Raw genomic sequence first — 72,089 nt, forward strand, 5'->3', positions numbered from 1 at the left:
TAGGGGTAGGGTAACAAAGGAACACAAAAAGCTTAAAAGCCAAGTGTAGGTCTCCATGACAATGACAAATGGATCAGAGTTGGATGCTTGACCCAGATCCTGGACAAAATACCATAGGTGACTTTCTGACTTAAGAGTGACCTTAGATTCAGCTCTAGTACCAATGCATCAGTGGCTAGATTTCCATTATCACACAGAAAACAGCTTCTACTTGTTTTATCCATAAATCCAGATGCTGATTCCATTGACAATATCTCTGGCCCCAAAGGATCCACATTTTTCAGGTCTAGATACAAATAAGTATTCAGACACCTGGATCCTTTGGAAATCTCAATTGAAAACCCACAAATTCTTTAAATTCCTAGGATCCTGTTGGAGATGCACATAGCTTAAATTTTAACAAATACATTAAGGCTACATCGTTAAAAACAAAACAAAACAAACTTTTGACTCTGTGCAAAAGTGTCATTGCCAATCAATTTTAAAATAATTGGTAGTTATGCCTATTACTTCTGGAGACCTAAAATCCATAATTGTATTTAATGGTCCTGATCACCACATTGATTACATTGCCCTTGAGTTTAGACTATGCCCCGCTGAATGCAACTGGTGCAATACTGGGGAAAGGGTATAGGAATAAGCAAATGAAGATGGGACAAAAGCCTATTTGAGATGACTTTCAGATAAAGGACCACCAGGTTGATGGGAGACAATCATGAGACAAAGGGATCTAACTTCACTTGAAGTTTATAAAAAGCTTAAAAACTTTGTTTATAAAAAGGTAGGCAAGCCCAGTTGAGATCAGATTGGCCAAGCCCAGTTCAGCACAGCTGCCAACAAACTCTGTGAAGCTCTAGGTTCACTCTAAGGAGAGTCTGAAATAGCCTTCTGTCAGTTGATTACACTGAAGGCCTTTCCTTGTATTGATAAACTTTGCAATGTAACTTTACAATTCTTTTCATTAAGAGGTGAAGTCTGTTTCTTTACCCCTTAAATCTGCTTTGTGACAAAGGATGAAACCAAGCAAGATGTCTAAGACTCCAAATTTAAGGAGACGTAATCCTAATGTTAGGATTCCGTAAATGTAGGGGTAACACCTAGAGTGAGTACTTCCTTAAAAGTTATACCCTAGGTGCCCTGGTCCTAATCCTGTTTGAAACTTGTTTTGGCCAATAGAATGTGTCCAAAGTGACATCATGCCAACTCTGAGCCTTGGCCTCAATTTGGAAGCTGCCATTGCCACGAAAGTGAGTTAGGTTAGCCTATTTGAGGATGAGAGGTCATGTGAAGGAGAGACAAACTGTCCCAGCTGAGGTTGTCCTGGACTGGCCAGCCCCCAACTGTCCTACCAGCTGATCATAATGCAGAAGCAAGATCAGTTGAGATCAGCTCAGCCTAGTCCAACTCAGCTGAACTGCCAACAAACCTAGACTCATGCAAAATAATAAGTGGTCATTGTTTCAAGATATTTTGGGGGTGGTTTGCTATTCAGTGGTAGATAACTAATATACCTTGCTAACTTTCCATTCATTACACCATAGGTATTTTCTTCTCCTAGGGAGCTTGTGAAAAGTTAATAAGTAAACAACTCTGGATTCAGTGGTACGTATCAAGACAGATTTAGAAGAGACTGAAGTTTCCAGGACGTAGCGTTAAGAGAGCTCTTTTCACTCTAACTGCCAGTAATGATGAACAAATCTCTTTCCAACTCTGAGACTTGAAACTCTCTTCTTACAAATGAGTGCTTACTCCAGAGCAATGGCAGCTGAGTTCTTTACTCATGACAGCTCCAGTTTCTTGGAGATGGTTGTCCAGCATGCAGAATTGAAGGGCTCTGAGGCTCAACAACAAAGAATGCTATTAATTGATTAGTGATGTCTGCCATGATCAAGGATGGAGAGCAAGAGGGTGGTAAGATGGATGAGCAGCACACATGCCCCACAGTTGCCAAACTAGTCTAGATACACTCTGAGAATCCCTCAGTGCTATAAGTCTCTTATGCTCCCTGTTTAGAGGGGTTAATCCTGCCTGGCCAAGCAAGCTCTGAAGACCTCCTGAAGACCACAGTCTTAATTTCCCACCCTCTGCCCTTCAACTTAAATCTGGCAGTTTCTCAGGACACCTGGGTGGCTCAGTGGTTGAGCATCTGCCTTTGGCTCAGAGCGTGATCCCGCAGTCCTCAGATCAAGTCCCACTTCGGGCTTCCTGCATGGAGCCTGCTTCTCCCTCTATGTCTCTGCCTCTCTCTTTGTGCGCGTCTCTCAGGAATAAATAAATAAAATTTTTTTAAAAAAATCTAGCAGTTTCTCTAAGATGTGAAAACAAGGACACAAAGCCTGGGACAGGTACTTTGTTTGTATCCTGGGACAGTCTTCATCCAGTTTGACTTGCCCCACCCAGCTGGCCTGGTTGTGTTGTCTGTAGAACTGGAAGGTATACTGCTAAGAGAAAAACAACTCTGCTGTGCATTCAAATTTGGGGGGCTTATTTATAACTATCATTATAGAAATCTACTTTCAAGAATACCTCTTCTATGAAACACAGAACATTCACATAAACAAGATTATAGGAAGCGCCCTTAGAGTGAGCATCCTCTCCAGAACTGACATCCTCACACCAGCTTGGATGACCTCCCTTACCACCCCTCATCCAGATATGTACACACCCATTTGCTTAGCAGGACAGTGAATCTCCACTTATATAAAGACTCAAGACTTTAGGTCTTAAGTTCTGGCTGTCCTCATTCACTAGAAAAGCTTAAAAATAGTTCTTTGCATATGGAAATCACTTCACAGCTTACAAATTGCTTTCACAACCTTAATTTCATTTGAGCCTCAAAACAGCCCTGTGATGGGAAAGCTGAGGTCCAGGCAGGTTAGGTGATAAGCTTAAGGGCAAAAAGAAGGTAGGAGGAAGAGCTAGGACCAGAACGCAGATCTGCTCATTAAGATCTTATCTCCTGCACAGCACAGAACTGCCTTTTCTTATCTACCACCACTCACCGTGGACTATGGCCAACAACATTACCATGTTACCACCTACTCCACTAACAATGAGGAGAACAAACTTGTCAGCTCCCCATAACTTTGGTTCACCTATCTCCACCACTAACCAACCCCCCTGAGTTCTCCAAATCTACCTGTGGAGCAAGTCTAGCTAAATTTCTTTCCACACAGGGCAGACAGTATGGAATTATGGTATAAGTATAAGCTTTTGAGCCAGGCAGACTTAAGTATGTACCTTGGATCTGCCACTTCCTGATGGGTAATGTGGGCAAGTCATTTACCTTCTCTGACTGAGTACTCTTCTCTGTAAAATGGGAATACTAATCCCCATATTATGAGGTTTCTGCAAGAAATAATATACCCATGAATAAAATAATGAGCTTAAAGGGGTCTAACACAGTGCCCAATTCATTGTGAATTCAACAAATGATAGTAGTAGTCACTAAATAATAACAATAATGACAATAATGCCTGGAAGCTCCATCAAACAAGTAGGGGCAAGCCTGTTACCTCAGGAGGCCTGAGCATCTCTTCCCTGGTATGTGGGAAGGTCTGTCTAAGGTCTATCTATCTAAAGGTTACTATTTAAAGGTCTTTCCAGTTGTAGGAGGACCAGAGCACACACCCAACAAACATCCCCTTGCACCATTCATCAAGCCTAACAAGAGCTACATCATGCTGGATTTATTGGGTGTAGGCTGCAGAAAATACACTGGGGGAGGAGAAGTGGGTTGTATAATCAGGTGTGTGATTAGTCATGCTAATGGCATTTATTATACTACGAGTAAAACTAATTTACAATAATTTAATCATCAACAAACCACTGTGCAGGAAGAAGAAGCCTAGTTGTCAGATTTTCAAATATGGGCTCTTGGCTAACAGTTCCAGTGTGAGCCTGAGCCTGTGTAATTCTGGAGGGAAAGACTGGGGCCAAGTCTCAGTGTGTCTGCAAGAAAGATGGCCAACAGCTGCATAGCAGCTCTAGAGTTTACAAAGGCCCTACATGGATGGAATTCCATTTGACTCCTGGGAGAATCTTCCACACTAATACATTTTTTTTCATTCAATTTAAAATGACAAACTCAGGTTAAGAGAAGGGGCACTAGAGAGCTCACAGCCAGGACTTCTGATTCCAGATCTTGTGTCCTTCTTTCCAAACCAGTGGCGCTCATTCAGAGGTGTGCATCAGGAGCTTCTGTGAGATCTTACAAAGAAATATACACAAAGCTGTGCCCCAGTACATTTTTATTATGATTCAGGAAGGCTGGGATGAAGGACAGGAATCTGATTCAGACACACACTCCAAGATGAAGAGAGAAGGGACAGTCCAGGATAGTGGGAGGGCACAGGTTAGATTCTTCTCTAACATGTATTCAAAACTTGACTCCATCCTCTTATCGGCTTTGTGACCTGGGTCAAGTTACTTAATCTTTCTGGGCCTTGGTGTTTTCATCTGCAAATAGGGGTAATAATACCTACATCCTGAAAATATAACTTGTAAGACAATATAAATGAAAGCAAATGAGAAAACACAATTTAAGCCCTAATAGAGTGCATAAATGTCAGTTACCCTCTGTTCCCCTGGACAGCAGATATTTGAAACAAGGAGTCAGGGATGTGATAGACATTTCCGTTGCTACCAATGCTGTTGTTTTCCTGAATCAAAACCTATTGTAAAATGTTTTTAATTTAATGCTTAAAAAGTACAAAACAACCGGCTCCCTAAGAACTGAGCACTCAGCTTTTCTTGCCAAAAGATCAGCCACAGAGCCCATGCAGTTCTCTTAACACCCAATTACTGCAGCAGCTTCCCCCACAGCTTGTACTATCCTTCCAGGCACAGGCTCCTCCCCAAGCCAGGAGGAAAGCTCCAGTACTGTTTCCATTTTTGCTATTTGAGAAAAACAAAAGGGTCAAATAAAAGGCATTTTCCTTCTTCTAGGGAGTCCCAGGAAAAGAGAATCAGTGAGTCCCTCGTAGCTGGAGTAAATGCATTACACATATTCTAAATCTCTGGTCCTTTGGGCTCAGGAAAAGCCCTTGTGATGTCTCCTCAACCTTGATCTAACTTGCCGGTGTTCCTGCTGGCTCTACCCCTGATTTTCCCACCCTGATGATCCAGGCATGCCTCTTGGTCAGGCGACAGAGGTTCACCACCAGAAGGCTTGGCAGCTATGGCTGCTCTAACACAGGGGTAGGGGCTTCCCTCCCTTTCCAAGCAAAGCTGATCTGACCTCTTAGCTCAGCTCTCTGCTATCCTTATCCCCTGGCCAGACCAGTTCTCCGGATGGAAGGAGATGCTCTGAATCAGTCCAGAAACTCCAGGACCCCATGACTCAGCCCTCTCTTGCCTCCTGGTGCAGGTCAGAGAACCTCATTACCAAATCTTAGGTGATCTCACTGGCCGCTGAAGAAAAAAATAAAAGCTGGCTTCGGCCAGCCTTGGGAATGCTTCGGCTGTCATAGCAAGAAACTTAATGAGCTGGTGATGGAGAGAAAAGTGCCCCATCTTTTTATACCTGAGCTTAATCCTGGCTGCCTAATTGTACCCAGCTGTTCCACAACTCCTTCCCAGCGTCGTCTTGAGTGTCCGGTGAGAGGGCCTGACCAACTGGCCACACAGGCAAGGTGAAGGGAAGGCCTATTACTGGCCAAATTAGATCCTGAACTCAACACAGAGAAACCCAAGTCAGCTGGCTATGTGGCCCACAGATGCTGGGCTGCAACCCAGAAGTCATACACGGGAAGCACATGGCTATGTTGGGTTGGAAGAAATGTATCGGAAGGAAAAAAAAAAAGAAAAGTCTAGTTTTACCTAATTGTGTAATGCCAGGTAGTTTTAAAAATTTCTTTCTGAAGATTTCACCTAAAAAAATTAGATTTCTGATTTCTCTTACAAAATATAACTATACTAGGCCCCTATTCTGTGAATGTGCTAGTCAGCTAGAAGTCAGTAGCAGATGCCCCTATAATTGAGGTGTATGAGCACTAGCTCACCACTGTCCCCACCACTCCCTGTTGTCCTTTGATACGTGGGCCTTTGAAAGCCTTTGTGTTTGTCACTCTTGATGACTGTTTCCTGACCTGGGCATGGGGTTTCTTCATCTCTACAATGACAAGGTTAGCCAGAATGGACTCTGTAGTCCTTAAGAAGCCCTAGCTGATCCCACAACCCCTCAGAAGGCTGTGGGCTAGGGTCAGAGATGCTGGAGCAGTTAAGTAAATCACCAGGCTATTCACTCCAGAGGTGCTTGGGGAGAAGCACATGCCCTCCTCTCTAGAGCACACAGCCAGCCTCAGAGCCCACTCATCACTGTCCACTGGCTTCCCACCATCCAGCATGACAGTCACTGCCATGAACAGCTCCAACCTGGAGAGCCTGACACACTGCAGCACTCAGAGGGGCTGTTACTTCTTCACGTTCTACTCTCTCCAGCAGTACTGCCACTCCAACCCCTTCCCATGGCCACATTTAATAATGGACAGGCAAAAAGAAATATGGCAGGACTCCAAAGGGAAAGGGTTTGAGGATAGGCTGGTGGGATGCTTGCTGGGAGCTCGTTAGGGCAAGAATGCTCAGCCAAGACAAGGTGCGTTCCTGCCCGCCTCTAATTGCACACCCCATATTGCCCCCTCCATTCAGCCAACCCGCAGAGCATCCCGACGTTTAAAGATTACCAAGGCGAGTTTGTAACGAAGCCTCTCCCTCTTTGTCTGTCCTTGCACCAACAGCAGCAGAAGGGATACTAATTAGAGGGTGAATTATTAGCTTCCCATGGTGCACTGCAGGGACATTAAAAATGAGGGGGCTTTGCTGCTTGCCTTTTAGATGGTTAGTCTTGGTTTAATATATTCGTGTTTCTAGGTGAGCAGCAGGGGACAGTTTTTATGATTATAATTGTTGCATAATTACTGGCCTAAGGTTGCCTATTGTTAAATAAAAATGCTGAGATACTAATGTTTTATTGAACAGTACAAGGAGATAAAATTGTAATATCTTTTCCTGAGCAATCGAAGCTGCTCATTTGCAGCCTAGTGACAACCCTTAGTTTTCTTCTGGAAGAGGTGGATGGGTTCTCCCTAGCCTGGAAGTCAAATGTGAAATATTTGCTTCAGGAAAAAAAAGAGCAGGGAGAGAAAAGAGAAGCCAAGAGCCCTTGCATGCACTCTTACAATCTCTGCATGCTGCAGGCGGCAGAGAGGTTAAGACCTGGGTCAAAGTACACGCACTCAACATGAAGGCTGACTCTCAGCCAGCTGTTTCTTGGTCAACAGAATGCCACAAACAGTCTTTCCCATGAAGGACATCCCTTCCAGAAAGACCAACCAAAGTGACACTGAGGCAGAGACAGCCAAGGCTGCCAAGTGATGGATATGGCCACCGTCAGGTGGACAGGTGGGGTCCAACATTCCCCCCTTGGGCAACTATTAAACATTTAATCCTTCGAGTCACTAGGGACATTACCTGGAATCAGTCAGGGGGCACATCTTTAATATTTCCCAATTCTACCTCCTTCTCCTCGCCCCCTCAACTCATTCCAACGTAAGTGGTCATTCCTAAGACCTCATCTGGTCTCCCTGTGTCTAGCTCTCCTACCTGCAACCCATCTTTCCCATTTTGCTGAGATTTCTCTCCCCAGGCAAGGGACAATTCCTACCAGGAACTGACCAGATGAAAAAAAAAAACAAAACAAAAGAAACAAAAAGATGCAGCTGAGTCAGGTTTGCTTCTCACAAGGCCAAAGAAGTGTAAAGAAGGATGGGAAATGCATTCAGTTTGGGCAAAAAAGCAAATGCTTGATCCCTTTGGTCTGGCCCCTCAGATGCCCTGATCCTCAGAAAGATGGCATGAAATAGATCACTGATTTTACTGCTCATCAAGGTGTATGCAGCTAGGAAAATGGAGGCAGAGAATGGACAGAGCAAACCTGAATTTCAGAAAGTCAGGTCAGTGGCAGCTCCCTCCCCAGAAGACCCTTGGGACTTCCCTAGACCTGGCCCACCAGAGGCTCCTGGTTCTTGGCCAAGACTTTCACAGCAGGCATAAAATAAAAACTAATTTTCCTCTCTACAGGTTTCCAACAGTTTTTCTGGGCCAACCTCAGTCTTGTGGAAAGAGCCCTGGGCTAGGAGTCAGTTAACCTGAGTTTTGTTCCTGGCTCAGCCACACCTCTGCAATTCTTTGACAAGCCACTTCAACCCTTATCTTTGGAACAAAAATCACATCACCACTCTGACTACCTCACACAATTCATCTGAGGCCTGAGTGGACTTCAAAGAACCAAGGACTGTCAGTCGAAAGGAGCTCATCTGGTCTGGTCCAATTTCTTTCCAATTCAGGAAATGAATTTGGAAATGCTTCCAGAGCATTCCTGACAGATGTTCATCCTCCCTCTACACCAAAATGAAGACTCCGGAGAGCTCAGAGCAACTTGTCCTTTTGCTAGATGGCTCCAATTTTGCTTCCTCAGATGAGGTAAGACCTTTCTAGCCCTGATCCCAGGGCTGCCCTGAGCTGCATCTCCTCCACAGAGTGGCCCCACGGGTATCTGAAGACATAATTTGCCCGCCTTTGGTCTGTTCTTCTCCAGGACAGCTATTCCAGATTCCTCAGCCATTCTTCATGCTTCAAATCCTTTATTATCTTCCTCCTACACCAGAAAAGAAAACAACTCCATATGCAACCTGACTGGTCTGAAACACAATGACCTCCCTCAGTCTCGTCACTATATACTCCTGTTAATGCAGCCTACAACTGTGCAGGCTTTTTAGCAGGCACATCACACAACTGGCTCATCTGGCTCATATTGAGCCTGTGCTCAGCTAAATCCTCTGGATCTTTCTTACATAAATGGCTTTCATTTGGAAAATGAAAGGTCTTGCCCTTCTTTTTACACATACAATTGATTATTTTAAAACTAAATGTATGATTTTACATTTCTTTCTGTTTTGTTTCAATATGTTGGTTTAGATATCTCTTTCAAAATCATGAAAAAACTATAAATCTTGCTTCTCTCAACCCAATTTGAATTGGAAAGTTCTGCCTTGCACCTTTGTATCATCTGTGGATTTGTTAGCAGACCTTCACTGTCATTGATGAAAAGTGTTAACAGTACCGATCCATGGGGAATCTATTATATCAGAATAAAGGAAGTTATCAAGGCTAATAGAAATAAAATAAGTTAAATAGTAAATTGAGGGGAAACTGTACAGGTCAACAAAACCTTGAGTATAAAAATAAACATAAAAGGGGAGGAAATGCCTAATGTTTGCCAATAATGACGGCAGCCAAGGTCCCGGGATCACAGTTGGATTTGACCAAGTAAAATAAGGTTCTTTAAATCGAAGCCACTCTTACATCACTCAATTTCCTGGAAATAGGTTCCCAGGTTTATGAAAATGCTGTAACAAGGAAACAAAATACATGCAAATAAAGGAAGAGATTAGGAAGATGCAATGCATAATCTAGTTCACTCTGCCTTGGTGAACTCAACTCTTCCTAGTCATAAGGGGAAATATAAGTTATTTAAAAAGAGTTAAAATGAGCCTGCATCCTGCAGAGCCTCCACACCTGTGGTGTCCCCATGGGTTTAGCTGCAACCTGTACCTAAATTAGGAAGATACACATCCATATCTTCTGCCCTTCAGCATAATTGCTAGAAGGACCTTGGGCCAGGCGACAGTAGAGCTATCTTCTCTGTAAGATGTTTGGAGTTATTATTGATATTGTTCTCCCTGTCTTCAATATTGGTTCAGGGGTATAGAAACTTTTCATAGAGGAAAGCACAGGTAAAATCTAATGCATTCACTTAATAAAACTGAAGTTAAAAAAAAAAGTTACAACAAAGTTGGTGCCTTAAAGCAGCAACAATTTATTCTCTTATAGATCTGAAGGCCAGAAATTCAAAATCAGTTTCACCGGGCCAAAATCAGAGTGCTAGTAGCCCCACACTTCCTCCAAAGTCTTTAGGAAACAATCTGTTTTCTGCCTTTTCCAGCTTCTGGTGGCTGCCTGCATTCCTTGGCTTGTGGTCACATCTCTCCAACCTTGGTCTCCATGACCACACTGCCTCCCCGCTCTGTGTCAAATCTCCCTCTGCTTCTTAGGATATTTATTATTGGATTTAGGGTCTACGTAGATATCCAGGATAATTTCCCCATGCCAAGACCCCTGATTTAATCACATCTGCAAAGACCTCTTTTTCTTGGGAGGATAACATTTACAGGTTCCAGGGATTGAGTCCTGATAACTTTGTGTGGCCATTTTTCAGCCTACTATACTCAGAGTTGACAAAAAAAAAAAAAAAAAGCATTTATCAGGACAAAGTTATCAACTCTACCTGGACTAGAAACTACCATCCTGGGATAATCACTCCTTAGTTAGTATCCTGGGAAAGATTACACATCCAGCTTTTAACAGCTACTTGGGAAATCACCCCAGAAATGTATAAAATGTATAATCACTCCAGAAATATATAAACTGTTATTACTGGCTCTCCAAGGAGAAATAGCCCAGAGCCCACATGGAAAAATAAAATTATTTAAATCTCCAAAAGAATGTTATTCTTAGGACACACCTACCTATAGGTACTTGAGTTTTGGGTCCCGTCAACATAGAACCAAGCAGACATGAGTGCTGCAAGTGGGATTCGCCAAGACTCTGATATGGAGTTTGGTATGTGTAATGTTCATAAAGGAACACCTTTGGGACCAGCACCAGTAGAAGGGAGAGGAAGGAAGCAGGAGTGGGCAGAGGGAGAAATTGAGCTATCGTGTGAATCCAACAACAGTATTGGCCAAGCCTACATATCCAGAAGCTCTGGAGCTGAAGTGATCTTCAGAGTTGTCCTGATTTGGAGCAAGATGATCATGGATTTACATTCCCACACCAAATGAGTCATTGGATGTGAGTCAACCAGAAAAGAAGTGTGACCTTGGGCAGGGCAGCTGAGATAGTCTCTGAAAAAGCTGATCTCTGGAGGCCATTTGCTGACTGTATTCCCAGCAGCTGAGCAACAAGTCTTTCCTTGAAGGGGCATCTGGGCCATGCATTACGTTTTCCATTGTTTTGGGAAAATACATTCTCTGCTATCCCTGAACACTGAGGCATCATAATGGAGAGATCTTAGGGTACATAAAACTTCCAGAGTAGAATGCGGATGGCTACGAAGTATCATCTTTGTTTTTTGTTTTACTAAGAATTTTCTTTCTCTGGTTGTTTTTCATTTAAGCTGCTTTCAAGAAACTTGCCATCTTAATTCAGTTTCCTTCAAAAAAAAACATTACCAGGAACAAGATAAAAATGTCCACTCTCACCATTTCTATTCACCATTATGCTGAAGGGTCTAGCCAAGGCAATTTGGTTACAAAATGGAATAAAATGCATCTGGATTGGAAAGGAAGAAGTAAAACTATTTCTATTTCCAGATGACATGATCTTATACATAGAAAATCCTGAGGAATACACTAAAAATACTTTTAGAATTAATAACAAGTTTGCAGGATACAAGATCAGTATACAAAAATCAACTGTATTTCTCTACTCTTGCAAAGGACTATCTGAAAATGAAGTTAAGAAAACAATTTCATTTAAATAGCATTAAAAATAAAATACTTCAAAATAAATTTAATAGATGCAATACAAAATTTATACGCTGAACACCACAAAACAAAATGTAAAGAAAAATAAATGGAAAGACATTGTATGCTCATGGATTGGAAGACAAGAGTAAGATATTAATATTGTCCAAAGCAATCTACAGATTCAATACAATCTCTATCAAAACTGCAAGGGCCTTTTTGTTTTTGTTTTTGTTTTTGTTTTGTTTTTTTGTAGAAATGGGAAAGCTGGTTCTCAAATTCATATGGAATTGCAATGGGCTCCAAATTGCCAAAATAATCTTGAAAAAGAATAAAGTTGGAGAACTCACACTCCTGATTTCAAAACTTATCACAAGACTACAGTATTCAGAAGAGTGTGGTACTAATATAATAATACATTTATAAACCAATGCAATAAAATTGAGAGTCCATATACCCATCCATCTATGGCCAATTGATTTTTGACAAGGGTGTTGAGACCATTCAGTGAGGAAAGAAGAATCTCTTCAATAGATGATGCCAGGACTGGATATCCATGGGCAAAAGGATGAAGTTAAATACTTAGATCATTCCTTATTCAAAAATTAATTTGAAATGGATCAAGACCTAAATATAAGAGCTCAACTATAAAAGTCTTAGAAGAAAGCCTAGGTATAAGTCATAGTGACCTCAGAGTAGGCAATAGTTTCTTATATGACAATGAAAGTATAAGCAACAACAACAAAATAAATCAGTTGAATTTCTTCAAAGTTAAAAGCTTTTGTGATTTTAAGAATACAACTAAGAAAGTGGAAGAAACCCATGAATGAGAGAAAATATTTCAAAATAATATAGACAATAAGGAATGTGTGCCTAGAATATATAAATAACTATTACAACTTCATAAAAGGACAAAAAACCTACTTAAAAATGGACAAAGAGGGGCACCTGGGTGGCTCAGTTGGCTAAGCATGGGACTCTTGATCTCAGTTCAGGTCTTGATCTCAGAGTCGTGAGTTCAAGCCCCATATTGGGCTCCATTCTGGGTGTGGAGCCAAATTAAAAAAAAAAAAAAGACAAAGAATCTGAATAGACATTTCTCTGAAGAAAATATGCAAATGATAAAAAAGCACATGAAAATATTCTCAACATTGTTAGCACTGGAGAAATGCAAATCAAAACCTCAGTGAGATCCTTCACATCCACTGGAAAGGCTGTAATCGAAAAGATAGAAAAGAGCAGGCATTGGTGAGAATGTGGAGAAATTGGAACCCTCATACCCGACTGGTAGAAATGAAAAATGGTGCAGCCACTCTGGAAAATAGTCTGCCAATTCCTCAAAAAGTTAAACACAGAGTTACCATAGGACCTCACAGCCCTACTCCTATGTATATATTCAACAGAAATAAAAAATGTAGGTCCACAAAGAAATCCATACACAAGTATTCATAGCAGCATTATTTCTAATAGCTGAAAAGTAAAACCAAGCCAAATGTTCCTCAACTGAATGAATAGATAAATTAACTGTAGTTTAGCTACACAATCGGCAATTATTTGGCAAAAAGGAAGGAAATATTAATACATGCTACAATGTGGATAAACTTAAAAAAATTATGCTAACTGAAGGCTAGACAGAAAAAGCCACATACTTTGGATTCCATTTACATGAAATACCTAGAATAGGCAAATCCATAAACATTGAAAATAGATGAGTGGTTTCCTAGGGCTGTGAGAAGAAGCAGAGAAATAGAAATGACTGCTAATAGGTACAGGGTTTCTTTTGGGGTGATAAAAATGTTCTAAAATTGATCCTGGTGATTGCATAAACCTGTGAATGTACTAAAAACTATTGAATTGTACACTTTCAATAGGTGAATTGAGTGATATATGAATTATTCTCAGTTAAAGTGTTATTTTTCTTTAAGATTTTATTTCATTCATAAGAGAGAGAGAGAGAGAGAGAGAGAGAGAGAGAGGCAGAGACACAGGCAGAGGGAGAAGCAGGCCCCATGCAGGGAGCCCGATGCGGGACTCGATTCCAGGACTCCAGGATCACACCCTGGGCCGAAGGCAGACACCAAACCGCTGAGCCACCCAGGGATCCCCTAAAGTGTTATTTTAAAAAAAAACATTTATTAAGTACCTATACTATTCTAAATCGATTGTTCTACAGACAGGGAGCCACTGAGGTTGTTGAACACCTAGAGGGATGTGATATGTACACACAAGCCAAAAGTCCTGAACAAATCCATCTCCCTCCTTTCCCATAGCTGACCAAACAAATGTCTCTCAAATCTGTCCACTTCCATTTATCTCCATGGACAAATGTAGTCCAGACCACAATCATTCCAGCCTGGCTCCTTGGACTGGCCTCCTACATACTCTGCTGTCTTGCCACTCCTATCCTCTCTCCCACTGTAACCAGAGTCATCTTTGTAAAAATGCATCCTGTCCAAACTTTTCAATGACTCCCTGTTGCCCCAAGATAAACTCCACAATCCTTCCAATGGCCTACTCAACCTACTTCTGCAGTCCTGAGCTCTCACCACGCATCAGCCACACTGCCCTTCCGTCAGTTCCTCACCTGCCCTCTCCTCGATGCTACCTCCTACTCCTACCTACCTTTTACTCTCAGTTGGAAAAAACAACAACAACAACAACACTTCTTGGAGAAGTCATCTTTGGTCCCCTACCCTCTGGAAGTGAGCATGTCACCTCATTATATGTTCTTATAATGCCTATAAGTTTCCTTACTTCTGTAGTTATTTGCTGCTATCCCATAAGCTTCATGGGAGTAGGAGTGATGTCCATCTTGTTCGTCTTTATCCACAAAACCTAACAATGTACCCCTCATAAAGATAGTAGAGAATAAATATTTGGTGACTGAATGAGTAAACAAATGGAATGCCTGACAGGTACTGTGTGAGTGGGTCATACAGGACATACTATGATCAAATAGATGAGGAAAGTAGCTGTTGGGATAGACAACTAGGAAGGCTTCCAGGAAGACAGGGGACTTAGAAAACAAGCTTAGAACCACAGAGATGGATAGAACCTTCGAAATCATCTTGTCCACATTCCTACATTTTAAAACTGGATTCCAATGGTCAGTTTGGAAAATTCTAATACTCACCTAATCCCTATTGTTTCCAAACAGGATCTGTGGGATAAAACTCCAATCTTCTTGGCATGGCATACAAGATATATAATCTGGCCACAGCTAGACTCTCCTCCACTCCCATGCCTCCAAGTATGACAAACTTCTGCTTAGACCCTAAAGAAATTTTACATCCTCTTTACAGCTTTCCCCAATGGTTCCTAACAAAGGAAAAGATAGTGTCCGACTTATCTCAGCACCCCCAGCACAGACACGGAACCTAGCCCAGAGTAGAAACTCAGGAAACCATCATCACATGAAGGTCAAAGCAAAAGCTATGGAAATTTCTCTCATATAAGTGAAAAGATCTATGTGTTGTCTTTCCCCTTCCTTTTCTACAGACTTCCTCAGTAATTCTCCCCAGGCCCAGGCCGAGACTGGGACGAGGGTCTGGGAGCAGTTGGAAAGAAGTGGCGTGAAGTAGAGCGAGGGTACAAGACAGCCCCGGATGTAGCTTCCAGCCTGAAGCCGGATGACAGTGACCCCAGCCAAGCCACTGTGTCCTTCCTTTGACCAGTCTGGCTCAGCAGCCAGATGGTAATGACTTTCCCATCCCCTCAGCCCAGGCAGGCTGTGAACAGGCACCGTCAAGTATGGTCCTCATCGGCCTGGCCCCAAGGCCCGAAGCTGCCTTGTTCCAACAGATGATGACTTTTTAATTTCAAGCCTTTCGGTCCCTCGTGAGAGAGGTGGAGACGGGGTGGAAATGGCATCTGGATCCTACCGAATCAGAGAAACCTTGGGCAGGGAGCAACCTTGAGAGGTCATCCACCCTGTACCTGGCCAAATTCTCTCCCTTGCCCAGGGCCCAGGCCAGGTCCACTCCTTCAAGAAGCCTGCCTGGACTACCCTTACCCTGAGGCTCTCTCTCTACCTTCCAAACACCTCCAACAACATGTATCATTTATAAAATATCCAGGAAAAGCACTGATCCTTGGAAGCAGGCACTGGTTGAACTGGGAGCCAAATGAATACATTTGAGTCTTGGCTTCAATTCTCTCAGTTGTGTATGTGATTTTGGAAAGACCAGTTTGGCCTCTCTGACCTTCAGTTTCCTAAAATGGGGATCAATTTCTTCCCTCATGACTCACAGAATTATTGAGAGGTTGAATGAGATAATGAGGGGAAGAAATAGCCTTTGTAAATTTGGCATAAAAGAAAGATGTCATCCTACTTTCCTGCTTCCCAACTGTTCCTCCTTTACAGAGTTAGTTCCTGAGAGTGGGCCCCCCATTTCTGACTCTCCAGGAATATGTGGGGCTGGGAACTCCTTCAAGGCAAAGGTTGCTTTGTCCTAGCAACAAGCTGAGGTCTCACCCCACAGAAGGTGCCTCATGGGAGTCGTCTGAGTGACCACAGGGGTCCAGGGCTGTGACTCAGGCATCCATCCCAGAGCCAGTGGAAATCCCACAGACCACCCTGTATCTAGGTGAAAAGATCCTGACTTCTTAGGGAATTTCTAATGAGCAGCCACTTCTGTTTGCTCCCTTCTGCTCCATTTTTGGAGAGTATTTGAAGTGAGTGCTCTAGAGGCAAAGATGCTGAGTAGCGCATCCAGAAGAAGGTGGGGCGGGCCCCTGGGTTTGAAGGCAAGCTTGGGAACCCTGAACTCTGCATTCAACATGGCAAAATAAATTGCTAGTTCTCTGGATGTGAGCCAGGAAGTGAAGAGCGTGTTGCTTAATGAAAAGTCTTGGCTTGATGGGGGCCTTGGCTGGGTACCTCAGGAGCTGCTCACAGCAGTAGATGCAAGCAAAGGCCAAAGTAATTGTTCAAAATACATTCCTGGCATCTTTCCAGGGCAGCTTTGGAACCAGCCACTGGTCTCCAGGATCCTGGCCACTGCTCTACTCGTTCATTTGGAGTTGATGGCTGCCCTGACCAGGAGGCAGTTTGGGGCCTGGCTCTGATGGTGGTGCTAACCCCCAAGAAGCCCACCTACCACCTGGCTCATGACAAGATCCAGATGTCAGGGAACATCTGAACAGGGCTTACCAGCCAGGCACCAAGGGTCTCATGCTCCTCCTCCATGAGAGGTCCAAGGTGGGACACAGCCCAGAGCTTTGAATGGTGGCAGTAGGAAGGTCTGAAGGCAGACTGGGCAGCAGAAACATAATTTCTGTTCCTGGGGAGGGGAGAAGGGAGAAAAAGAGTCAAGTTTTGAAAGCAGAATCATTTTTTATGCAGTGGATGAGAGGATACAGGTTTTAGAGAAGGATGATTCCAACCCTCCACCACGCTTCTTCAGTCCTGGATTTGCACTTCTAAACCCCAGCCTCGATGGGATGAGCTGGGTGATATGCTATATGTTGGCAAATTGAACTCCAATAAAAAAAAAAATTTAAAAATACATAAATAAAAATAAACCCCAGCCTCAGCTGGTGCTCCAGGTGACAATTATGGTGGCCAGCGGTCCCTGGGCTACTAGGAAGATGCTGGGAATATTCTAAATGCCTCAGTAATGTTCCTCACACTGTGAACACTCCTTTGTTACCAGTTTGTCCATGTGCTATCCAGTTTATTTTTCATAACCACCTGGTGAGGGAGGCAGGACCCAGAACATTATACCCATTTCACAGATGAAGGCACTACGGCCCAGAGAGGGAGAGTCAGCCAAAACAGCTCTGATTCCAATTTGCTAACAGGAAACATGGTATAAATAACACAAAGAGCACTAGAAGTCAGTTACTCTTGGGATCCAACTCTAGCTCAGCCATTTTCTGCACTGCGAACCCTGGGTCACATCACTGATCATTCTGGAGCCTCATCTGAAAAGTAGAGACCATAGGGCCTCCCTTATCGGGCTGTTAATGAGTATCAAATGCAAGAAATAATTATTGAAGTGTCTAGAACATTTCTTGGCAAACACTGTAAGTACTCAATATTTTTTTCCATGCTAGGTTTGTAAATTGTTCACTCCCCAGCAGAATGCCCAGTAACATGAAATTTAGCATAAAGAAATCAGAACAGTGTGTGTGTCGTGGATGGAGACAAGGGGAAGCCAATTGGTATCAGTTATGTTTTCAGTGCTTTTTAAATTAAGCTATTTCACATATATTTTTAAACAAAAGAAAATCACATAAAATGTAACAGAGAGCTACAAAAACAATTTAAGAGGAATCGAAAAATGAACATGACCAGACGTCACAGGTCTGACTGTGGACTCAGCTTTGAGTTTACCCTGGCAGGGGGCTGAGTTTTAACTTAGCCAGTAACAGGCAGCAGGCACATTTGTCCCCAAGTCTCTCCAGCCCGGCTGCAAGGAGTCACTTTTGCAAGGACCCTTATATAAGCCACACCAGGTCACAGAGTGAACAGTGATTTTGCAAAAGGCAGAACTCTTGTTTAGGAATGTTTCTCATTACAGAGGTCACCCAGGACTCTGGCTGCCTGTCCCCAGGGCATGCCAGTCCAAGAGAGCCTGCTCCACCTAGGAACAGGGCCAAGTTGTCAGCCCCCCGAGCATCCCTCCCCCACTGCCCACACCTGGACTCCCGCGTGGGCTGCTTCCTCCCCGGACCCCTGGCTCTGGGTCTCTAATTGCTGTGGCATTTAGCAGTCTCTGGGAGGGTCTGGGACCCTCCTGCCCACCCTCTTCTTCCCTTTCTTTAGCATCTCCTGCCTTACTAATGATGACATTTTCACCAAGTGGCAATGACAGGAGAAATTAGTTCACAGCCTTTGGCAACTGAACATTGAGCATTCAGATTAAACTTTCAAAGGGAAAATATAATCTGCGCATGCAGAGAAATCATTTGGTATTTGGGAAAGACTTCAGGGCGGAACAGTCAGCCTAAGCCACAGACCCTCTGGGGGGGCAGAAGGGGAGGACACCGGGGGAGCTGGGAGAAACAGGCAGCCCTGCACACACAGAAGCACGTGACTGGACACACATGCCAGGCAGAAGGTCCACGTCTGCTCTTGACTACAACCAAAAACGGACAAGGAACTCTGTGGCTTAATGAGCCCATCAGGCTGGGGCTGCGCTGACTGCAACATTTCAGCTAATTGGCCACAGCATTTCTCTTCCACCAGTTCCCCTCTGGCTTCCACACTCACCATCCCCCTCTTCCCAATCACCTAAAATTATTAAGAAAGCTTGGCATTCAGCAGGACGTGAGATAGCTTCTCCTCATGTGCCCCTGGCACTCTTATCATTGTTTTTAAAGTCAGGGAATTAGAGCTTGTGAAGGGCTCTCCCTGCAAGTGGACTGTACAGACAGATGCCCAAGTGATAGAGCAAACTCCTACAGGGCACGGCACGGTCTCATTTTCTTCTGCAACCCCATAAACGAGGCTGACAACAGTCAGGAACAACTATTTATTGGGCTCCCCGGAGCTGCCATACTGTTGTGTACTACACGATGCTAGCGAAGGTGTCTATTGTTGCTCCTAGCATTGGGCAGTGTACAACCTGCACAACCCTTTCCAGAAACCCAGGAATTCCTATACCCGACAGAGTTCATTTTTGCACCCACAATGCCTAGCGCAGTGCCTGGCTCTGTATGAATGTAAGAGCTGCTCAAAATACTAATAATAATGTCTAACTATTTTAGTTTAATTAAAAATCTTAATTTCCACAGTCTGCTTTTTCTCCACCATGGCCATCAGGCCAGACGTTCTGTGCACAAAGGAACAGGAGTACTGGATTCTCAGGCTGGCTCTTACTCTTTCCAGCTTCCTGGTCTTTAGGCCTTGGTTTCTCCTTTTATAAAATGAGACGTTGAGCTCTGATTTCTAAATTCCTTCCCAGCACTCTCTTTTGGGCTAGAGGGAGAATTCTCCAGCCTAAATCCACAGCAGGAATGACTGATACTTCTCCCTCTCCAGCCCTTGGTCTTCTGTGTTGGATTGATTCTCAGCGGACCTACCTTTCGCTTCATGGTAGCAAAATGGCGACCAGGAACCCAAGGCCTTAGCAGTCCCCAAGGGAGAAGAACGCAATGGAGAATCTCCCCCAGCAGTCTAAAAGAAGCTCTGAAATTCTATCTCAGTGGGAAAATTCAGTCACAAGCCCTCCCAAAAGGGAATCCAATGTTCTGGCTGGCCAGCTTGTCCAGACCCATCCCAGCCAGATCTTCCTGGGCTAAAAATTGGGAAAAAGTGGCTCTCCAGCCAAAATGCTGGGCAGAGATGGGAGCTGGTCTTCTCCAAAATAAGGAATGGCTCCCAGGAACCCTGAGAGGCCAGAGGTCAGGTTAAGTCCATTTGTGAGAGTTCTGGTATATTGAGTTAAAAGAACTAATGCCAACAGACAGTTATAAAAATAATAAGATATTCTTCATGTATACTTCCAACAAGCAAATGTTTCCACACAAAGAAACTAATACAGTATAATGATGTTAATCACAAGATAAATACAGAGTTGATTGAAAACATTAATTCACAGAGCACTGCCAGCTGTGTGCTCCATTAACGGTTGCACACGTTTCGTCCTGTGGGATGAGTGTGCTTTTACAGTGCTGTGGGTGGGCCTCTGACTGCGAGCCAGGCCTCCGAGGGCACCATTCTCCTCAGAGCTACTGTCGATTTGTATGGTTTTCGTGACAATTTTCTAACAGCTGGCAGTAAAGTGTCGTGTGGAAGAGAGGCCTTTCTGCAATTCACACTAAGTTACTACATGAATTTACAGCAGACTATCAGAACATGCTATCAAAAGTCTAATTTTGAGGCTCTTCTGTAAAAGTGAGGCAGGATCCTCTTGGCTCACTGCTCCTATTGTGATAGGAACTCCTGAAGTCCAGCTAGAACTAGGAGAGGAAAGGGGGTGAGGGGGGAAGAGGTGGTGGCTGGGAAGTTCACTCACTACAGTTCTTCTTTTTAACTATGTTTTTAACCACTAATATTGTGGTTCCGTCCCCATTTTGGCTAATTTTCCAACAAAGTCAGAAATAACCCAGGCTAAGGTTAGGAAGCCATGCGGGCACAGGCGGTGGAATGCTGTAGAGGATCCGAGGATCCGGCAGCTTTAGCTTAGTGTTTTAAGATTTTAAAGGTGGACATATTAGGAGCCAGGGATTTAACCTAATGAATTAATGCAAGCAGGACATCCTATTGTAGCAGATATTTACTTTTCTGATGGGGGCGCACAGAACCCTTTGGAAGATGATAATGCTGGGGAAGCTGGTGTGGCTTCTGGGTGGGGGAGAGCGGGTACCTCCCACTCCCTATTCTGGTACCCATTCCACACCCTTGGGACACCTCATTTTATCAACTTATGAAGCAAGAGAACGAGGGAGTGGGGGAAGATAGCCATGGGGTTATTTGTCAAAGGTCTGGGCGCTCTAAACAAAAAAGCTCTCTCCTGCCATTTGGGTTCTTTGCACTTCTCAGGCTGCCTGCAGAGGGGTGTCGCTGATTTTCTGACAAAGACTCATTCAACGTGAGCTCAAATGAAAACATTAATAGTGAGCCGAGGGGGTAATTAGAGGGCCCGAGTTTAATTCTGCTGACATTATCCTGATTCTACTTGAAGGGTTGAGAGGCTCTTCCCACCCTCTAGTAAGCAATTACCCAGTGCCTGGGACCCGCACCTGCCTGGGGGGCTGGCTACAGCCTTGGAGTCAATCAGGCAGTATTGAAATGAGGTGGGGGCGGACATGGGGACGGGCTCTCCGGGCTCCGAAATGTATTTGCAGGAAAGCCAGGCCAGGGTGACAGAGACAGGGAGAGTAGGGGACGGAAGGGAGTGGCCCCCATGGATTGTGGAAGGGACCCCAACAAGCACATAGGAAGCAGACGAAGGGGAGGGGCGGGGAACAGAGTGCGCGCAGGTGACCCAGAAAACACCCAGGGGACGGTTATAAGATGGCTAAGAAGCGGGGAGCCCGCCTAAAGATGAGAGAGAGAAGTGAGACGACCTGCAGGCAAGAGAAAGACGGAGAAGTGAGGGACAGGGGTGGCCGGCACCAGAGGCGTGAGGAGCAGGGAAGGGGAGCCGGGCAGAGACCCTGAGGGCAGCTCCTGCCCCTGGGAGCCCCGTCCCGGCGCACCCCGCAGCCCCCACCCCGCCCGTCGGAGCCCCATCCCAGCGCACCCCGCAGCGCCCCACCCCGCCCGTCGGAGCCCCGTCCCGGTGCACCCCGCAGCCCCCCACCCCGCCCGTCGGAGCCCCGTCCCGGCGCACCCCGCAGCCCCCCTCCCCGCCCGTCGGAGCCCCGTCCCAGCGCACCCCGCAGCGCCCCACCCCTCCCGTCGGAGCCCCGTCCCAGCGCACCCCGCAGCGCCCCACCCCGCCCGTCGGAGCCCCGTCCCGGTGCACCCCGCAGCCCCCTCCCCGCCCGTCGGAGCCCGGTCCTGCCGCACCCCGCAGCCCCCCACCCGGCCTGTCGGAGCCCCGTCCCGGCTCACCCCGCAGCCCCCCACCCCGCCCGTCGGAGCCCCGTCCCGGTGCACCCCGCAGCCCCCCACCCCGCCCGTCGGAGCCCCGTCCCGGCGCACCCCGCCGCCCCCCACCCCGCCCGTCGGAGCCCCGTCCCGGCGCACCCCGCAGCCCCCACCCCGCCCGTCGGAGCCCCGTCCCGGCGCACCCCGCAGCGCCCCACTCGGCCTGTCGGAGCCCCGTCCCGGCGCACCCCGCAGCCCCCACCCCGCCCGTCGGAGCCCTGTCCCGGCGCACCCCGCCGCCCCCCACCCCGCCCGTCGGAGCCCCGTCCCGGCGCACCCCGCAGCCCCCACCCCGCCCGTCGGAGCCCCGTCCCGGCGCACCCCGCAGCCCCCACCCCGCCCGTCGGAGCCCCGTCCCGGCGCACCCCGCAGCCCCCACCCCGCCCGTCGGAGCCCCGTCCCGGCGCACCCCGCAGCGCCCCACCCGGCCTGTCGGAGCCCCGTCCCGGCGCACCCCGCAGCCCCCACCCCGCCCGTCGGAGCCCCGTCCCGGCGCACCCCGCAGCGCCCCACCCGGCCTGTCGGAGCCCCGTCCCGGCGCACCCCGCAGCCCCCACCCCGCCCGTCGGAGCCCCGTCCCGGCGCACCCCGCAGCCCCCACCCCGCCCGTCGGAGCCCCGTCCCGGCGCACCCCGCAGCCCCCACCCCGCCCGTCGGAGCCCCGTCCCGGCGCACCCCGCAGCGCCCCACCCGGCCCGTCGGAGCCCCGTCCCGGCGCACCCCGCCGCCCCCCACCCCGCCCGTCGGAGCCCCGTCCCGGTGCACCCCGCAGCCCCCACCCCGCCCGTCGGAGCCCCGTCCCGGCGCACCCCGCAGCCCCCCGCCCCGCCCGTCGGAGCCCCGTCCCGGCGCACCCCGCAGCGCCCCACCCGGCCTGTCGGAGCCCCGTCCCGGCGCACCCCGCCGCCCCCCACCCCGCCCGTCGGAGCCCCGTCCCGGTGCACCCCGCAGCCCCCACCCCGCCCGTCGGAGCCCCGTCCCGGCGCACCCCGCAGCCCCCACCCCGCCCGTCGGAGCCCCGTCCCGGCGCACCCCGCAGCCCCCCACCCCGCCCGTCTGAGCCCCGTCCCGGCTCACCCCGCAGCCCCCACCCCGCCCGTCGGAGCCCCGTCCTGGTGCACCCCGCAGCCCCCCACCCCGCCCGTCGGAGCCCCGTCCCGGCGCACCCCGCCGCCCCCCACCCCGCCCGTCGGAGCCCCGTCCCGGTGCACCCCGCAGCCCCCACCCCGCCCGTCGGAGCCCCGTCCCGGCGCACCCCGCAGCCCCCACCCCGCCCGTCGGAGCCCCGTCCCGGCGCACCCCGCAGCCCCCACCCCGCCCGTCGGAGCCCCGTCCCGGCGCACCCCGCAGCCCCCCACCCCGCCCGTCTGAGCCCCGTCCCGGCTCACCCCGCAGCCCCCACCCCGCCCGTCGGAGCCCCGTCCCGGCGCACCCCGCCGCCCCCCACCCCGCCCGTCGGAGCCCCGTCCCGGTGCACCCCGCAGCCCCCACCCCGCCCGTCGGAGCCCCGTCCCGGTGCACCCCGCAGCCCCCCGCCCCGCCCGTCGGAGCCCCGTCCCGGCGCACCCCGCAGCCCCCCGCCCCGCCCGTCGGAGCCCTGTCCCGGCGCACCCCGCAGCCCCCACCCCGCCCGTCGGAGCCGCGTCCCGGCGCACCCCGCAGCCCCCTCCCCCCACCCCCTGCACCCCCCGCACCCCCCGCGCAGGGCCGCTGCAGAGCGGGGCAGAGCCGGCCTGGGAGGGGGCCACCGTGTCTGCCCGACGGGCGCGCCCAGGGAGGCTGCGGGGCCCCGCGGGGCCCCAGGTCGCGCCCTGGAGACGCATCGACCCGCCGGTTGCGCGGAGGCCTGCAGGCTGCGGCGGGAGGGCGGGGCGGCCGATTGATCGCGGCCTGGGGCTGGGGCGGGGGCGCCATCGATCCCGCAGCCCCGCGGCGGCCCGGCTGACCCAGGCGCTTCCCGGAGGCGCGCTCCCCACCGGGCCGGCGACGCCGGGATAAGTGGGAGCAATTGGGCCGGGCGACGCCGAGGCACATCCGCCCCGCGCGGGTGCCGGGCTCCTGCTCGCCGCAATTAGGGCCGAGTGTCTAAATGGGCCAGGTTCACCGCGGAGCATGCCCGGCGCCGTGTGGACCGCGGAGACGTGCTCGGCCGCTCCCCGCAGCCGCCCGCGGGCCTCGGGGTGCGCACGGGGGGCCTGGCGGCGCCGGCAGCTCCCTCCCGCCCAGGCGCGGAGGAAGCAGAGGCCGCAGCGCAGCCCGCGCCCCCCTTCCCGGGCCAGAGCACCTGTTCCGGGGTCCTTCCCCTGGCTCTGCGACCCCGAGTGGGGGCTGCACCTCGGGCGACTGGCGCTCCCGCTAGCCCGTCGGTTGTCGAGGGACTCAGTGGGATCTTGTATACAAGCCTTAGCGCCCAGCTCAGCCGCCCTGCGCTCTCCCCAGGGCAGGGCCGCGGTCGAGAAGTTCACCGCCTTATGCCCGGTGTCACGTAGACTCTGGGACAAATGCTCCTCGAGTTAGTAGATGCTCCACAAATACGTGTTAAATAATGGAAGGAATAGGAACCACTAATACTACTACTAATACAAGATAGCTCTATTAGTGGGGCGGTCCTGCGTGTGAGCACAGGGTAGTGTCACACACCATTTAATACCTACTCGGCCACAGGTGGTGTTACGCCTGCTTCACACTGGAGAAGATTGAGGTCCAGGCAGTTAAGGACCTTGCTCCAATTCCCCAGCTAGTAAGTGAAGAGTCAAGGCTTGAACACAAGCCCTCTAGTTTCACTCCCAGGTCCCCCCTCCTACCATCCCATTCACAGCTAGGTTAGACACCCAGCTGCAAGTTGCAGTTTAGTCTCCCGAGGGTCTTAGCTAAAGACAGATTATTTCCTGTATATTTTACCAAAATCAGCCTTCCGACTATATGTTTTCATTCACTCAACAATAATCTACAGGAAGGAATATGTGTGGTGTGTGTACATGGATGTATGCATCTGGGAACACCCTAACTAGACTGAATGTATTCCCTGGCCTTCTGGAAGCCTGCGGACTGGGAGAACAGGTATAGTCTGCTCTGGCTGCCCACAGAATCCCATAGACTAGGGGCTTAAACAATAAACATTTATTTTGTCACAGTTCTGGAGACTTGAAAAGCCCATGTAGGGTTGGTTTCTGGTGAGAGCCCTTTCCTTAGGTTCCAGATGGCTGCTTTCTCCGAGCGTGCACAAAGAGAGAGAAAGATATCTGTTGTCTCTTCCTCTTTCTATAAAAACACCAATACAATGGAATTAGGGTCCCAACCCGTGAATTCATTTGACTTTAATTATCTCTCGAAAGGCCCTATCTCTAAATACAGTCACACTGGGGGCTAGGGCTTCAGCAAATGAATTTTGAGTGGTGGGGGGAGGGACACAATTCAGTCCTTAACAGTAGGACAGGGAGAGACAGGGACATTTACAGCTCACTTAATGAAGGCTAGCACAGATGAGCAACAAAGCCAGAGAAGGGAGGGGCTGACTTCCTGCAGAGAGGGCTTAGAAGCCAAATCCTAGAGTCAGAGCAGAGCAGAGTGAAGTCAGAAGACACAGTGTAATCCCACCGTCTCATTTGTCAGATGGGGAAACTAAGGCTCAAGGAAGGGAAATCATGATTGCAGAACTGAATGACAGATGGCCACCATCTTCTTGTACCCTTGGGCATCAGCTATTTCCCTGAGGAGTGGCCAGAGCCAAGACTTGAGGCTCTTCCATCCATTGTGCTGAGTTTCTCCAGGGAGGATGACTGAGGAAGAAGGGTTGGTGGGCTGGGGTCTGAATATGGAGCCTGCTGCAAGCAGGAAGGAGCTGGGAGGGAAGGGAATCTGGCCCTGAGGGAAAAATCTGAACTCACCAACCCCTCAGCCTCCCTCTCCTTCCTCTTCTCTTCATATCTCCTTTCTTCCCTTCAGATTTACTTAATACCCACCTGGTCATCCCCGCCCACCCACCCACCGCAGCCACCTTCTCCTGGAAGCAGATGGGGCCAGAGTGGCTTTGGAAACCAGAGATGACCATAGAATCCACAGATAGCTGCTCTACCCCTGTAAAGTAAGATGTCTTGGAAGGATTTGAAACACGGGGAGAGGAGTGTAGTTAGAAATTCATCTTTACAGGGGTGCCTGGGTGGCTCAGTCAGTTAAGCATCCAACTCTTGATTTTGGCTCAGATTGTGATCTCAGAGTCCTGACACTTAGCCCCACATCGGACTCCATTACTAGCAGAGTCTGTGTCTGTCTCTCCCTCTCCCTCTGCCCTTCCCCACACCCTGTCTCCTCCTCCCCAAATAAAGAAATAAATCTTTTTAAAAAGTCATCTTTACTTACTAATTCATCAAATCATTATTTATTGAGTGCCTACTCTGCACCATTCAATATGTGGTAGCAAGAAACACTTAGTTATTTTGAGTATTGACTGTGTGCCAGGCACTGTACTAAATATTTTGTGTGGATTTTCTTATTTCCCCATTTAGCAGAAGAGGGAATTGAGACTCCAGCCTGGGTTAACTTGCCCAAGGTTGTGCAGGTATTAAGCAGACAAACCAGAATTCCCATCCAGGTGAGTCTGGCTGCAGGCTCTGCACTCTTCATCATTAACCTCTCTAGCCTCCCAAGGCTCCTGACAGCAACTTCCTCAATGGGGACAAATACAGGTGAACTGCAGAAGTGTGAATATACGCACCTCTTGGTTCATCACATAAATTAATTCAAGGTGTCATTATTCTGCCCACTGGTGACAAGCTGGAATGGCTCACTAGCCACCCATGATGTAGACTATTTCTGACAGAGTCAAACCAAGTGGGAGCTGATGCCAGCAACCAGGGTCATGTTTATTCTGAATTCTGAGGCCCCTTTTCTCTATTACCTGCATGTGCTGTGGGTGAATGTCTACATCACTTCATGTAGAGGCTTCTGAAGGCACAAACTGCTCATGGAACTGAGCGGCCTTGATATCACTGGGAGAGAGAAGTGGAAAACTTCCAAATGGACTTGGCACCTATCTCCTAGTAGCATATGGTTCCTGACCATCTCCCAAGGGTCATGCTTTTTATGTCAAGTGGACCTAGTTTACAGGCTTGGAGGGAAGAAGGATGAAGGAGCCAGCTCTTGCCTTCAAGTAGCTCTTGGGCCAATGATGGAATTCCGAGCTGTATACAGACATAGCCTGTTTATTAAACCAGGGGAGTTGAAAGTGTAGAAACAGAAACAACTTCATTTCATCTCCCTCAGTTACTTCAGGATCTCTCTCTGTTCTCTGATTCATTTTTCTACATCCTGATAAAATCTTGAATAGGCCCCATTGTTTCCCAGGCTTTTTCAATCATTACATCATTTTGTTCCCATAGGTTGTTCCCATTTAGTATACCTCTTCTGCTATTTGCCAGATAAAATTTTGGCCTTCAAGAAACATGTCCAAGGGGATACAAGGTTTTAGAAAGGGGGCACTTTGTGTGTTTGTGTGTCACTTGAATTCCGTGCCCTCAGAATGACCAAAGTACAGTTATCAGCCAGCGCTGTCCCCTCCCCCATCCTTTCTTTCTGGGGATCTTCTGTGGATTCCTTCTTTGGCTTGGGCAGTACATCTCCTCCAGATGGCCAATTGTATGTCAACCATGGATTGGTTTCCAGCAGGCTGACTAATAGCCCCCTACTAGACATCCACATCCTAATCTTCCCTGCAACCAGTAAACATGTTCCCTTTCATAGCATGATTAAGATAAGGATTAAAGTAAAGATCTTAAGATGGAGAGATGATCCCAGACTATTTGAGTGAGTCCAGTATTATCACAAGAGTCTCTACAAGATGCAAGAGGGTCACAGTCAGAGAGAAGATGTACGAACAAAAGCAGAGGTCAGAGAGGAGAAACTATGTTATGTTGTTGACTTCAGAAGGCAGAGGAAAGGCTCCATAGCCACAGATAAAGGTGGCCCCTAGAAACTGGAACAAACGAGAAGATGAATCTTCATCCAGAGCCTGTAAATTGAAGTCAGTCCTGTGGACCCATTTGTTACTTCTGTCTGACCTCTGGAACTATAAGAAAGAAAAAAAATGTGTTGGTTCAAGCCACTAAGTTTGTGGTCATTTGTTACAGCAGCAATAGGAAACTAATACACTATCCTTCTGCTAGGGTCCCTGCACCCTTCCATGAAGCGCCCTGATCAAAATTATTTTATGATGACATCAGGCTAGCTGCCTTCCAAAGGCTCCACATGTGGTGCCCAGAAAACCTACCCCTTGACCCCAACCTGCTGAAAATATAGCTTGCAACCATTGTGGGCCACTCTCCTGTCCACCACAAGCAGCACCAGCCACAGCTGCTCGCCTTTTTTTTTTTTTTTTTAACTTTCTTTTTTCCCCCTCCCCTTTGGTAAATGGCAAGTTTAATAAGCAGGAAAACTTACATATGAGGGCATGCCTTGGTCAGGCACAAGGATAAGTAAATTCCCGCAGACCAGAGTCTTTAAAGGTTATAAAATCATGTATTTAGTCCAGATGGTCTCAACACCTTACTTTCTCAAGACTATGTCCTTGGAACAGCTCCTAATGTGGGAATGGTGGATGGAATGATGGAACATAAATTCCAAGGGCAGGAGAGGGGATGAGGAGCCTCCAATTGCCCTGGGGTCTGGTTCGAAGGTCAACTGGCAGTCACATCCTTGCCTTCTCGATGACCTCCTCCAACAAAATCTCATTGTCAGGAATGGGGTTATGTGGTCACTTTCACTGCAAGGGATGATAGACAACTGAGTATTTGCCAAAAGGGAACAAGATTATCCTGATTAGATTCAATCAATCTCTGTTCAGCAGGTGGGAATGGGCCATCTCTGTATAGAACACCTAAATGGAAATTTGGGGAGCATTCAGAGATCTCATGCCATGCCAGGCACCTAATTTATTAACATTGGCTTTCATGGGGCTCCTGCTAGTGGCTTACAGACATCAGACATTGCCCAGGTTCCCAGGGGAAACCAGAGCAAATTCAACATGGCAGACAGTGGGTGGTGACTGTAGCCACAGGTAGAGTCTCCTCTTCAGGAACTTCCAGGCATTGGAGCAAGAAGATTTTTACAGAATCGTTAAGAGATGCTGCGTGAGTAAATAAAGGAAAGAATAGCAATGGTGGGCTAACGTGAATGTCCCAGGGTCATGGTGAATAGGATATGTTGGCTCTGAGGTTATGCAGCCATAAAGCTGAGGGATGAAGGTGGAATTTTAAGAGGAAGACTGGCAATTCCCTTTGATGGATGGCCTTGGGGATAGCAGGTTGATGGATAAGATGACCTCACCATGATAAATCTCTAAGTCTAAAACTGAAGCAAAAAAAAAAAATCTCATTTCCTCCTATAGATGATAACTCCTAATCTCAACTTTGCTCTACCTAATTTCACTTAAGCAAGACCAGATTTTTTTTTCTGATTTTTCCCAGGCAAGCTTCATTTATTCAACATTGTTGAACAAGTCTTTTTTACTATTATTCAAGTATAATTAGCATACAGTGTTATAATAGTTTCGGGTGTACAATATCATTCAATAATTCTATAAATTTCTCAGTGCTCATAAAGATAAGTGTACTCTTCATTTCCTTTATTTCACCCACCCCCCACCCACCTCCCTCTGGCAACTACCAGTTTGCTCTCTATATTTAAGAGTCTGGGGATGCCTGGGTAGCTCAGTGGTTGAGTGTCTGCCTTCGGCCCAGAGCATGATCCCAGGGTTCTAGGATCGAGTCCCACATTGGGCTCCCCGCGGGGAGCCTGCTTCTCCCTCTGCCTATCTCTCTGCCTCTTACTCTGTGTCTCTCATGAATAAATAAATATAATCTTTAAAAAAAGAGTATTTTTGGTTTGCTTGACTCTTTTTCCCTTTGTTCAGTTGTTTTGTTTATTAAATTCCACATATGAATGAAATCATACAGTATTTGTCTTTCTCTGACTGACTTATTTCACTTAACATTATTCCCTCTAGGTCCAACCGTGTTGCAAATGGCAAAAATCATTTTTTATGGGTGAGTAATATTCCTGTGTGTGTGTGTGTGTGTGTGTGTGTGTGCACGCACGCCACATCTTCTTTACCCATTCCTCTTTGGTTGGACACTTGTGTTGCTTCCATATCTTGGCTATTGAAAATAACTGCAATAAACGTAGAAGTACATATATCTTTTCAAATTAGTGTTTTCATTTTCTTTAGGTAAATACCCAGTACTGGAATTGCTGAATTGTATGATAATTCTACTTTTATTTATTTTTTTGATAATTCTACTTTTAACTCTTTGAGAAATCTCCATGCTGTTTTCCACACTGACTACACCAGTTTGCATTCCCACCAACAGTGCACAAGGATTCCTTTTTCTCCACATCCTCAGCAACACTTGTTATTTCTTGTGTTTTTTTCTTTTAGCCATTCTGACAGGTATAAGGTGATATCTAATTGTGGTTTTAATTTGCATCTTTGCAAATTAAATTTGATAATTAATGATGTTGAGCAACTTCTCATGTGCTTTTTGGAAATCTGTAGGTCTTCTTTGGATGAATGTCTATTCAGGTCATCTGTCCATTTTTAAATTGGATCATTTGGAGGTTACTTTTGGTGGGGGGGTTGCATTGCATCAATTCTTTATATATTTTGGATATTAACACCTTCTCAGATATATCATTTGTTTTGTTTGTGGTTTCTTTCACTGTGCAAAAGCTTTTTATTTTGGTATAGTCCCAATAGTTTAATTTTGCTTTTGTTTTCCTTGCCTAAGGAGACATAACTAGAAAAATGTTTCTGCAGCTGATGTCAAAGAAATTATTGCCTATGTTCTCTTCTAGGATTTTTGTGATTTCAGGTCTCACATTTAGGTCGTTAATCCATCTTGAATTTTTTTTTTTGCATATGATGTAGGAAAGTGGTACAGTTTCATTCTTTTGCATGTCGCTGTCCAGTTTTCCCAACACCATTTGTTGAATAGCTTGTCTTTCCCCATTGTATATTCTTGCCTTTTTTGTTCTATAATAATTGGCTATATAAGCATGGGTTTATTTCCGGACTCTCTATTCTGTTGCATTGATCTATATGTCTATTAGTGTACTAGTACCATACTGCTTTGATTACTACAGGTTTGGACTGTATCTTAAAATCTGGGTTTATGATACCTCCAGCTTTGTTCTTTTTCAAGATTGCTTTGGCTATTCAGGGTCTTTTGTGGTTCCATACAAATTTTAAGATTATTTGTTCCAGTTCCATGAAATATGTTGTTGGTATTTTGGTAGGAATTGCATTAAATTTGTAGATTGCTTTGGGTAGTGTGGACATTTGAAAAATATTGTTTTTTGCAAAACGTAACATGACTCTCACCTTTAGACTCGTTAAACACAAGTCAAAGGCCAGATCCTATTTCCCTAGTTCTAGGAGACATATGCCATGCTACTAAATGGTGCACTTGACGTTCCTCTTATATGATCTGAGGTGAGGAGGAACCATCTCCTCCCCCACTCTGAGTGGGCAGGAGAAAGCTCTCAGCTGAGGTACATTCTCCAAACATTCCCTCTCATACTTCTCCCATATCCCAACCTCTCCTTACACAGCCCAGAGGTGGCAGACAGTTGTGTTGACAAAACCAGTTTCACAATCTGTCTTACACAAGTATTTTGGTTCCCTCACTAAAATTATAAGACCCCTGGCACTAGTTGTTCCATTCTCAACCTTTGGAGTCTCTGCTGGAACTCAGAGACACAAAAAGAATGATCACATAAGAAGGATTGGCTCTGGTGGCCTAAAAGAGGGAAGTACAAAGCTCTGTGAAGGCTGGTGTTTATGAGTGCTTACTATCTGGAAACCATTATACTAAGCACTTTGTATGACTCACTTCTCTTAATCCTCACACCTAGATCCTATCATCCCCATTTTACAGATGAAGAAATTGAGGTTGAGCAAGATTAAGGAATTTGCTCAGAGTCACATAGTAAATGCCAGAGTTTTAATTCAAATGAAGGTAATCCACTCAGTAGTTAGAATATGGGGTTATGCCCTCAGGCTGAATTGTTCTGTATATTAGAAGGGAGAAAAATCTGAAGTAAGGAGGAGGGAGTAGCAATGCAATCAAGAACTGTGGTGAAGAGAAGTTTCTAAGGAGGTTTAGCTGGTTTGCTACAGTATGTGCGGTGTAAAACCCCTCCTCTCTTGCCCCTGTAAGGGCTTCAGCAAAGTGCAGATTGCTTTCTGAGGGCAAGTGCTAAGTCTGCATTTGGATTGGTGCAGGTTGAGAAAGAAAGGCCTCAGATAAGGAATCGAGAAGGAAGGGGCTGCTAGGCACACATCTTTTGTTTTAGCTTAAAATCATAGTTTTCTGATATGTAACACTACTTTAGTCATATAGACTTGGGGTTTTCAAAATTTTGTATTCGTTCTTTTTTAAAGTGGTTTTTAAAGTTATCACTCAACAGTAACAGTTCATCAGGGAAAACATGAACAAGCCAGAAGAATAAAACAAAAATGATCCTTGATCACACTGCCTGGAGATGATCACGCTAAGCTTGTGATCTGCATCCTCTCACGCTTTATCTACACAAATATATTCTTGCTTCAGTTTTATTTTAAAATGGGATCACATTGTCATATGGTTTTTTAATCTACTTTTTAAATTTAAGCAACTTTATGAGCATCACTTTAATACTCTTCAACATTTCACTAACTGATTATAGCCATTTCATGAAAGAACAAAGAAATATAGTTAATGAAACTCCTATTATTATTTATGTGTAGTTTCCAATATTTTGCCCTTTCAAACAATGCTCTAATGAGCACTGTCATGGCTAATACTCTGTAATGACCTGAATTGTTTTCTTAGGGTACATTCCTTAGTTGGGATTTCCAGATGAAAAGACATGAACACCTTTGAGGTTTTGATACAAATTTCTTTGGTTAATTCTTGACTATCTTCACTAATAATTTCTATCTAAAAAGGTAGATAGAAAGAGAAGAAATATTTTTCTGTTTCTAATTCTGAACAGTAAGGAAACACTAGTTAATGGTACAGAAGTAATAGAATCTTAGGAGAAAGGGCAGGTCATGTTACCCATAGGACAGCTTAGAGGAAGGGTCAGTCATACTTGTAGTCAGCTGTCTGCGTTAGACTTTAAGCAGCAGGGAAAGAGGAGGTGGAAAAAAATGCAGTCCCTTGGATCAAGATGTGAGAGAGTGTAGATTTTATAGAATGATTTATAATTACAGTCCCTTGGACAAAGATTGTAAGAGGCTATATATTTTATTAAACAATTTTTTAATGTAACAGTCTACTTACAAATAATCCCAAGAAGAAAATGGAGTGGTAGCAGATGACAGATGGTAAGCCTATCCAGGAACTTCTTATGAGGAGTTTTAAGAGGAATATTTAGGGAACTTTTACAGTTCTTTGTGATTATTTTACTCTGAGAGATGAGGAAAAAAGAAAGTTTATTCATGAAGAGTCGGAGAGTACAATAGAAAAACGTGAGTAAAAATTTTTTATTAGCCATTGCCTAAAGAATGTTTTAGTCTTGATGTTGTTCTAGGTTAAATAATGCCCCCCCCCACTAAAATTCATATCTTTCTGAAACCTCAGAACAGACAATGATGTTATGATATAATAAGAACTATATATTTGGTCTCTTTGTTCCACAAAGACACAAAGCTTCTAAAACCCTTATAGTTTTCTGAGTGAGAGGGTGAGAGGAGTGTCTCTTGTTATTCACAATAAGAACCTTTCATCCATACCTGAGCTGATGCTGATGAGGTGACTCAGTGGGTCCTACATAGCTTCAAAATGGGGGCTGCTTGCCAGAGAAACCAACCATGTGATTAGAGGACTGGAACTCTCAAGTCCAGCCCCCAGACCTCCAGGAAGAGGAGAGAGTCTGAGACTGAGTCCAAATGCCAATGGCTCATACTTTAACCAATTATGCCTATGTAGTGCAACCTCTTTAAAAACCACAGATAAAATAAATAAATAATTAATTAATAAATAAATACACAAACACAGATAAAGGGGTTTGGAGAGTTTCTGGGTTGGTGAACACATAGAGGTGCTGGGAGTGGAGTACAAAGAGACATTGTGGCAGCTCTGCACCCCTTCCCCACACCTCACCTCTGCATCTCTTTCATTTATCTGTTCCTGAGTTACAGTCTTTATAATAAACTAGTAATAGTAAGTAAAGTGTTTTTCTGAGTTCTGATAACCATTCCAGCGAATTATTGATGATAGTTAGCAAACTAGCCCTGCTACCTGGAGGGTAGAGAGTGGCAGACCACTCCAGATTGGTAGGTGGCAGTTTTAATAAGCAAAGGAACTTACTTACAAGGTTTGTCTTGGGCATCTGCAAGAGGAGTAGATCTCCACACCTAGTTATCAGAATCTTAAATGTTTATATAGAGGCCTTAACTAGGTTCAGTCATGTACTCAGTCCAGAAAGTCACAAAAACACTTTGCCCTCTCAAGGCTATGTCCTTGGAACAGCTTCCATGGTGGGAATAGTAGGCAGAGTCCCTCCAAGGACAAGGGATGGGGTAAGGAGCCTCTGGTTACACATGTTCAGCCTGAAGGTCAACCAGTGGTCACATGATCCAAATTATGTCCTCCATCAATTGAATCCAAGGAAGGGATTGTGGGAATCCCTGATGTATAGCCAGATGGTCAGAATACAGAAGGCACAGACTTACAAATGGTTTCTGAAGTAGGGAAGAGGGGAATCTTATGGGATTAAGCTCTTAACTTGTGGGGTCTGCACTAACTCCAGGTAGTTAGTGTTAAAATGAACTAAATTGTAGGACACTCAATTAGTGTCCACAGAGAACTGGAAAATTGCTTGGTGTGGAAACATTTGATGTCAGAAGTGTTGTGAGCAGAGAAAGGTTTTCCTTTAGTGGAAATAAGGTCATCACAGATATAATTAATTAAGATGATGTCATACTAGATCACAATGGGTCCTAAATCCAGTGACTGATGTCCTTATAAGAGAGCCCTGGACACAGAGCCATAAAGGGAAGAGGATCATGGGGCAGTGATGTCAGAGATTGGAGTGATGTGTCTATAAGTCAAGGAACATCAAGGAGTACCAGCAACCCCAAGCAGTGAGGAGAAGGCATGGAAGAGACTCTCCCTCAGAGCCTCCAGAAGGAATCAACGCTGCTGACACTTCAGTTTTGGACTTTTAGCCTCCAAAACACAGAATAAATATCTTTTGTTTTAAGTCACCCAGTTTGTGGTTATTTGCTGCAACAGCTGCAGGAACTAATACAGATGTTAACGAATTCTACCCCCCAAACAAGATAAATATGTCAAGTCAGTAACTATTTGTTCCCCACAAATGATAAGTACATGTTTAAAGTAAATAAGTCATGAGAACTAAGCTTCTACCGCTCATAGGAGAGACAGGCCAGCAAAGAGCTGGCCCTGTTTCTGATGGATGGGGGAAATTCCATAAGAAGACCAGCCCCCAGGGTCAGCTGTGGGTTCCTTGACACTACCCCCCTACTTGTGCAGATGATTTTCGAGGACCAAACAACTTCCTAACCTTCCAAAACAAACACCCCCCCCCCCAGCAGGGTCCCAGCTTAAGGCAAGCCATAGACCAAGAAGAATCACTAATACTGCAAGCATCTCAAACTCATCCACCCCCAGGAAGAGCATCTGGACCTCAGGGCATCCTATTAAGAACAGGACATATGTGACATAGATGATGGGTGCCTCTTCCACCTTCTCTTTTACTGGGGGGAGAGAGGACAGTTAAGCACATGAGAAGCTGCCTGAATTTGAATCTTAGCCACGTCACTTTAAAATTCTGTGACATCTGACAAATTGTATCTTTGTGCCTCAGTTTCCATGTCTATAGAATGAGGTTAATACTGTTTAATGTTGAAAGTTTAAAAGAAATAGTACACAGAAGGCACTTAGTAGTGTCTGGTGTAAGCACTCAAAGAATATTAACTATGATATGCATCAAGCATCCTCTGCATTCAGTAAGTAAGTCCCTGCTTTCTTTTAATGCTTCTTGCTGAATGCCTACTAGTTAATGGGGGTAGGCTGGAGAGAGCTGGGAAAGCTGCTTCCTCCTCCATCAATTCATCCAGCTACTCAGGAGACGAACAAAACAAAACAAAACAAAACAAAACAAAAAAAACGCCTTTAAGAGGTTCACACACACAATGTAAGAGGATGAACATATAACCAAGAACAAATACAGAAAGAGTGGAAAAATCTTAACAAAGAGTATCAGGAAGAGCTCTTGTCATGAACAAAACTTGTGAGTGAAGAATTAGAAACAGAAGATTTTTGAAAACCACGTTTGGAGCAAAACAAACCTGTAAAGAATAAACAGCTAGCTGATGATGCAATATTAACACAAAACAGAAGGAATGGGGACACACTCAACCTTAATTGTGCAGGACCCAGGTTTGCTTCCACATGGTTCCACTTAGGGAGAACACCCACTGTCTAGAAGGAAATGAAGCCTAAAGAGCTAAGGAAGTTGCAAGCAAGCACCAGGCCTAGAGCAAGGACATCTCAGAGTCACAGGGAGATTTCAGGCTTGGCTGCAAAACTTGACAGTAGATTGAGGAATCATGACGTTTTGAGGTGCTAATAAATAAGACAGAGAAAAGTGTCCTGATCTTTCAAATAAGAATGGCTGTGAAAGACCCTATAGCCTGGGGAACTGAATAGCAAGCGTGCACATTTTAGAATGTGCACATGAAGTAGGGAAAATGTGATCAGTTGGAGCATGGGTTCACCTGTGAATAAGTGATACTTTCAGCCTGGGAAGCTCTGTTTGGTTAAGCTCATTTTAACCTTCATGCCCCTTCTTTTTATCTCTGCAACCAGAAGGATATTAACTCAGGCTCTTTTGTTATCTATTAATGTGATAGGCAGAAAGACGACCCCACAAAGATGCCCACATCCTGATCCCCGGAATCTGTGAATATGTATGTGACATGGCAAGAGAGAATTGCCTTGATTGTAGATAGAATCAAGATTGCTAGTCAACTTTCAGATGATCTTGAGATGATAAGGTTTCCTGGATTATCTGGGCGGGCCCAGTGTTATCACAAAGGTCCTTAAAGGTGGAAGACATGAACTTCAGAGAGTAGAAATGTGCCGGCAGAAGCAGAGGTGGGAGAGATGCAGTTTGAGGATAGAGGAAGGGGCCATGAGCCAGGAAATGCAAGTGGCCTCTAGGAGCTGGAAAACGCAAGGAAATGGATTCTCCCCTGGAGCTTCCAGAAGGAACTCAGGTCTGCCAACGCCTTCATTTTAGCCCATAAGACCCATGCCAGACTTTTGGTCTTCAGAACTATAAGATAATAAATTTGTGTTGCTTTAAGCCACTGAGTTGTCTGAATTTGTTACAGCAGCAATAGGAAACTAATTCTGGTTTCTGCATTGGCACGTAATTATTTTCTAATCAATGAACACGGCCTCTCTTTCTGTCTCTGATCCCTCAACCTGTATCTCTACGTGGCTTTCTCTGCCAGACTGGAACAAAAGCTGAGGTTAGCCCTGAGCTCGTATATCCCCAATGTAGCTGTCAGAAAAGTGATGAAGTTCTTCTCTTACTTCCAATTCAGATTCTCCCACAGAAGCTCTCTACTTGGCATGCTTAGGAAGGGGACCTGTAATGTGCACTCCCACCAGAACTTCTTGGTTTGAAGTGGGAGGCAGGGAATTAAAGCAGTTGCCCGAAAGAGATGAAGAACTAGCACCACAAGAAAACAGGAATGCAGATGGCCACTTCCCTCTCTGAGCACCAGGGCTGCATGGAAAGTTCTTTCAAAGACCTTTTCCAGGGAGCTTGGGTGGCTCAGTGGTTTAGCGCTGCCTTCAGCCCGGGCCTGATCCTGGAGACCTGGGATCCAATCCCACGTTGGGCTCCCTGCATGGAGCCTACTTCTCCCTCTGCCTGTGTCTCTGCCTCTCTCTCTCTCTCTCTCTCTCATAAATAAAATCTTAAAAAAAAAAAAAAAAAAGACCTTTTCCATCCTCTCTGGCTCAGGACCCTACACCAGATTTGACTCCCAGTGTAGGCTCAGCTGCAGAAATTGATCTATGGTTCACATCTTGGTGGACTGTGCTAATGGGTAAGGCTTACTCCCGGACAGAGAGGAAGAAGAACATTGTCTGCAGTGGGGGTGGGAGGAGGAGGTTGGCAAGGGCACCATTCCTGTTCCCAGGGGCCAGTCTCAATTCTGAACTCTCAGGAGTTTATAACTGGTACAGGCCGGGGACCAGTTTAATCTTAGCCATTTTGTCATTTACCACTTTGAAATCAATTAATTAATTAGGATCATTCCTTGAACCTGGTAAGCCTGCTAGTTGAAACTGCCACACATGTGTTTTAAAGGGAAAAGAACTAAAGATTGCAAAATGGTAGGGATTGCTCTCTGGGGCAGAAGTCCATGCGATAATTATTTTGTGTAAGTATTTTCTTCTCCCACATGTCTTCATGGCTCCATCCCAAGGATGCACCCATTGAAAGCTGTCTAGCTGTTCTTTCACATGGGCCCTTTCTCAGGAGGGTTCTCTCATCAAACAGAGCTGTTGAGCCTGTGGACCCCTGGGTGAGGTCTGGCTGGTGCTCACTGTAGCATCGCCCATGAGGCTGTGGGTAAATCAACATGAGGGAGCTTCCCTGTGGAAGAAGTCAACTCAGGGCAGGACCTGAACTCCCCTGTCAGCCATGTGTGAAGCCACAGGGGAGACCAGGCATCTAGTCCCAGAGGAGTTTCCTAGGCATAAGCCAATGAGAAAATAAGGTCAGAAGTCAGACAGGTTAACAGCAGTGAAAGACAAAGGGAAGAGCCAAAGTTGAGGTCAAGCCACCGTAAAAGAAAGCTGGGGAATATGGATCTGGCAATGGAAGGTCCAGATTAGTTCTGCAGAGGCACTATTGATATGAGTGGTGGCTTTGGGTGTTGCTCTGGGAACACTTGCATGATTGTAACTTTTTCTTTTCAGATTTTATTTTTTTTAAATTTATCTGAGAGAGAGAGATCTCTTGTACACATGTGACTGTGAGGAGGGGGCAGAGACAGAGAATCTTAAGCAGACTCCATACTGAGCCCTGACTTGGGGCTCAATCCCACAACCCATGAGATCATGACCTGAGCCAAAACCAAGAGTTGGAAGCTTAACCAATTGAGCCACCCAGGTGCCCTATGTAACATTTTCTTTTAAAGGGAACAGATACTATAAAGTTTCCACTGGGCAATTTAATAATTTTTCTTTGTTTCTTTCTTTATTCCTTCTTGTTGTCCATCCCTTCCCCACTGCCTGCCCCTTCCCCATTCCTTCCACAAACATTCACTGAGGGTCTCTTTCATGCCTTGTTACAAGATTATGGTATTGAGAACATAGATTCTTCTTTGAATAGATGCCCAAGAGTGTCAGTTATTTAAAATTCAATACCTGTAAACAGATTGTGAGCATACCATATTTTAGTGCCTGCCTGTATTTAGTCAAATACTGAGAACATATGTCTCTTTGTAAATCTACTCCCAGGACTGTTAAGAGTGATTCAGAAAACACTCTGAAATATGCCAGCTTCCATGTCTTCCTTCTAGTGGAAAGGATTCACTCAGAAAGTGCTCACTAATCCAGCACAGACCTGCCCCACTCTTCCCTCCTCCCTCACCAGCCTCTGGCCTCAAAGAAAGAACCACCCACAGCGCAGCATCCTCAGCAAAGTGAACAGAAGTTGCACATTCACAGCAACTATCCATCTTCGGCATTTAATAGCAATGCTTCCAAGAATGAAGTAGAAAGTGCCATATGACACTGCAGAAAAACAAAGGCACTAAATTTTAAGAGGGGAGTAAAATTTTTTTATGGGCCTCACGAAAAAAAAAAAAGTCGCTGAATATTTTGTCTAGAGAGACCCATGCTGTTGCTGTTGTTTGGGACTTTTTGAGGGGTGGGGGAACACCTGTGCTATAGTTTCTGGATTGCATAGCAACTTCTTGTTTTAAGGAATTACTCAAATCAAAATTTGTTTTCAGTGGACATAATTTAACCAGGCAGTTTATCAACAACCTAGGAAATCCTAATGATGTAAAGACTACTTGCTTAAACAGGGCATTCTTAAAAAAAAAAAAAAGAAAAAAAAACAAAAAAAACAAAAAAAAAAAAAAAAACAAAAACAGGGCATTCTTGAGGCTTTAAGCATGAATTTCATAGAATGCTCTAGGGATTTTATGGAATAATAATTATCATTTATTGAGTGGCTACACCGTTGCAAGCATTTTTCATATATTATTTCCCTTAAGTCTTAGAGCAATTCTCAAGGTAGTTCTCATTTTCCACATGTAGAGATAAGTGAATTGAGTTTCAGAGACAATAAGGAACTCTAGTAAGTGGTGGAGTCAGAACCAACATGTAGGTCTGCATACTTCAGAGACTTTGCTCCCTCTGTTTACTGCTTTCCAAGTGCACTATTCTTTTTTTTTTTTTTTTTTCCAAGTGCACTATTCTAACTGGGCTCTCTGGAATGTTTTTTTTTTCCTCTAGAATGTTTTAATGGAGCATTGTGGGAAGGCCCAGACTGAAGTGCAGTGCTGTGGTAACTGGCTCCCATAGGATGGATCCTGACTCACTGCAATTCTCATTCTCCACAAAAGGTTCACAGAGCTGCCCACTGTTGGGCCAAAAGAGATTAATTGCTTTGCTCTAAAGTGTAGGTATCTACCCAATGACAAGAGCTCCCCAAATATCAACAAGGAGACATGTCCAGATACCTAGCTTATCCAGTTTGGATCAAGGTATTTTTCTCACCCAAATTTTATCTTTTATCGTGTCTCAAAATGTTTGGTTTTTTTTTTTTTTATTTGTTTTGGACGGGGGTGAGACTGGGGGCACAAGGAGAGGGAGAGAAAGTATCCTAAGTAGACTCCATGCCCAGTGTGGAGCCTGGTATGGGCTCCATCTCACAACCCTGAGATCATGACCTGAGCTGAAATCGAGTCAGTTGCTCAACCAACTGAACCACCCAGGTGCCCCTCAAAATGTGGGCCAATCTTTATCCTTCACTTTGGAAAATACAGGGTCACCTAGCCAATATGAAACTATTTTTATGCCCTTTCTCTTCTTTTCACATAATTAATATCTACAGAGTGCCAACTATGTCAAGTACTCAGAAAGAGTTTCTCACTTTTTTCATTCATGTCTTTCATTTAACAATCTTGTGGAGTAGATATTAGCATATTCTCAGAATAGCAAATAAGTTTTATCTAGTATCAACTCTTTATTTATTCAAAGAATATTCACTGAGCATTAACTATATACCAAAAATGTTGTAAGCATTATTCTAATTTCTCAGAATAAAATAGTAGACAAAGCAGATGTTTATGGATATGTACTTCTATATAACAAACCTCCCAAAACTTACCAGCTTGATGAATAAAATTAAAGAAGACCTAAATGAATGTAAATATGTGCCCATGGACTGAAAGACTTAATTAAGCTATTGTTAAGATGTCAGTTCTCCACAAATTGATCTATAGATTAAATGCAATCCCAATTAAAATCCCAAAAGGTGTTTTTGTAGAAACTGACAGGCTGATTCTAAATTTAGTGAAAAAGCAAAGACTCTAAGATAAGCAAAACAATCTTGAAAAGGAAGAACAAAGTTAGACATTCACACTACCTGATTTTAAGACTTACTATAAAGTTACCGTAATCAAGACAGTGTAGTACAGGTGTTAGGACAGACATATAGATCAGTAGAGCAGAGTAGAGATTCCAGAAATAGGTCCTCATTATATGGTCAATTAACAAATGTGCCAAGATAATTGAATACAGAAAAGATAGTCTTTACAACAAATAGTGGTGGAATAACACAAATACAAAAACATAAACCTCAAGTCATATCTGTATGATATTCAAATAACCTGAAATGGATCATAGGTCCAAATATAAAACCTAAAACTCTAAAATTTCTAAAAGAAAATATGAGAGAAAATCTTCATGGTCTTGACTCAGGCAAAGACTTCATAGATATATAACACAGTAATTCATAACCAAGTTGAAAGTTCAAACATCAAAATTTAAATATCTGCAAGCTACACACGAGGAGAAAATATTTGCAAAACACATATGAAATAAAAGACTTCTATCCAAAATATTAAAAAGAACACTTATAATGGAAGTTTTTTAAAAATGGGAAAGAAGGGGCTCCTGGATATCTCAGTCAGTTAAGCGTCTGCCTTCGGCTCAGGTCATGATCTCAGGTTCCTGGGGTTGAGCCCCTCGTAGGCCTCCCTGCTTAGTGGGGAGTCTACTTCTCCCTCTCTCTCTGCCTCTACCCTGCTTGTGCTCTCTCTTTTTTTCAAATAAATAAATAAAATCTTTCAAAAAATAAAAAGTAAAAATGGGAAAGAATTTGAACTGACACTTCAATATATAAGATATACAAATAGATGGGATGCCTGGGTGGCTCAGTGGTTGAGAGACTGCCTTTGGCTCAGGGTGTGATCCCGGGATTCCGGGACCCAGTTCCACATCAGGCTCTCTGCATGGAGCCTGCTTCTCCCTCTGCCTATGTCTCTGCCTTTCTTTATGTCTCTCATGAATAAATAAATAAAACCTTCTAAAAAAGATATACAAATAGAAAATAAACATACTAAGAGATGTGTAATATCATTAGTCACTAGGAGGATGCAAATTAAAACCACAGTTAGATAGAACTACACACTCTTTAGAATAGCTAAAAAATGAACTAAGTGCAAAATGTAGGCAAGGATGAGGAGCAATTGGAACTCTCACACACTCCTGGTGGGAGATGGCATGTTCACTTTGGAGAATAGTTTGTCTGCTTCTTATAAAGTTAAACATACATATGCTCTATGACCCACCAATCTCCACTCCCAGACATTTACCCAAAAGAAATCAATCATGCTCACAAAAATACTTGTATACAAATATTCATGGCAGCTTAATTAATAACAACCGCAGCCAAATATCTATCAACTGGTAATTGGATAAAAATCCAGGGTGTATCCATATAAAGGAACTGCACCCAGTAAAAAATAATAAACAATTGGGACACCTGGGTGGCTCAGTTAGTTAAGCATCTAACTTGATTTCAGCTCAGATCATGATTTTAGGGTTATGAGATCCAGCTCTGCATCAGGCTCCATGCTGAGCTTGCAGCCTGCTTAAGATTCTCTCTCTTCCTCTCCTTCTGCCCCTCCCTCCACTCTCTCTCTCTCTCTCTAAAAAAAAAAGTAGCAAACAACTAATATATGCAAAAACATGTGTACAAAATGAAAAAATCACATAGCAGAGACTATAATCTGTACAACTCCATTTACTTCTGTTTCTGGGGAAGGCAAAAAAGAAAGGCTATAGAGACAGAAATTAGATCATTGGTGTTAGAGACTGGGAGTAAAGGTAGGAGATTGAGAGGGCTATTAAGAGAAATTTGGGGAGGTGATGGTGGTGGTTATATACATTTCTAATTTTTGCTGTACCTAGAAATATAATTGCTTTTATATATTTGTCTTAGATCCAGCAAACTTGCTGAACTTTTTATTAGTGTTAATGATTTTAATCTAGATGCTCTTGGAGTTCCTATGTAGACGATTATATAACTTGTGAATCCTAAGAGTTGTGTTACTTCCTTTTAATTCCTCATGTTTTTTACCTGTTCTTTTTAAATTATGGTGACTAAGCCCTCCAATAAAGTGTTATCTCTGAATAAATAGGAATGTTTCTAACATTTTTACCATTAATTACGATATTTTCCATAAGTTTTTAGAATACACTATCAAATTCAGGGTGTTTTCTTATGTTCCTAGTTTGCTATGAATTTATTTTATGAATGAGTATTGAATTTTTGTTAAATCATTTTTCTCCATTTACTTAGGTGATCATGAGATTTGTCTCTTTTACTATGTTAGTATGACAAACTACATGAAAGATTTTCTGATGTAAAATCTTCCTTATATTCCTGAAATAAAGTCTTCTTGGTCATGGCTTATTATTTAACTTGGTTATTACTGATTCACAAATTCAAAAGGATCGAAATCACACTATGCATCTTTTCTGACCACAAGGCTATGAAACTACAAATCAACCACAAGAAAAAATCTGGAAAGAGCACAAGTACATGGAGGTTAAATAACATGCTACTAAACAATGAAGGGGTCAACCAAGAAATCAGAGAGGAAATCAAAAGATATATGGATATTGTTGATTCAAATTGTTTTGCTATTTAGAATTTTTGCAGTTATGTTTATAGTTGCTATCAAACCATCATTTCTTTTTTTGTGTTCTTTTTGAGTATGTTATCAAGATGATAACAGAAGTTGGAGAGGTTTTCATCCTTATTATCATGTGGGACAATTTACATAAAATTGAAATCATGTGTTCCTTAAAATTTGACAAAACTCACTTACAAATCTAACTAACTTGGAGAATTTTTAAATAAACATTTATATTGCCATTTCAATTTCTTTAATGGTTACAAGTCTGTTCGGATTTTCTATTTTATCTTGAGTCAGTTTCTAAAAAGATATGCATTTCTTGTATAAATTTTCAGATGGCATTGCATAAATTTGCTCAAAGTATTCTCATCTGATTTTTTTTTCATCTCTACTGAATCAGTAATTATGCCTCCTTTTTCAGGACTAATATTTTTTTTGTGAACTATTTTCAATCTTGATTGAATTGACCAGAGGTTTTTCTGGAGCTTCTCAAAAGTCTGATGACTTTTAGGGGTGCCTGGGTGGCTAGTCAGTTAAGCATCTGCCTTCCGCTCATGTCATGATCTCATGGGTGATGGGATTGAGCCCTGCATGGGGCTCCCTGCTTAGTGGGGAGTCTGCTTCTCCCTCTCCTTTTGTCCCTCCTCCCAACTCACACGCACACTCTCTCTCAAGTAAATAAATAAATAATTTTTTTAAAAAGACTTTTAGTTTTATTTCATTCTCTTATACTGTTTCTTTACATTCTGTTTAATGAATTTTTGCTCTTGCCTCTACCACTTATTTTCATTACTTTATTGGGCTCACTCTGTGTTCTACAGTTTCTTTTCTAGGTGAATATCAATCATTCAGTATTTTTCTCTTATGATTATAATGATGGCTATTTACCTCATGTTTGAAAACTATATAAAGAACAATTTAACAGCACTAAGTTTCTACTACCACTATAGTAAGACAATTCTACTTCATTCTTCTCCCTTCATACTCAGAAGTAAACATCTTTGTGATTTTAGAGGTTATCATGCATGTGTGTGTTTTTATATTTTTATTGTGTATGTATACATTCATAAACAATATATAGTATTATTCATAGTTTTTAACTAACTATAAATGGAATCACACTGTCCATATCCTTCTAAAATGTGCTTTTTAAAAAAACTATTACTAAGCCATAAGAAAGAATGAGATCTTGCTATTCATGATAACGGGACTGGACCTAGACTGTATTATTCTAAGTGAAATAAGCCAGACAGAGAAAGACAAGTACCATATGATTTCACTCACATGTGGAATCTAGACTTATTTTTTAAAAGATTTATTTAATTATTCGTGATAGACATAGAGAGAGAGAGAGAGGCAGAGACACAGGAGGAGGGAGAAGCAGGCTCCATGCACTGGGAGCCCGACGTGGGACTCCATCCCGGGTCTCCTGGATCGCGCCCTGGGCCAAAGGCAGGCGCCAAACCGCTGCGCCACCCAGGGATCCCCTCACATGTGGAACCTAAAAACAAAACTAATGAACAAAGAAAAACTCGGAACAGAATCATAAATATAGAGAATAAACTGGCGATTTCCGGGGCGGGGGGGGCAGGGGGGCAGGACGATAGGCAATATAGGTGAAGACATTTAAGAGGTACAAATATCCAGTTTTAAAATAAAGAAGTCACAAAGGTATAAAGTACAGCAGAGGGAATCTAGTCAACAACACCGTAATAACTTTGTGTGGTGATTACACTTATTGTGATTAGTACTGAGTAATGTGTAGAATCGTCCAGTCACTGTATTGCACACTTGAAACTAGTTTAATATAGTATGGCAACTATACTTCAATTAAAATTTTAAAAATAATAATAAAATAAAATTTTCTCTTTTTGCTCAGCATTATGTGGTTGAGATTTAACTAAATGAGCTTGATTTTATTTTGTTCATTTAACTGATGTATAGTATTCTCATTCATTTGTTATTGAAATCACACAATTTGTCCATTTTACCAACAGGAAATATCTAGATTGAGTTATAATTTTTTACAATAATAAATGATGATGCTATGAATATTCTCCTAAATTTTTTGTGCCTATGTGCATCAGTTACTTTTTTGTCTTTAATAATTTTAAGTATACCCACTTTAAAATATTTTATGAATTTCTCTGGTAACCAAAACTCTTGGTGTTATAATCCTCTTTTTGTTATTTACTTATCTGTCTACCCATTTATCTATTTATATAGCACGTATTATGTTTGGACATTTACAAATATTAAATTATTTAATATTGTTTTGTCTGTTGGATATCTAATGAATGTTGTTTTGTTTCCTTGTGTGTTTTGTAATTGTGGATTATGAGTTCATCTGCTGTCTCATTTACTCTGTGGAACTCCTATGACTTGGGAAATGGAAGCGTTCCTCTGCAGGTGTTTTGTGTTTAGATCTTCCAGGGAAGCAAGGAGTAACATTGGCTTAGAATCAATTTATATATTAATTTTCAGTTTGAGTTTCAGGGAGAACATGCGAACAGTTGATTTGGATCTTAAATTTACATAAAGCACAAAATAGAGATTTTAATTTCTCAAAGATCATGTTTTTTCACTCAGAGCCAAGGCACAGACATGCTTCCTTATCTCTCTATACTGAAAGATGGAAATTTTTTTCCAGAGACTCTTATCTCTACAAATCAACCCTTCAAGCACTCCGGCTCATGTGATTTTCCATTCCAATTCTCTGCCTCACTCAGACCCAAGACTATACCAATATCCCTGAATTTGATTAAAACTTAATTACTGGACCTATAAACACATTCAACCCTTCATTCACCCTCCTCCTTCTAGTGCAGCCATGCTGTAAGTTCCCATGCTTTTCCTCTTTGTCACAGTTTCCTTTATGTTCATTGCACCAGGTGATTTTTCTTTCTTCTCTACAGGATCAATCATGCATTTTCTCTTTGCTGCTATAGTTTAGCTAGAGTTTCTGAGAAGAAATATAGCTGTAGGTTTCTCCTATGATCTTAGTTTTCCATCAGGTTGAAATCAATTCTTTGGAAGGCTTTAGGCAGGAGAGATATAATTTAATTTATGTTCTCAAAGCTCATTCTGATCAATTAGTAGGGGCTGCTCAGAGCACTAGCTTAAGAATAATCAGCCCATGTCAGGGCTCAGTGGGAAAGTCATGAACTATTAGGAATGGCAGCCAGTGCACAGGAGGCAGAGTGGCAGCATACACACTATATATTCCCTACCCCTATTTGGTCTCTCATTTTTCACTTAAATAAGCGAAGGCACCAAGAAGTTCAGTGACTTGCCCAAAGTCACCCAGCTGGGGAATATGTTTAGTCTTTTATCCTACAGGCAGTTTTTATCATTTTAACTCCACTATCAATGTCATGATTTATATAGGCTAAAGCCAGATTTTAATTAATTCCAAATATCTAGACACCAGAGACTTTGTTCAGTGCTAATAACAGAAAGACAAACAAGAAATGGTCCCTGCCCTTGAGGAGCTCACATTCTAGCAAGCTTTAAATAACTAAAAGGTAGAACAAGGGCTATAGAAGCTGAATATACATGGTGGTCTGGAAAAAAACAGAGAAGCAGTAGCTGAACTCATTTGGGGAGGCCAGGAAGGTGACATTTAATCTATGCAAAATCTATTCAGTTTGTTTGGTTGTACATCTAGTCTAGGAGTAGAATAAGAAAATGTTCTATTTTTAACTCTGTATTCATTTATGTCATTCCCTAAATATTTACTTAAATATTTGCTGAGTTCTCTCCTTGCATCAGGCTTCTCATGGCAAAAGCCAAGGGAGAAGAATGACTGGGGGAAAAACCACCCTTGGAGAGGAAGTGTGGTACAGGACAGCTTCTCCCAAGGTTATAGACACCAGACAAAGCAAGGCTGATAATGGAAAAAATATAAGGTCTGGAAAATTTGAATCACAACTACATCAGACTCCCAGGATACTTGTGGCACAAGTAAAATGCATATTGTATTAGGGTTCTCCAAATAAATAGAACTAATAGAAGATAGATAGATGATAGATAGATAGATAGATAGAAAGATAATTGATAGAAAGGCAGATAGATAGATAACCAGTAAGATATATCTGTATCTACAGATATTTAAGATATATGTATAGATCTTATCTTAATAAATCTATATGTAGATCTTATCCTAGTAGATCTATAGATCTTACTGTTTATAACCTCAGGATGGGGGGGAATATATATTTAGAGATAATGATTACAAGAAATTGGCTCATGTGATTATGGACGCTGAGAATTCTCAAGATCTGCAATTGGCAAGCTGGGGACTTAGAAGAGCTGATGATGTAAATTCTAGTCTGTTTAAGTCCAGAAACAGGACAACACCAATGCTTCAGTTCAAAGACAATCGGGGAGAAAGAGGGAGAGAATTCTTTCTTATTCCACCTTTTTGTTCTACTGAGACTTCTGAGGGATTAGAGGAGGCCCATCCACATTGGGAAGGGCAATCTGCTTTACTCAGTCTATCAATTCAAATGTTACTCTCATCCAGAAACAACCTCACAGATACAGCTGTAAATAATGTTTAACCAATATCTGGGTACCCCAGGACCCAGTCAAGTTGATGCATAAAATTAATCATCACACATATATTTATATATCACACATATCATTTATATCTCAGTGTGAATTTACATTTGAGTGTACAACTCTCTTAGAAATAACTGCAGTTTAAATTTTATAATAAAATATATTTATATACCTAAGATATTTTTATATTAGGGGAAAGTATGGATATTTTGGGAAGAGTAAGGAGTAAGGGCTTTATCATATCACTGCTCTACCTATTCTACTTGGACTATGCCTGCACCTGGAGTCCAGAACAGAATCAAAGTGTGCTCATTGTTTGGTAGATGTTTTGGATACCTCTTTGCTCTCTTCAGAACCCTCTAATCTCCACCCCCATCTCCAGTCATTGCTGCATAGGCTGGTTCTATTTAGGCTATGGTCAACTCTGTGCTAGTATAACCAGAAGGCCATCATCTCAATTCCTGCTTAGAGCACCTGCTTTAAACCTACTCTGTGCTTAGTACACAGGACCTGGAAATGCACGGCAACTAGCCCCCATGGAACCATTTTGGATCAATAGGGACCTGGAACCAATGAATAAACACCTACCCCTCTGGTTCTCTGGGAAGATAATTCCTCAGGTGCTTCCCATAAGCCTCCTCAGAAATTCCTCACAGAATCAAGCCCATAGGGGTAGCCAACTCAATAATCCATCTTTGTGTTGGCTTTTCCTTCTTCTCTGTTCACACCCCTGCCCTGTACTTCTGCTCCCTAGGATAACATTCCCAAATAAGTTATCTTAAAAGGTAAGCTTTTGTCTCAGAGTCTGATTTCAGGAGAACTCAGACTAAGAGTTTTGAGCTTTGTTATTTTATTCTGCCCTTAAAAAGCCTTCGAATAAGGCAGAAGTTTAGATTGTATTCAGTGACTAATCTAAAAATTCAACAGGAGTCCTAAAATGTCATTGTGACTTCTTCCAAGATGCAGCTATTTAAAATTAGCTGGTCAAAGAATCAGAACTGACCCCAAAGATAAACCTGCACTTGCTCTGCAGAAACATTAAAGTTTCTTTCAAGCCATTTTCAAGTTTAATTTCTCAAGTTTTCTCATTGCAGATCTGTATGACAGCAAGACTGCCTGTGTCATCAGTGTTTTATTTTTTTTGTCCACCACATATAAAAGTAAGTTCAATGAAAGCCAGTATGAATAAAGCCACTCATGCTACTCATAACACACCATATTGGGCTGAGCATCACCCATCATATAGGCAAGTCTGTGTTAATGAGACTGGAGGGAGGGCAACTCTGAGTTCTTAGCAACCTCCTTCATGTAGGCATCCAACCAAAACAAATGATAATGGCCATTATCTACAGCAGAGTAGAGCTGTTGCTTTCACTCATGCACACTTTACTTAATCCAAGAGTCCAGGGCCAACCCCTTACATGTCACTGGTACCCAAAGTCTAGTTAACACATATCCTAGTGAGGATTCATCATACCACATCCAGCTTTGTCAATGCACTGTTAGGCTTATGCACCTGAGTTTGGTTTGCACTATTAGAAATTCCTTGGGATAAAGAAGGAGATTCTTGTGTAATTCTTCTATAAAAGACAGTACAAAATGGTAAAATATATGCAATCCAAAAAGTCTGCATACCTGGGCTAGCCTAGCCTGCTGGTACTCAACTTGGCACCCCCATCACTCCTTTTTGAGCTGCAAGCTACATTTTTCCGGAATCCCCTTTGCAATTGGGTTCCAACTAAGTTTGCCAATGGAAGGAACATGTGTGGCTCTTATATTCACAGCCCACAGAGTTCTGACACCCCAACTTCACACTCAAAATTCTTAGAACCTAATACACACTAAGAGAGGAATGGGACCACTATAAAAATAATACCATCTTGCATTACTCAAAAATATTTCTAGTTAATAGCCATCAATTTCCCCACGTGGCCTGTTTTGTTCATTCAGGGTTGGTTTCCTCATTTTTGGAGGCTCACACCAAAGCTTTTGACCCTCTTGCTAGTTAAAGAGACTCTTTGTTAGAGTCCTTGTTAGAACCATCAGTCCCAAAGATCTGTTCACCACTTCCTCCAGGAGATCTTTACATCCTTACATCAACAGACTTTCTGATGGCTCACTTGCCCAGCCCAGAATTCCTGAACTGACATGCACATCAGAGCATACAATTGATATGATGTGATGCTTGAAGAATGTCCCTGAGGAGTTTTAGCCCTTGAAAAGTTAAAGAGTGGAACATAAGACATCACCACCAGGTAGTGTGGGAGCAATTGTCAGATTCATGGTGGAGGCAACCAGGACTTTGACAGTTTGGTGGTAGGGTGAGGGAAAGGATGATTGGGGTGTGTCCAAGAGAAGGAAGAAAGGTTGCTTCAGGGCCTGTCCCAGGGCCTTCCATTTGGGGCTGGTCCCAAAGAAGTTCCTCAGTAAATACTTCCCATAGGCACTGAATGTGTCACCTGTTCAGTGATCGTATCAGTTAGAATCTGCATCCATCTGCTGATAACAGAGACCAGAAAGAAGAGTGACTTGCACAAGGCTGATGAGGTGGGCAATCTAGGGCAAAGTGATCAGAGACCCAGGTTCATGCTGACATTTTTCTCCACAGGCCTTTATATGTGGTGCCCATTCTCAAAGTTATCTTGTCACCTAAGGTTGCTGCTAGAGCTCTAATCATCACATCCATGGTCTAGGGCAGAAGCAACAGGAAAAGTAGCAAAGGGTACAGGAACATGTGTTAAGTGTAAGCTTGCTTTTTAAGGACTTTCATTGAAATCCCACCTAAATCTCATACCTCAATGGCCAACCCTACTTGCAAAAGAAGCTGAAAAATGTGGTTGTGTAGCTAGACACATTGACAGGTGAAATAAAACCAAAGTTCTGTGAATAAGGAAGAAGTTGGAAATCGGGGATCCCTGGGTGGCTCAGCAGTATAGTGCCTGCCTTCAGCCCAGGGTGTCATCCTGGAGACCCAGGATCGAGTCCCACATCAGGCTCCCTGCATGGAGCCTGCTTCTCTCACTGCCTGTGTCTCTGCCTCTCTCTCTCTCTCTCTCTTTCTCTGTGTGTGCGTGTGTGTCTCATGAATAAATAAATAGAATATTAAAATAAGAAGAAGTTGGAAATGGACAGTAGGCAGGCAACCTGGAGTCTCTGCCACAGTGGTGAAGACCATGGGTTCTGGAGGGAAACTAACTCTGCTACCAAGTTGTGGCTAAGTGGTTCTGGACAAGTCACTTCACTTTCCAGAGCCCAGCCCATCCATCTGTGAGTCAGGGATAATAGCAAAGCTGCTTCGTGAGGTCACTGTGGGGATTAAAAGAGACAAGTACTTAGAGTGGCCCTCATGGTGTTGAGCATGCAGTTAATGTCAGGAAATCAGAACCTTTCACAGGTGACCTGAAGTAGCTTTATTCTTCTGATACTACCTTGGCACATAGTCTCTGAAATCTCCCTTTTCTGTCCCTTATCTGACTCCCTGCTGATCCCACAGCTCCCCGAAACAATCAGCCTTGCTCAATCCAATGCAATCTGTCTCAAATCCTATGTAAGCCTCTTTCCCTGTGGCAAAGGCCATCAGTGCCCACTTGGGACTCATCATTCTAGCACATGCCAAGGGGCATCTCACAAGCACATGTGGCCTGGGGATCTTCTCACCACATGAAGTCACTAGATGTAAGGGGGAGGAGGGGTGGCACCCCCTGAAACAGCCTTCTTTAGTGACCAGGGGACAGCTCCAACGTAGGATCAAGCCATGTGGTAACCTGCTGAACTTGGCACCTTTCATTGGCTTGCTTCCCTTGACTGTCTTGGTTCCCACTTCCTTACCAATGCATCCTGGGACCACCCGCAAAGAAACTAGTCACATTGAAATCTCATCCAAGGTCAGCACTTCCGCCTGCTCTTAGCCTCCACAGCGGCAGAGGCACCAGCACAGGGTGAGAACAGCCAACTCTCATGCTCTGACGTCCGTCATCCACACTTCTATTCCACCTGTGGATGAACAGGGAAAGGGAGGCAGAGTCCTTTCCCCTCATCGAGGCTGCTGAAGTCTTCTTGTCCCCTTCAAACCCCAGTGGAATCATCAGAGTATTACGGTTTCAATGGGGAGGATGTTGGGAAGCTGCTGTATTGTCCCCCTGACATGAGTGATGCCCCCCCATCTCACCTCTTCCAACACCCCCATAGAGTCCCACCCCTGCACTCCCTCTTACAGCCTCTTGCTGCCAAGCCCCCTCACTGGCAGATAGCACCCCTGTAGGAGTACTGCTAAGGAAACCCAAGCCTGCCTACCTTCCCCACCATCCTCTGGGCCCAAAAGAAGCACAGGTATCCTTGCCACACCATATGGTGCAAAGCATCTATGATGCTCCTACCCTCTTACCCTGCATCCTGTTAGTACAGGTTGCTCCCACCTTGAGGATCTCTAGACAAGGAGCTGGCTCTAGTCTCCTCATTAATGGACACTCTTAGACTCCCAGGAATGCTTGTCAGGCTGCCCAGGAACTCCCCTTCCATAGGTAGCCCTAGAAAGTCCCAGAAGTCTCATCAGTTCACACAATGTCCTGCAAGGAGTGAGATGCTTGCCTCCCTTTCTTTACACAGAATTTGCTTGCTGTCATCTCACTCAGTTTGGGGGTGAAGCCCCACCACTGACGAAGGAAAAGAAAATGACATATCACCCATGCCGGACTGATGACTCATGACCCCTACAAATTTTTCAGATCTATCCCTCCACCTAGGGAGGGGAGTACAGTGATGAAGGTGGCAGGAGCAGTTCTGTTACCTCTCAGTAGGTCCTAAGGAAGGAGAGGTCCACTGACTCCTTTCCTGCTCTGACACTGTGAAGTTCTTAGTGCCCATTGTCCTGACCTTAGAGCTCTAATCAGAGTTCTGAGGTAACAGGATACACCCCAACCAGTGTCCCTCAACTCTTATTATTATTATTAATTATTATTATTATTATTATTATTATTATTATTATTATAACTTTCCCAGCCACACTGACCATGTTTAATTCAGTACTCCTCTTCCAGGCAGTCCTCCCAGTGAGGCATTTGCAGAAGCATGCTCACTTCCTCCTTTTCTTAATGGCCCCACACTCTAATTTCTTGATGTTCCCAAGTCTTTCTTGGTTTCCAAGCCTGAGGTTCCCAACCCTGGCTGGAATGAGAAATGCCCTGCAGTCCAGCCAGAGGTAGGGTCTGAAATCCAGACGTTGCTCACGTGATATGGCCTTGGTGTGGGGTGGAGGTATGTGCATGTATGTGTCTGTGTGTGCTTACGTATACTTGCATCCATATTTGTATATGATCCCTGGAATCAGCAATGAGAAGGGACCTGGGTGGTTGGAGGATGGGATGCAATTCATATTACTAATAATAGCTAACACATGTTTTACACTTCCAATGAGCCAGCGCTGTGTTGGGCACTTGATATATAGTAATTCACTTAATTATCATAACAACTGTCTGTGGTAGTTGTTATTATTATGTTTATTTTACAGATGAGGAAACTTTGTTCTAACTTTTTATCTTAGGCTTGTAATCTCTATTTAAACAGAGATAGCAGATGGAGGGATGGACAGTTGGAAAGATTTAAGCTCTCCAGGTGAACCTATTTCACATGCCCAGTTGAAACCCTGTATTCTAAAGTTACTGTTCCAACCTCAGTAAATCCCAAGAGTTTCCAGAAGACCCCGGAGGAGCGAGCAGGAGGTAGAACAACCTCTTGGCCACGGCCTCTACTCACTTGATCAGAGCTGTCTTCCAAGGACCTGGTGCTAATGAGGCCTGGATCAGCTGCCGGAGTGGGCACAGTATGGTCTCTGTCTCAATAAATCCATGTTTCCCTGAGAAACTGCTCAGGATGAGGTCTATAAGTCATTGTGCACAGTGCATGAAGAGGAAACAGGGCCACCAAACAGGGCTCAAAGGAGTCAGATGAGCTCATGTATATCTTAATGTGCTGTGGGAGGGGGTAGAAGGAGGCTGGGACCATAACTTGGTTTCCTAATGGGAATGAAGGAAGCACTTCTGCATCAAGGTGACTTCACTTGATTACAGCTGAAAACAAATGAGATCATGTCTGTAAACTTCTATGAAGATCTTTGAGATCTTCAAAGAGAGTGCAACACCCTCCCACTTCACGATTAATTCTAAGCTTGCAGGTAGGTATAAGCTCTTTTCCTTCCAACCTAAGTCATCCTTCAGTGCCATTCACAAAACTAAATGCATAAAGCCAATAGGTTGTGGTTCTTGCCTGAAATAACCCTTACTCATCCAGATTTAATGAGTAAAATGAGACTCCATGTACTTCAAAGACCACTGGGAGTAGGTATGTGGCCTTAGGTGGATCAGTTGTCAGTCTGGATTTGGGTTGTCCACTTCCCTCTCTTCATCTGTCAGCTCTACCTCCCTCTGTTTCAACATAGTTCCGAGTGGCAAGGTGACTGCCTGAAGCACCAAGTTTACATCCTCACCCTCCAGCACCCCCTGTCATTTTAACAAATGTCATTGGATGGTTAGGTTATGCCCATACACCTGAACCAACCAAAAGGAATGGAAAGATTTCATTAGACCTAATAAACTAATCATATCCCCAACGCTAGAGCCCAAGAGAGAGGTATTTGTCCCACTAAATCCACCGGGCCAAGCAGAGTATGGGAAGAATCCATTGACGAAATGCAGTGTAGGCAAAGAGCAGATAACAAAAAGAGATGTCAAAAATGGAGACATCCAACTTTGATTCCATAGCCTCAAAGTAAGATAAAATTTAAGTAATAAAAAAACAGTGCAGGTTGTTTCCAGAGGCTGTCATGAGCTATGTGCAAAATCATAAAATGGTAGAAATAGAAGAAACCTTAAAGACCTTCTTACCCCATCCCCTCACTTTTCTAGTGAGGAAGCTGGGTCCCATGGTGCCCCCCAGGAGCTGCAGCAACCTACCTGGTCTCCTAACTCCAGGGCTATAAGGACAGTGCTGGCAGAGGCTGAAGGTGGGGAATGTGTGCCCTGCCCCTCCTACCTCCCTGAGAGCAAATTTTTTAAAGATTCTCTTAGAAACTGTGAGAGAATCAGTATTCTGGTTGTGATATTGTATATAATTTTGCAAAATGCTTACACTGGGAGAAATTAGGTGAAGGATGCACAGAATCTCTCTGTATTATGTCTTATAACTTCATGGAAATCTACAATTATCTCAATAAAATTTTCAATTAAAAAACTGTGAGAGGATTTTCAAAATGGTATAAAATTGTATATCCAGCCAAGACAGTGCTTGCTACATTTGACTCATCCAGTCACCCTATGAACCAAATAGAGAAATACAGAACAATAATAGAAAAAGTATTAAAATATATCATCCTTGTGTGTGTGTGTGTGCCACAACCCCGCTCAGAACCAAAGCAAATATCTCCCAGACAAGATCATAAGTGGAACAGAAATACTCAGCTATAAGGGGATGAGGTAGAGGCTTTATTGAAGCCATTGGTCTATTGTACTCTGGGACTAGAGTTGGGCAGAGGTGTCTGGGAAGACAGTCCCTATATAGGAACAGGGACCAAGTGCCTCATGTTAGGGCAGGGTACAGAGGGCTGGGGCAGGCTGTGCTCATCCATGATGGGTCATAATTTGACACCCACAGTGCGAATATAGATAACAAAATCTTGACAGAGTAGCTGGAGAAGCAGAGACAACCCAATCACTGGTTGCACATGTCATCTGCAATATCCATGCAGGAGGAGAGGTCAAACAAGAGTTGGTTCTGAACTACCCAACCTGAAAGGATGAGCACAGGAGAGCGAAACACACACACACACACACACACACACTTTACTGTCCTTCCCTCTCCTTCTTCCTCTTGTTTTTGGCCTTTGTTTCTGCTCTTCACTGAGAAGACAAAATTCAGTCGATCCAAGACATCCAGCATTGCTGGCCAAAAGTTAAAGACAACATAAGGCTTTTTTGTCATTGCCTTGGACACCCCTATGCCTCTTCCTCTGAGAAATCCATTTTTAAAAAGTGTGTTAAAAGGTCCTCAGAGGAATGCCTGGGTGGCTTAGCAGTTGAGCATCTGCCTTCAGCTCAGGGTCTGATCCTAGAGTCCCGGAATCGAGTCCCACATGAGGCTCTCTGCATGGAGCCTGCTTTTCCCTCTGTGTCTCTGCTTCTCTCTCTCTCTGTGTGTGTGTCTCTCTGTCTGTCTGTCTGTCTGTCTGTCTCTCATTAATAAATAAATAAAAATCTAAAAATAGGGATCCCTGGGTGGCGCAGCGGTTTGGCGCCTGCCTTTGGCCCAGGGCGCGATCCTGGAGACCCGGGATCGAATCCCACATCGGGCTCCCAGCGCATGGAGCCTGCTTCTCCCTCTGCCTGTGTCTCTGCCTCTCTCTCTCTCTCTCTGTGTGACTATCATAAATAAATAAAAATTTAAAAAAATCTAAAAATATAATAATAAAAAATAAGGTCCTCAGAATTTTCAAACTGCTATTTTTTTTTCTAGATATTAATTGGCATAGCCCTCCTGCCCCTGTGTGCCCAAAGGAATATTTGTTAGGAAGGAAGGGCACAGGAACCATCCTCCAAAGCCTCTTGGATTCAGGGCTTCTCTGGAATTTCATCTCTAAGAATGTGCTTCATTTGGACTGTGTGTCCCAAATTCATTTGGTCATAAAGCACCCCTCTAAAGAATCAAAATTTTATCCTCACCCAAAGAGAGAGAGAGAGAGAGAGAGAGAGAGAGAGAAAGCATAAGAATAGAGTCAAGAGCTTTCCCTGAGGTTACACTGCAAATCAGAATCAAAGTCTGGGGTTGACACCACCAGAGTTCTCTACTCAGGCTGCTTTCCCCTATACCTCAAAACCCACTTTGAATAGAGAATACCAAAGAGAAAGCTATAACCCATTTTCCTTAAATTCCAGCTAAAGTCAAAGAAATCTTAACTTCTCAATATGACATAATTGGAAGGTAGTTTGGTTTCACATGGTTTAGCATAACTCCAAGATTCAGATAAATGTTTGGTTAAAAAAAATTTCACAGACTATAAATTGAAAGTGACTTGGGACATATATACTCAAACTCTTTCATTTCTCAGATAGCAAAACTGAGTAAAGCTAGGAGAGGAAATTTTTCCTAGTCAGAGGAAGAGCTTTGGGTTCATAACCATAGCATCAACATTTACCGAGCACTACCAATGCCTGCCAGTAAGCTAGCAGTGTGCATCCACTACCTGACCTAATTTCCACACAGCTTTATGCACAGTATACCACTAATTATTTCCCTATATCATAGACTAGGACTTGGGAGCTGAGAGAGATCAGGTAACTGGCTCAAGGTGACATAGTTGGTGAATGGCACTATCTAGAATTGAGGCCAGGTAGGCAGACTTTGAAGTCCACCTCAGGACCACACTATGCCATCCTTTCTTTACGCATTAACCATGTGGCTCCAGGAAATATTTTACATGAGTCAGATTTATTTTGTGCCCTGGCTCTATCACTCTCTACTCAGAGTTTAGTAACTTAACCTCTTTGAAACTCAGTGTCAAAAAAAAAAAAAGAAAAGAAAGAAACTCAGTGTCTTTATCCGTGAAGTGGGCATTATAACAACATCCACCTTGTATGCCTATTATGGGACTGAGATAATCTATGTAAATCACCTAGCCTTGTTCTTGGCCATAGTAGATAATTTGTTCTCTTGTTTACCCTCATGTGGTAACCAGTCTCTAAAATAACCCCCAATGATTTCCCACCTCCTGATTTCATATCCTTGTATATTTTCCCAAATTGTACCTGAGTCAGTCTGTGTGAGTATAGCAAAAGTGATATACATCCTTTCAAAAAAAAGGGGGGGTAAAAAAGACTATGACTTCCCTCTTGGTCTATGTGTCATCTATTTATCTATTATCTATTGGATCGTTTGGGGACACCAACAGCCACATCATGAATGACTCCATAAAGAAAGCAGACGGCATGGAACTAGGGCTTCTGGCTAACAGCTAGCAAGATACTGAGGCCCTCCAACAACCACATGAGTAAGCTTGGAAAGGGATCCTCCAGCCTCAGTCCAACATTCAGGTGACAGCAGTCCCAGCTGACAGTTTGACTGCAACCTCATGAGAAATCCTGAACCAGAACCACCCAGATAAGCTACTCCTAGATTTCTGATACCCAGAAGCTATGTGAAACACTAAATATTTGTTGGCTTAAACTGCTATGCTTTGGGGCTATTTGTTAAACAGAAATAGACAGCTAATACACCCTCACTTGATTTCCATGGCGGGGGGGGGGGGGGGGTCCATGGGGTTATGATGATAGATTTTTGGAGCCTGGGGCTAAGCTCAGAGTTTGCAGACCTGGCCAAGTTTCTTCAGAGACCTATAGCTGCTTGATTAAGACTTGTCCCACTTAACACTCCATGTACACCTTCCCGGTGGCCTGCTTCACTGGGTCTGCATTTAAAAGCTACCTTTAATCGTCTTGAAACAGAATCCCGTTCCAAGCCATCAAGCAACAAAAACAAAGGTGTTGCAGGGAGGGGAGGGGGGAATAAAAGCATTCTTTTCATTTACATGTCAGCCATGGAGAATAACATGAAAGCATTTTGCAAGTTTTCTTGAATTTGGGCTTCTGTTTTGATTTTTTAAAAGTGCAAATCAGCATCCAAGACCAAATCTTGGGTGGCAGAGAAATTTAATTAGAATGTGGGATGTTTTACATAAATTTGTTTCTTTCTGTTGTTTTCTTAAGGCTGACAGGATCACCCATCTGCTTAAAATATAATTGAGTGGGGAACTGAGAAGAGAATAAAAAATCTATTCAGAAAGTTTAATTCTAAACCAGAACCTGGGTGTAACTGCTGATACTGACCTTGAACTGGGCCAGGGGTGGAGAGTAGTTCTCTATAAGCCAAAAATGGCTGTATAGTGGTCATAATCATCATCCCCCAGCCTATGATAGTCATGAAGAATATTCACAAATCACTGTGGTCCTCCTCCTTTTGGATACACAGTAAGATTGCAATTACCATTATCTTTCCTTTAAAGTTATGCAGATGACCCCAGGCAGCTTACAATGAACATATAATAAGAACAATAAATACATTTTTGTTAAGTTAAGCTACTGAGATTTGGTAGGAGTGGGTGTGGGGGAGTATTTGTTACACAGTATTTGTTTAAACCAGTGTACCTAACTAATGAATAGACTTAAAAACTAAGTCCATGATGTGTTCAATCTTTATGCACTCAGTGAACATTTACCAAGCCCTAACTTCATGTCAAACAACATGCTACATCCAGGAGGCAGTACCTAGAACAGTATCAGGCACCCAACATTTGTGTAATAAATATTTGTTGAATAAATTATTATTTTATTATTATTATTATTATTATTATTATTATTATTATCAGCATAATACTTAGTATATAATAAGGGCCCAATAAATGATATATGCAGGGAATTTTTTTCAATAACCCTACGAGATGAATACTACCACTACATTCACCCATACATATAAGAAACATAGGGTTTAAAGTGATTAAGTCATTCACTGAAAATTATATAATCAATAAGCCATAGAGCTATCCCTAAACCCAGGCTATCTCTAGGTCCATAGTTTATGCTGTTAACCATTATATTATGCTATTCACTAAATGGGTGAATGAGTAAATGAGAATAAAGAGGAAGCATTTGTCTTTGAAGGTTTTACAATATAAAGGGGACACTGATGTTTACAAACAATTCCAATTCCAAGTAATCTGAGCCTGGTGGAACTGGAAAGGTGTAACAGAAAAGGTGACATTTGAGCTGGGTATGGAAGAAGTTCAGACAAGTTAACAGACAAGCGGGGAGAGCATTCCAGATTAAGAGAAAGGCATTTTCAAGGGCATGATGGGCAGTGCCACCACCAGGAAGCAGGCCTCATTAGAATGAGAAAACCCCCTTTGTTTTCCCTATACCCTGTAACTGGTCTAAGAAAGTCCTCAGTTGGGCAGCCCCAGTGGCTCAGTGGTTTAGCACCACCTTCAGCCAGGGGCATGATCCTGGAGACCCGGGATCGAGTTCCATGTCAGTCTCCCTGCATAGAGCCTGCTTCTCCCTCTGCCTGTCTCTTCTCTCTCTCTCTCTCTCTCTCTCTAATAAATAAATAAATAAAATCTTAAAAAAAAAAAAAAAGAAAGAAAGAAAGAAGAGAGAAAGAAAATCCTCAGTTGTGGCAAAGTAACCAGTAGTGAAAGAAGGAAAGTAAGCACCCTGCTAGCTACATGACTTGCAGGGCCACAATTCACTCTGAATGTTTATTGCATTTCACCAAGCCTGGCAATATGCTGGCCCTTGTGCCGCAGCAATGAGTAGCTGACCATTGCAGACCTGAGCCATAGGCTTCAGAAGCCAGTTTACATCAGGATAATCTACAAGCCAGGCAAGGCTCAAGAAGAAATCCTAGCCAAATGAATGACATTTGGGAGGATTTTGAACAAGTGGCAAATCCCTGGGACAGAAGCATACCATCTTCTCAGCCAGCATTTATGCTAGTGGGTAGCCATCCATGTCAAGTACCTTAACTGGACCTGAGAGTGCCCAAGGTAGGTTGGGTTTGTAAATGCTTTATCCAAAGACCTCACTTCCCTTGTCTTTTCTGGCCTCTAGCTACTTTTGTTGTAACTGCAGTAGTATGGGAAATTTTATAAAAATCCCAGCAGCATAATACAGGAGCAGTGGTATTTGAGGACTGGCTGAAAGGGCTTTGGAGGCTTACAAAAGGATCCGGTTTCCCAGAAGCTTATGTCTGTGTGGCTCTGCTTCAAAGGCCACTAAATTCTCACCAGAATTAAGAAGAAAAATTCCTCAAAATCCTTTTCACTCAGGGTGTGCAAGGCAAGGATTAGATCCATCATGCACAACCTATCTTACTATCTATGATTCTCTTTTGTGGGGCTTGAGCTGGCTCAAGGAAGTTCTGCCTGCCTGCAGAGGGACAGACTCTGTAGGTTTAAAATCTGCTATCTGCAGCATCAGAAGATCAAAGCTTCTGACCTCCAAATGACTGGAATCACTTCTGAGAAACAGACCAACTTGCCAAAAATAAGTTAGTCATAAGCTAACTTGCAAAGTAACCAATTTCCCAAAAACTAATAAATAGTAAAAACTCACCAAATTAGAATTTTTTTCCAAGTGCCCCTGCCTTTCACCCTGCCCCAGCCCTTGGAATATTTACCTTAAAAATTGTTTTCAATAACAAATTGGACATTCAATGAACTGGTTATTCAGTGAATTGAGTCATTACTGATTTTTCTCAAATTGATCTATAACAACCCCTCACCTGGGTGCATACAAGGACTTCTAATCAGCTCCTCCCTCCCCCTAGTCAGAGTTTGAAAGTACTTGTCAGAAAAGTTTTCATGACCTAAAGGACCTCAATTGTCCTGGCCAAAAGGCCTTTGCATCTGAATATGAGAAAATTGTCACATTCTCCCCACAGAGATGCACCATCCCTCCCTGGTGTGGGAAGAAGGCTTCAGTGTTGAAAACTTGCCACTGTTTGTTTACTTAAATTTGGGCACTTTCTCTGACCTCGCTGGAAAGTCATTATGAAAGAGCGAGCTCTTGGCGGGTGCGTACGTTACAAGTGACATGCTTTAAAAACACCTCGTGTAAATCAGATATTGCCATAAAATGGAAATTGCAGCTACAAATTGCATACTTATTACAACAGTGTCTGATATATGAGGTGACGTTGACACTATATAACAGGTAGCCTGAGAAGTAGAAAGTTACATGTGGAGCATAAAAGATAATTATTTTTCAATCCACAATAATACAATCTCTCTTATTTTTGACATTATAGAATCCTGCATCAAAGCTGGAAAGATACTTAAGGCTATTATCCAAGCCCTTTGTTTTACAGATAAGAAGGCTGAGGCTAGCAAAAGCATAGATCTGCCCAAGGTCACTTGGAGAGAGACTGGCAGAGCTGCTGCCCTGACACCAGGCAAGGACATTCCATGGTTTGTCCACTTTCTTTCCTGAGTTTATGAAGATAGGAAGTCTACCTGAGTCTACTCCACAGCAGAGCCAGAGGGGCACCATGAAGGAGACAGGCAAGAGACATATGGCCCCTGCCATCAAAACACACATCTGAGCATAATGGAGAGACCAAGCCTAAGCTTTGCCTCTGTGACCTTGGGCAAGCCATTTAGTATCACTGAGTTTCAGTTTCTTAGTCTGAAAGATGAAGCTGATTTCACGTACCTGTCTTACAAAGGCATCATTAAGAATTAAATGAGACATTCTAGGTAAGATAAATAAAAGAGGCATTTGACCTAGTAAGAGCCAAATTCATGTCATTTTGTACCAGTCTCTACAAAGGACCACCATTGTCAAAAATGAATGCTATCACATCTCAAGGTGAAACTGATGGGGACATTGTACTTCATGTCTGTTTCCTCCAGGCTTTGTCCCAGATATGTCTCCACAGAACCTGTGCAGATATGCCCCTCCCAGGCACTCACTATGACATGATCATTCTGTCCCCCAATTTAGAGTTACTTCCAATTTCAAAGGACTTCTGATACTAGAAATTGAAATTCTAAGGGAATTCAGTGGTCCATGCATACACTTCTGAAACTCTGCCACCACTAATCCCATCTCCCAGAATATAAACTGCCCAAGGGCTGGGATGTTTTGGTTCTTCATTCCACAGACATTTATGGAGAGCCTACTTTATGCCGGATTCTGAACTAAGCACTGCCAACACCATAATGCAACAAAGCAGAAACTCCTGCTTTAATGAATTGAGACATGCAATTAAGAAGGAGAAAAACAGAAAAAGAATTCTTTAAGTAGAAGAGAAACCAAGATATCTGTCAGAGTGACAGATACTTTGAAGGAAACACAAATGGCTGATATATTGACTGGGAATGTGGCACACAGGGTAGCATTCAGCCATTAAGCACAAATACAGCCATGCCAGTTGTGCATGGCTAGTATCTGTTTGGATTAATCAGTGATTGTGCATCCCTGGTGGTAGAAATGTTTAATGCTGTCACTAGTGTGTGATGCATCTTTAGATTCTCTAGGAGGGCATCATCAAGAGCACAGTATTGAGCAAGATCTGAATAATGAGAAGTTGGCCATGAGTAGATCTGAGGAAAGGGTGTTCCAGAAGACAGTACTAGTATGTGCAAAAGACCTATGGCAGGAAGAGAAGCTGTGAGTATGAGAACCAGAAACAAGGCTACCAGGGTGATTGACACATGGTGATCACCAGGTTGGCAAGGTGGGCAGGAGACATGTATGGAATTTGGGGGTTATTCTGAGTGTGGTGAGAAGGAAGAGTTTCAAGCAAGGGAGTCATAGGTTTTGGATTTTTTTCAATCATAAAAGAGCACCCTGGTTGCTTCTGTAGAGAGGTATGTATCCTCAGTGCCTAGAATTGTGCCTACCATGTAGTAAGAGTTAAGTAACCTACTACTAAGTCAAATAATGGACATGCTTGTACCTTCTCAGGTGCTAAATGAGGCCATTCCTGATCTGAGCTTAGTATTTCTTAAATCCTCTCTCTATGACCACTACTGAGCAAAGGTGAAATGTTCTCAAAAATTTTAACTACTTGACCTGTTCCAGTGCGCTACAGCTTAGACAGTGGTATCTGAGGCAAGTTCCAGGCTTCATACAGTGGGGATACTTGGGGAGCACCTTGGGCAGCTTCCAGGAAGAAATCGGCATCTCACACCTTTCTTATTCACAAACCTTAGCACATAGAAGCCCATGCTGAGGAGCTCCTATTTTTCAATACAACTCTCCAGTATAATGGGAAAATTAGATCCTCATTCAGAAAAAGCCCTATTTGGGATTGCCGTTAGCATCTCTGATTTTGCAAACCAGTGTTAGCATGTGATTTCCTCACTTTGCTTGCCAATGAAAGGAAAGGAGAAGGTTGGGAAAGAATTTTATTTATTTATTAACTAAATATTTATTGTCCACCTACTATGTTGAGGACAATGCTATAGGTGTTAGGAATACAGAACTCATGAAATGTAAAAAATAAATCAACACCTTTGTAAGGAAAAACAGACAATTCACAAAATAAAACAAATCATTTTAGATATAATTTTATATGTGTAATACCTGATATATATATATATATATATATATATATATATATATATATATATATAATACTTGATAGTGGTCAGTGAAACAAGGGAAGTAAAGAAGGAAACAGGAAAGGGAGAGTCCAGGGGCTGCATTTTTAAATAAAGTCCTCAGGGAAGGTCACTTGAAGGAGGTGAGGGATTAGTCCAATGAAGTCTAGAAGAGTGCTGTAGCCAAATGGTCCAGTGGTGCAAATGGGTTTAGGTTGTTTAAGGAACCACAAGGATATCAGTATGGCTGGAGTAGAGTAGACAAAGAGGACAAGAGTGGGAAAGAAAGGCAAAGAGGTGATGCTGGAGTAGATACTCTCAGGCTCTGTGGGTCTGAATAAGAATGGCTCTTACACAGAGTAAGATGGGAAACACCAGAGGATTTTGAGCAGATATATATTTACAGGATCACTTTGGTTGATGTTTGAGAAAGAGACTGAAAGAAAGCCAGGACAAGAACTGAAAGAATTCTTCCTCCATTTGCTGGAAAAGCTTCCCAAAGCTCCCTCTCTTGTCCTTTGTTGTCATTAAGAATAGATAACTGTCAATAAGAATAAAGGGTAACTGCTGCAGCATCTCCATACCCACTGGAATATGAAGCCACTCCATGGAAGAGACAGAGTCCAAGGAAACTGCAGGAAAATGAAGACAGAATTAGAGAATTTGGTCAGCTGTGAAGCCCATCTTGCACCTGAACTTCCAGTTTTGTGAGTCAATAAACATCTTGATTATTTTAAACCAAAAAGAATTGGATTTTCTGTTTCTTGCACCCAAAATCTTTCTGATTCATCATCCAACCTTGTTATCCATCAATCACCATTTGCCCCCAATATTCATTCTGTGGCTTCCCAGACAATCTCTACCTAGTTGTGTATAAATTCTCAAGTCAGGAAATGGTGTCACTTTTTTCTCTGTGAGAAGTTCCTTTGTATAATGCTCCGATGCTGGAGTCCATGGACTGTCAGATTTATCATCTATTCCTCATCATTTTTGTACTAATTCACTCAACATTTACTGAGTCCACACTGTACTGGGACTTGCTCTGCCCTATATGAGCATAATCAATTCCAGCTCTTAAGGAGTCAAGAGTATGTGCAAGAAAGAGATCTGCTGGTTACCTGACATTGTATCGGGTGTTAAGTAGGAAGTGGTGTCACCAAGAGCCTAGAAACTGGAGCTTTCCAAAAGGCCCTACAGTCATGGCAGGAGCTGTCTGTTGGAGCTAAGTCCACAAAAAGAGACGCTGTCTGACTTTAACTGGAATCAGGGATGAGATGCAGACTACCAGACATGCTGCTAGAAACAGAGAAAGAAGAAAACCCCCACTCCCATTCTCCAATCTTCCATCAATATCTCTCTGAACTAGAGGCCAAAGGAGCCTGGGAACTGTAGCTCCCTATGACATAGGGCTTGACAGAAGAACAGGCTAATAGTTAGTACACCCATCCAGTAAGTTTCATCTTTCAGTGTCAACATTCAGTCAGGTAGCTTCATTCCTTTGCACTAGGACCCTCAGTATTATAACTAACCTTTTCTATGTACTTCTTGCCTTCACTGCAAAATGTATCTAAGGCCGGTTATTTCTTCTCTGAAATAAGTAAGTTCCTGTTTACTCTTCCTTCACCAGTTCTGCAGCCAATCATGTTAACCAAGGGATTTAGGCTTCTCAGTGGTTGAACTTCTGTCACATGCCCATCCTTGGAATCAAGGATAGAGTTGTCCCAACCAAATCTCATGTCCAGAAAATGAGTAAGGGGTAGTCACCCAAAGGAAAGCCAGGGTTCTTTTATAAAAAGTAGGAATAATGAATACTGGAGGTAGAGACAAACATAGGGGTCTGCTACACATTCCTTTCATTATGTGTCTCCTATAAAACAAACCAAAGGATCTCTATTTCTTAGTCTGTTTCAAGACCATATTATAATGAAAAAAGGCCAGAAACAACCTAAATGTCTATCAATGGAGAAATGTTTGACATGAAATATAGTGATGTGGAATGTTCTCAAGCTTTATTATTTAATGCAAGGAACAAAGTAAACAACATGCCACCATTTTTTGAAAGAAAAAAGATGAGGGGAGAGCATGCTTCTTGCTTCTTGTGTTATATTTAATATCTCTGGAAGAATACATAAGAGCCAGATAATCAGGGCCACCTCCTGGAGAGAACAGGGGAGCTGGTAGGTCAAAATCAGAAAGAAACTGGCTTTTCACTATATCGTCCTTTTTTGTACCATTTGAACTTTGCTCCATGTTACTTTTCCATATAAATTCTATTATTTAAAATAATTAAACAAAACTTTTCTAAATAACACATATATCAAAGAAGAAATCTCATAGAAAATTTAAAAATATTTTAACAAAAAATGAAAATACAACCTAGCAAAACTTGTAAGATACAGAAAAGGCAGTGCTTAGAGGGAAATTGATAGCATCAAATGCACACATTAGAAAAAAAGAAAGATCTAAAATCGGTAATCTAAGTTTCCACATTAGGACATTAGGGGAAAAAAAGAGCAAATTAAATCCAAAGTAATCAGAAGAAAATAAGTAATAAAAACTAGAGCAGAAATCAATGAAATTACAATGTTTATAGCAACAATGTCCACAATAGCCAACATATGAAAAGAGCCCAGATGTCCACCAACAGATGAACAGATAAAGAAAATGTGGTATATGTACACAGTGGAATATTACTCAGTCATCAAGAAGAATGAAATCTTGCCATTTGCAATGATGTGCCTGAAACTAGAGGGTATTATGCTAAGCAAAATTAATCAGAGAAAGACAAATACCATATAATTTCACTCATATGTAGAATTTAAGAAACAAAACAGATGAGCATAGGGGAAGGGAAGGAAAAATAAAATAAGGTGAAAACAGAGAGGGCGGCAAACCATAAGAGACTCTTAACTATAGGAAACAAACTGAGAGTTGCTGGAAGGGAGATGGGTGGGGGGATGGGGTAATTGGGGGATGGGCATTAAGGAGGGCACTTGAAGTAATGAGCACTGGGTGTTATGTGCAACTGATGAATCACCAAATTCTACCTCTGAAACTAATAATACGGTATATATTAATATACAGCAATTGAATTTAAATTTTTAAAAAAGGACATGTTAGTTGAAAGATGTTCTAAAAAAAAAAAACCAATGAAATTGAAAACAGGAGACTTTGGGCAGCCCCAGTGGCGCATCGGTTTAGCGCTGCCTGCCGCCGAGGTGCGATCCTGGGGACCCGGGATGGAGTCCCACGACGGGTTCCCTGCATGGAGCATGCTTCTCCCTCTGCCTGTGTCTCTGCCTCTCTCTCTCTCTCTCTCTCTCTCTCTCTCTCTCTGTGTGTGTCTCTCATGAATAAATAAATAAATCTTTTTAAAAATAAAAAATAAAAACAGGAGATTAGTAGAGAAAATCAACAAAACTAAAAGCTGTTTCTTTGAAAAGATCAATAAAATCAGTAAGTCTCTAGCCAGACTGATTAATTTAAAAGAGAGAAAGGATGGAACTTACTAATATCAGAAATGAATGAGGGAACATCACTTCTGATCCCTGGGACATTAAAAGATAATAAAAGAGTATTAATAATAACTCTATGTCCACAAATTTGATAGCTTAGTTGAAATGGGACAATTCCTTGAAAGACACAACCTGCTAACACTCATGCATGAAGAAACAAAATACCCAAATAAGCCTATATCTATTAAAGAAGCTGAATTAATAACTAATAACTTTTAGGGATGCCTGAGAAGTTCAGTCAGTTGAGCATCTAACTCTTGATTTGGCTCAGGTCATGATCTCAGGGTCATGAGATTGAGCCCCATGTCAGACTCCACACTAACTGGGGAGTCTGCTTGTCTCTATCTCTCTCTGCCCCTCCCCCTGCTCATGCTCTCACTTTCTCTAAGATAAATAAATATTTTTTAAAATTAATAACCTTTAATTAATTAATAAACTGGAAGCACCAAACCCAGGTGGGTTTACTGGTGAATTCTATCAAACATTTAGGAAGAAATTATACCAATTCTCTACATATCTTCCAGAAAACAAAGGCAGAGGGAATGCTTTCTAATTCATCCTATAAAGCCAACATTACCCTAATTCTAAAACCAAACAATGACATAAGAAAACCACAGACCAGTATCTCTTATGAACATAGATGCAAAAATCCTCAATGAAATATTAGCAAATCAAATTCAACAATATATAAAAATAAGTATACACCACAATCAAGTGGGCTTATCTGAGATATACAAGAATGTTTCAACAACAGAAAATCAATTAATGGGATGCCTGGGTGGCTCAGCGCTTGGGTGCCTGCCTTCAGCTCAGGTCATGATCCTGGGATCCAGGATCGAGTCCCATATCAGGCTCCATGTGAGGAGCCTGCTTCTCCCTCTGCCTGTGTCTCTGCCTCTCTTTCTCTCTCATTCTGTGTCTCTCATGAATAAATAAATAAATCTTTAAAAAAAAAAAGAAAATCATTTAATGTAATGTATTACATCAATAGGTGAAAGAAAAAACATGATCATATCAATAGATACAGAAAATTATCTGACAAAACTCAATACTTATTTATGGTAAAGACTCTCATAAAACTAGGAATAAAGAGGAACTTCCTCAACTTGCTAAGAATATTTACCAAAAAAACCACAGCTAACATCATACTTAATGGTGAGAAACTTCAGAGTGTCTGGCTGCCTCAGTCAGTAAAGCATGCAACTCTTGATCTCAGGGTCACGAGTTCAAGCCCCACATTGAGCTTAGAGCTTATTTTAAAAAATAATAGTGAAAAAAATTAAAAAATAAATAAAAAATAATAATAGTGAGAAACTTGAAGCTTCCTCACTAGTATAAGAAGTGAGGCAAAGAGGTTTCCTTTCATAACAACTTTTCAACATTGTCCTGAAATTCCTAGCTAATGGAATAAGCGAAGAAAAGAAAATAGAAGGTATACAGAATGGGAAGGAAGATCTATAACTGTCTTTGTTCACAGATAACACAATCATCTATGCAGAAAATCCAAAAGAACTGACAAAAAAAAGAAAAACCCTGGAACTAATAAGTAATTATAACAAGGTTGCAGGACACAAAGTTAACATACAAAAATCAATCACTTTTCTATATATCAGCAATGAGTAGACTTTGAAATAATAATAATAATAATTAGACTTTGAAATAAAAAAGCAAATTGCCATTTACATTAGCACCCCCAAAATAAAATACTTAGGTATAAATCTAACAACATATGCATAAATCTATATGAGAAAAACTACAAAACTGATGAATAAGATCAAGGAAGAACTAAATAAATGGAAAAATAGTCCACGTCCATAAAGAAACTCAATATTGTCAAGATATCAGTTCTTCCTACATTTACCTACATATTTAATATAATCTCAGTCAAAACCCCAGCAGCTTATATTATGTATATTGACAAACTGATTTTGAAGTTTATATGAAGAGGCAAATCAGTATGAAAGGGGAAAACATAGTCAAATGACTAACACTATCTAACTTCATGACTTAGTATAAAGCTACACTAATCATGACACTGAGGTATTTGGTAAAAGAATAGACAAATAGGTCAATGGAAAAGAATTGAGATCCCGTTGAAATAGACTCATCTAAATATAATCGATTAATCTTTGACAAAGGAGCAAGGGCAATACAATGGAGTAAGATAGTCTTTCTAACAAATGGTGCTGGAACAACTGGACATATGCATATACATATAAATTAATTCAGACACAGACCTTACTCCCTTCAAAAAAATAACTCAAAGTGGATCATAGACCTAAATATATGGAAATAGGCCAAAACTCCTAAAAGATGACATAAGAAAAAATCTAAATGACCTTGAGTATGACAATGAATTTGTAGTTACAAAGCCAAGAGCAAGATCCACAAAAGAAACAATTGAAAAGCCAAACTTTATTAAAATTAAAAACTTCTCCGTGAAAGACAAGTCAGAAAAATGAAAGAAGACAAGGTATAGTCTGGGAGAAAATATTTGCAAAGACACATCTGAAAAAGGGACTGACTGCTATCCACAATAAAGAACTCTTAAAATGCAATAATAAGAAAATTAACTACCCAGTAAAAAAGAAAATGAGCCAAAAACCTTAGCAGATATCTTACCAAGGAAGATATACAGACAGAAATTAAGCATATGAAGAGATGTTTAACATTTCATGTCATTAGGGAATTGAAAATTTCAAAAACAATGAGGTACCACTACACACCTATTAGAATGACTAAAATCCAAAACACTGACAACACCAGATAGATGTAGAGCAACAGGAAGTCTCATTCATTGCTGATGGGAATTGAAGATAGCACAGTTACTTTAGACGACAGTTTGACACTTTTCTCAAAAAAGTGGTACCTTGTAAAGGTAAATATACCCTTACCATAACACCCACCAATCATGCTCCTTCGCATTTACTCTCCACCACCCCCCCCCGCAAAAAATTGAAAATACATGTCCATACAAAAACCTGCACATGGAAGTTTATAGAAGCTTTATTCATAATTGCCAAAACTTGGAAACAACCAAGATGTCCTTCAATAGGCGAATAGTTAGGTAAACTGTGGTACAGCCAGACAATGGAATAAAAGACATATAGGAAACTTAAATGCATATTGCTAAGTGAAAGAAGCCAGTCTGAAAAGGCTACATGCTGTATGGTTCCAATTACATGATGTCCTAGACAGGGCAAAACTACAGAAAACATTTGCCAAGGGTTGAGGGGAAGGAGGAAGAAATGCAAAGGCAGAGCACAAAAGCCTTTTAGGGCAGGGAAAGTATTCTGTACAATACTATCATGGTGGATACATGTCATACATTATATATTTTTCCAACCTATAGAATGTACAACACCAAGAGTGAATCCTCATGTAAACTGTGGGTTTTGAGTGAAAATAGTGTCAATTCTAACAAGGTACCACTCTGGCACAGGGTGTAATACACGTGTAGGGGCAGGAGGTATGTGGAAATTCTTAGTACTTT

The sequence above is a fragment of the Vulpes lagopus genome, chromosome 8 (genome assembly GCF_018345385.1).
Source record: "Vulpes lagopus strain Blue_001 chromosome 8, ASM1834538v1, whole genome shotgun sequence".
In the NCBI taxonomy this organism is placed as follows: Eukaryota; Metazoa; Chordata; class Mammalia; order Carnivora; family Canidae; genus Vulpes; species Vulpes lagopus.